This window comes from Carica papaya, chromosome 6 (genome assembly GCF_054855325.1).
Source record: "Carica papaya isolate Zhongbai chromosome 6, ASM5485532v1, whole genome shotgun sequence".
NCBI classification, from domain to species: Eukaryota; Viridiplantae; Streptophyta; class Magnoliopsida; order Brassicales; family Caricaceae; genus Carica; species Carica papaya.
In genome coordinates this window covers 929222-985667 of record NC_142314.1, presented here as the reverse complement: position 1 = coordinate 985667, position 56446 = coordinate 929222, and the positions used below count along the sequence as shown (strand labels likewise).

At 35.7% G+C, this 56446-nt stretch overlaps 9 protein-coding genes and 1 non-coding gene across 15 annotated transcripts; 5 read left to right on the top strand and 5 right to left on the bottom strand.

The window, feature by feature from the left end:
- The first annotated feature begins 9464 nt into the window (after positions 1-9464).
- LOH2 (LAG1 homolog 2) lies at positions 9465-17019 on the top strand. Of its 2 annotated transcripts, none has more exons than XM_088222849.1 (6): positions 9465-9961; positions 11857-12065; positions 12961-13116; positions 15956-16141; positions 16219-16397; positions 16462-17019. In XM_088222849.1, the coding sequence occupies exons 1-6, from the start codon at positions 9845-9847 to the stop codon at positions 16593-16595; spliced, it is 981 nt and encodes a 326-aa protein (XP_088078975.1). In that variant the 5' UTR covers positions 9465-9844; the 3' UTR covers positions 16596-17019. The 2 variants fall into 2 exon arrangements, with proteins under 2 accessions (XP_088078975.1, XP_021896754.1); XM_022041062.2 differs by having other exon boundaries at positions 9470-9961; positions 16646-17019.
- A 3542-nt stretch (positions 17020-20561) lies between these two features.
- Positions 20562-21802, top strand: RRTF1 (redox responsive transcription factor 1). The gene has a single exon (XM_022041012.2). The coding sequence runs from the start codon at positions 20674-20676 to the stop codon at positions 21559-21561; it is 888 nt and encodes a 295-aa protein (XP_021896704.1). The 5' UTR covers positions 20562-20673; the 3' UTR covers positions 21562-21802.
- Positions 21803-28052: 6250 nt separating this feature from the next.
- On the bottom strand, positions 28053-31739 carry LOC110813741 (Vacuolar import/degradation, Vid27-related protein). The gene is made up of 2 exons (XM_022040992.2): positions 29979-31739; positions 28053-28600 (listed from the first exon to the last, which is right to left on the bottom strand). Exons 1-2 carry the CDS (start codon positions 31614-31616, stop codon positions 28316-28318), a joined length of 1923 nt encoding a protein of 640 aa, XP_021896684.2. The 5' UTR covers positions 31617-31739; the 3' UTR covers positions 28053-28315.
- A 1288-nt stretch (positions 31740-33027) lies between these two features.
- On the bottom strand, positions 33028-35716 carry LOC148253168 (EKC/KEOPS complex subunit tprkb-like protein). Of its 2 annotated transcripts, XM_088206717.1 has the most exons (7): positions 35546-35716; positions 35337-35449; positions 34355-34421; positions 33925-34047; positions 33749-33832; positions 33554-33640; positions 33028-33434 (listed from the first exon to the last, which is right to left on the bottom strand). In XM_088206717.1, exons 2-7 carry the CDS (start codon positions 35405-35407, stop codon positions 33348-33350), a joined length of 519 nt encoding a protein of 172 aa, XP_088062843.1. In that variant the 5' UTR covers positions 35408-35449; positions 35546-35716; the 3' UTR covers positions 33028-33347. The 2 variants fall into 2 exon arrangements, with proteins under 2 accessions (XP_088062843.1, XP_088062842.1); XM_088206716.1 differs by having other exon boundaries at positions 35337-35716.
- A 53-nt stretch (positions 35717-35769) lies between these two features.
- Positions 35770-35842, bottom strand: TRNAR-CCU (transfer RNA arginine (anticodon CCU)). Its single transcript has one exon. It is a non-coding gene; the product is annotated as a tRNA-Arg (tRNA).
- A 1809-nt stretch (positions 35843-37651) lies between these two features.
- Positions 37652-43108, top strand: LOC110813740 (Leucine-rich repeat (LRR) family protein). 4 transcript variants are annotated; one of them, XM_088206712.1, is made up of 10 exons: positions 37652-37943; positions 38156-38696; positions 39430-39893; positions 39991-40126; positions 40220-40291; positions 40374-40442; positions 40552-40623; positions 40816-40887; positions 41132-41184; positions 43019-43108. In XM_088206712.1, exons 1-9 carry the CDS (start codon positions 37871-37873, stop codon positions 41163-41165), a joined length of 1533 nt encoding a protein of 510 aa, XP_088062838.1. In that variant the 5' UTR covers positions 37652-37870; the 3' UTR covers positions 41166-41184; positions 43019-43108. The 4 variants fall into 4 exon arrangements, with proteins under 4 accessions (XP_088062838.1, XP_088062839.1, XP_088062840.1 ...); XM_022040991.2 differs by lacking the exon at positions 43019-43108 and having other exon boundaries at positions 37653-37943; positions 41132-41765; XM_088206713.1 differs by lacking the exons at positions 41132-41184; positions 43019-43108 and having other exon boundaries at positions 40816-40891.
- Positions 42190-45025, top strand: SCO2 (protein disulfide isomerase). The gene is made up of 3 exons (XM_022040993.2): positions 42190-42928; positions 43019-43145; positions 44719-45025. The coding sequence occupies exons 1-3, from the start codon at positions 42506-42508 to the stop codon at positions 44790-44792; spliced, it is 624 nt and encodes a 207-aa protein (XP_021896685.1). The 5' UTR covers positions 42190-42505; the 3' UTR covers positions 44793-45025.
- CML30 (Calcium-binding EF-hand family protein) lies at positions 43042-45927 on the top strand. Its single transcript, XM_088206715.1, has 3 exons — positions 43042-43145; positions 44719-44756; positions 45223-45927. Exon 3 carries the CDS (start codon positions 45249-45251, stop codon positions 45804-45806), a length of 558 nt encoding a protein of 185 aa, XP_088062841.1. The 5' UTR covers positions 43042-43145; positions 44719-44756; positions 45223-45248; the 3' UTR covers positions 45807-45927.
- A 524-nt stretch (positions 45928-46451) lies between these two features.
- Positions 46452-48829, bottom strand: LOC110813739 (Tetratricopeptide repeat (TPR)-like superfamily protein). Its single transcript, XM_022040990.1, has one exon. The coding sequence runs from the start codon at positions 48747-48749 to the stop codon at positions 46818-46820; it is 1932 nt and encodes a 643-aa protein (XP_021896682.1). The 5' UTR covers positions 48750-48829; the 3' UTR covers positions 46452-46817.
- Positions 48830-49341: 512 nt separating this feature from the next.
- LOC148253167 (protein PLANT CADMIUM RESISTANCE 2-like) lies at positions 49342-51643 on the bottom strand. Its single transcript, XM_088222618.1, has 4 exons — positions 51359-51643; positions 50758-50829; positions 50361-50570; positions 49342-49639 (listed from the first exon to the last, which is right to left on the bottom strand). Exons 1-4 carry the CDS (start codon positions 51576-51578, stop codon positions 49563-49565), a joined length of 579 nt encoding a protein of 192 aa, XP_088078744.1. The 5' UTR covers positions 51579-51643; the 3' UTR covers positions 49342-49562.
- Between the last annotated feature and the right edge of the window lie 4803 nt (positions 51644-56446).

Here is a 56446-nt window from a genome sequence, read left to right as displayed (position 1 = left end):
AAAACGCCACGTCAGCGGCCCAGTCAGCAGCCCTGGCCAATTAGGACCTGCCGCATGGCAAGACCACGTCGACCAGGGAACGGGCCACGTGGGCGATCCGCGTGCGCGCGATCGGACGGCCCAGATGCGTCCCCGCGCTCACTGACGGCCCAGATGTAATCGCACGGACGGCCCAGATGCACGCGCACAGACGACCCAGATTCAATAAAAAACGAACGGCCCAGATTTAATCAAAATGGACGGCTGTGATCAAAAAGCAAAAGGGTATAAATAGAACCCCCACACCTGACCACAAAAACCCTAGCCGCCTGCCCTCGCCGGAGAAGACGAACCATACGCCGGAGGAGCCGGCCGCCGCCACCCACCGCCGCACCGGGGAGTTTTCCGAACGTTGATCGAGGTAAATTTCATACCCCCGACTTGTTTTTCCACGCTGAGTTCCCCTGTGGCCAAATCGGAGCCAAAATCCTGGCCAAACGGCCAGAAAACACGGTCGAAACCCAGCGGCGCCGCCGCGCCCCTCCTCAGTTTTTGCCTCCGATGAGGCCCTTCGCGGCCTCTGTTTGATGCAATTTTTATATCACCGTGATCACCATTTTTTTCTCTACAGGTTGATCGGAGCCGAATCACCAAAACACGAACCTTGCCGGAAAGCCACCGCACCCGAGAGCACCGCCGCCGGTAAGCTTCGATTTTCCGTAATTTTTTGCCCCCCCGAGGGCTCTAGGGTTGTTTTATCGCAGGGACCGATGCAAGTGTGGCCGAATTCGGCCGGAAACGGCCAACCCGAGGTGAATCGTCGCTGCAAGCGGCGGTGCCGTCGCCGGAGCACGGCGGAGCCGCCGTGCCGGAATTGCGATATTGCCTTAAAGGGGCCTGGGTCTAATTTGGAATTTTTTGGGACACGTGCAGGTACTAGTAGTGCGTTTCAGTTCCCCGTGAAAAATTCAGGGAAAATTAGGGACAGCCTGTAGGTGCACTGTGGAGCCGTGTTCGAACCCCGAAACGAGTAAGGACCCCTCACCCTATTTCCTATCACGGTATTAAAGTTCAATAAATGATAAAACGGTGTTTCATGAATCAGTAGATGTGTGAAATTGTTTAAGGTCGCTAATGGAGCCTGAGTCTGGTGTATTTGTCGGTCAGTTGTTGTTTGTTCTATTTTACAGTTTTAAATGCAGTATGATATCTGATGTTCTCATTTCATAGTTTCATGTTCATAAATCACTATTTTATTGATTATGGGTTGAATGACTAAGAACCCGATATTGTATGTTGGCTTGTTTGGCATGAATTACTGGTTGCTTGTTTGTGTGTGATTTGATTATGCTGACTGAGAAAAAGGGGAATGAAAGGTTATGTAAATTGATAATTGTATAATGTAGTCAGCCTGACTAGATATCCTGGGAGATGGTGGACGGACCGGGTCCGTAGGGAACCCTACCGGGATTGTGGTCTCTCATACCGGACGGGGTATGGAGACCTTATGTGTTTTGGCGCCCATACCAGACGGGGTATGGGGACGGCCATGGAATCTGATTACAAGTGTTAAAGGTTCACGGGTAGCGGGACTCCTATGGATCCCCATGGATACTAGTAGGCTGGTAAATAAGGAAAAATATGTTGTGTAATGATTGATATGCAAAAGGCATGATAAGTATTATGTTATACAGTTTCTATGATTTCGTGATGATGATAATGTTATTGCTTTCGTATATTGTTTTATGAATTTCACCGAGATAAGTGGATAGTAAAGGTTTTTATGTTAATAAACGAGTTTGTTGTAAACTATGCTCCATTGGTCCTTTTGTGTTTTCTACCCACCTTTACCTCCGTGACGGTGAGATAGTGTGATGTCTTTACCGGGCTGGTGTAGCTCATTCCTTATTTAATCATTTCAGATCAGGAATACATTGTTCCTGAGCCCGTTCCGCAGGAAGACGGTGAAGGGGATGCCTGAAGACTCCGTCGTCATATTTATAGCTTTTATTTTCGAGTTTCTCTTTTAGTTAGTTTGTTCTTTATTACTTTGAGCACGTTTTTGGTTTTAGTGTAAGGGATGTTAAATCAAATTTTTATTACGCTTCCGCATTTGACATTTTTAATATACATATTTCATTTTAAGATTTCCGGGGCCGTTACAGTTGGTATCAGAGCCGCATTTCCTCAGACCAATCCCTTACACACAATAGTGCCTTAGAGAAATACTCACCGATAGATCGTTACTCAACCATTCCTTGTGAATGCAGGTGCACGGAAATGAGGAGATGAAGGCCCCCACTAAACCGAGCGGCCCAAGATAATTCGCTTCGGGAGGATTTAGACAGACTATTTGAGATGGTGGAAGCTCTCGTAGCTGCCCAGCAAAGGCGAGAGGAGAGAAGGGAGTTACCCAGACCTCCTCAGCTATCGCAGGTTGAGCCCCCGCTACAGCAGGCTGATCCCGAGCCACCCCGGCAGGAGCCTATTCCTCCACAGTACCACCCGGCACCACAGCCGCGGTACGACCCGGTACCACAGCCACGGTACCACCAAGCACAGCCACAACATATTCCAGTACCCCCACCACATCAGCAGGTGCCACCACAAGGCCCCCCCGTTCACCCTCAGCCGGCCCCAATCCCTCTACCTCGGGACCCCACTCCTTCCTTGATCGACCCCGGCTTCATAGAGAGGTACAGAAGACTGAACCCTTCTACTTTTGCAGGGGGATCCTCTTTTGAAGATGCCCAATACTGGCTGGCAGAGACTGAGAGAGCTTTCGAGACCTTGGGAGTAGTTCCTGAGCAGAGGGCTGTCATTGCCTCCTACATGCTGGTAGGGGAAGCAGTACGCTGGTGGGAGCTCAAGCGGACCACCCTGCCTACACCAGCTACTTGGGAGCAGTTCTTAGCGGCCTTCCACGCGGAGTATCTCCCTAAACACATCCAACACCTGAAGGAAATGGAGTTTGCTCAATTGGTCCAGGGAAACATGACAGTGTCGGAGTATGCCCGTAAGTTTCTGGAGCTGGGCCGATATGCCCCAGAGACATTGATGGATGAGGGCCGAAAGGCCAGGAAATTCCAGTGGGGTCTCCGCCCGGAAATCAGACAGCACTTACTGGTAATGGAGCTCGAGACATATTCAGCAGTCCTAGCAAAGGCGCAGATCATAGAAAGGAGCTTCGACACCCACCCTCAGCACCTACCGCGCCTGTCCAACCCAGTAAGAGGCCCAGACCCGCCATCCAGGCCCCTCCTCAAGCTACGGGGGCAGCACGTGGGAAGATCTGCCAGCACTGCGGTAGGGATCACGGGGACCGACCCTGCTACCGCCTCAGCAACACCTGTCGCATATGCGGCAGTGCCCAGCACTATGCAAGGGAATGCCCGAGGAACCAGAATCAAAGAAGGCCTCCAATCTAGGGCGGAGTTTACAACCTTACCCAGAAGGATGCCGACGCAGACCCGGACGTGGTACATGGTATGTATACTATCTCTGGCCACATTGCTCATGTTTTGTTTGACACTGGTGCATCATATTCTTTTGTTTCACATGTTCTTGCTTCCAAAATTTGTGTACCACCTGATAGACTTGATTCATTATTGCTTGTATCTACCGCTGAGGGGGAGACATTGCTAGGATAGGTTATCTATAGGGCATGTGCCGTGGAGATAGCAGATAAGAAATTGAGGATGGACCTGATAGGGTTAGACACGGGGGATTTTGATGTAATCCTAGGAATGGATTGGCTAGCGGCGTATCACGCCACCATAGACTGCTTTAACAAAAAGATTGTATTTAATCCTCCCAACGAGGAGCCATTTACAAGTTAATAAAATCATTCAGTACTGATTTCCCCTGATGGCAAGTTTTCTTAATTCCCAGTGCCTTAATATTGTATTTTCTTTAACTAGGTAAACCCAAGAAAGAAGTTTGTATCCAAGAGATTCCAGTAGTCTGAGACTTTCCAGATGTATTTCCGGATGAACTGCCCGGTCTACTAGTGGACAGAGAGGTTGAGTTCACCATAGACTTACAGCCAGGTACCCAGCCCATCTCGGTTGCTCCTTACCGAATGAGCCGCATCGAGATGGAAGAACTAAGGAAACAGATAACTGAGTTACAAGACAGTGGTTTCATTAGACACAGCGTTTCCCCTTGGGGTGCCAGGGTTACTTTTGCAAGGAAGGGAGATGGAACATTGAGACTGTGCATTGATTACATAGGGATAAACAAGGTAACAATTAAGAACAAATATCCTCTTCCCCGGATTGATGACCTTTTCGATCAGTTGCAGGGTGCACGGGCCTTTTCTAAAATAGATCTACGATCAGGTTACCATCAGGTAAAGGTAAGAACAGAAGACATCCCCAAGACGGCATTCCGAACCAGGTACGGACACTATGAGTTCCTGGTCATACCGTTTGGGCTAACCAACACCCCGGCCATCTTTATGGATCTAATGAACAGGATCTTCAGAGAGTTCTTGGATCAATTTGTCATCGTGTTCATCGATGATATTTTAGTCTACTCAAAAAGTAGAGAAGAACATGCTCATCATCTTGCCCAAGTCCTACAGGTCCTCAGGGAAAAGAAGTTGTATGTAAAGTTGAGTAAGTGTGGGTTCTAGCTCGAGCAAACCGCCTTCCTGGGACATGTTATATCGAAGGAAGGGGTATCAGTGAACCCCGAAAAGGTTGAAGCGGTACTTGGTTGGGAAAGGCTGACAACAGTTAAGGAAATTCGCAGCTTCCTAGGGATGGCAGGTTATTACAGCCGGTTTGTCGAAAGATTCTCTAGTCTAGCAGCTCCTTTAACCCGACTCACAAAGAAGAATGCAAAGTTTGAATGGAATGAGGACTGCGAAAGGAGTTTTTCAGAATTGAAGAAGCGACTGACTGCTGCACCCGTGCTGGCTCTACCGAGTGGATCAGGAGGGTATACAGTTTATAGTGATGCCTCCTATCTGGGCTTGGGTTGTGTCCTGATGCAGCATGGAAAGGTTATAGCATATGGGTCTAGACAGCTAAAGAATCATGAGAAGAACTATCCTACCCATGACTTGGAGCTTGTCGCAATCATACACGCCTTGAAAACCTGGCGCCACTATTTATATGGAGAGACATTTCAAATCTATATCGATCATAAGAGTTTGAAGCACATCTTCACTCAGAAGGATCTCAACATGCGTTAGAGAAGGTGGATAGAACTCCTCAAGGACTATGATTGTGATATCCTATACCATCCAGGTAAGGGCAACGTGGTAGTCGATGCCCTCAACAGGAAAAGTGCAGGCACCCTAGCCCATTTGATGGTTTCATAATGCAGGTCAATTGGGGCCACGCAGCAGGTTCGACTGCGAGATCTGAAGAAGGCCACATGTTTGGGCCACCTAGCAGTCCAACCCGAGTTAATCCAAAGAATAAAGGAAGCCCAGTCAGTCGACCCCGCCCTAGTAACCCGCAAGAAGGATGCAGAACAGGGAGTGAGTTTAAAATTTCATATCTCTGCCGACGGATTGATTCGTTTCAAGGACAGAGTGTGTGTCCCATACGACAGTGAGTTAAAAAGAGACATCATGACGGAGTCCCATAGTTCAAGGTTTGCCATGCATCCAGGAAGTACAAAAATATACCAAACTATGCGACCTCGGTTCTGGTGGAAGGGGATGAGGAGAGATATAGCTGACTTTGTATCTAAGTGCTTTGTATGTCAGCAGGTCAAAGCAGAACATCAACGCCCAGGTGGGTTACTTCAGCCTTTACCGATTCCAGAGTGGAAGTGGGAACATATCACCAAGGACTTCGTATCGGGACTACCCAAGGCACGATCAGGACATGATGCTATATGGGTAATTGTTGACCGACTCACTAAGTCTTTCCACTTTCTAGCCATCAAAATAACTGATTCTTTGGACAAGTTGGCAAGAATGTATATCCGGGAGATAGTCAGATTGCATGGAGTCCCAGTGACAGTGGTATCCGACAGGGACCCCAGATTCACTTCTCAGTTTTGGAATAGTTTCCAGCAAGCCACGGGAACAAAGCTGTCCCTCAGCACTGTTTTCCATCCTCAGACTGATGGACAATCAGAAAGAACAATTCGTATATTGGAAGATATGCTCCGAGCTTGTGCCCTTGACTCTGGAGGCCATTGGAACGACCATTTACCCCTAATAGAGTTTGCCTACAACAACAGCTATCAAGCGAGCATTGGCATGGCTCCATATGAGGCGTTATATGGACGCCCATGCAGATCACCGATTTGTTGGGAGGAAGTGGGCAACAGAAGATTGTTCTGTCCGGAGTTGGTAGAGGAGACCACTTCGAAGATAGCTAAAATCAGAAAGAACATTCAGACAGCCCAGAGTAGACAGAAGAGTTATGCAGACACCCGGAGGAGGGATCTAGCGTTTGAAAAAGGTGACCGAGTGTTTCTTAAGGTCACTCATTTCAAGGAAATTAGTAAGTTCGGCAGGAGGGGAAAATTAAACCCTCAATATATTGGACCCTTTGAAATCTTAGACAAGATTGGTACCGCTGCTTACAGACTAGCACTGCCTCCCGAGCTCTCCCGAGTTCACAACGTGTTTCACGTATCTATGCTACGTAAGTACAACCCGGACCCTTCTCATGTCTTGGCTCATGAACCGCTTCCACTCCAAGAGGACTTGTCTTATGAAGAAGTACCGGTCGGTATCACGGACCGAGAGAGCAAAATACTCTGCAACCGGGAAATATCATTTGTAAAGGTCGTGTGGCAGAACCACACGCCCAGGGAGGCTACTTGGGAACTGGAATCAGAATTTAGAGCCCAGTATCCCCATCTGTTCGATCAAGAGTAAGAGGCAAATTTGGGGGACCAAATTTCTTTAAGGAGGGGAGAGTTGTAACGCCCAAATAATTTCAGCATTTTTATTATTATTTTTATTAATTTTATTTATTTAGTTTAATTTATAATTTAAAAAAAAAAGCGCCACGTCAGCAGCCCAGTCAACCGCCCTGGCCAACCAGGACCTGCCGCGTGGCAAGACCACGTCAACCAGGGAACGAGCCACGTGGGCGATCCATGTGTGCGCGATCAGACGACCCAGATATGTCCCCGCGCGCACGGACGGCCCAGATCAAGCGTGCGCACGGACGGCCCAGATGCACGTGCACGGACGGCCCAGATGCACGTGCACGGACGGCCCAGATGCACGTGCACGGACGGCCCAGATTTAATCAAAATGGACGGCTGTGATCAAAAGGAAAAAGGGTATCAATAGAACCCCCACACCTGACCACAAAAACCCTAGCCGCTTGCCCTCGCCGGAGAAAACGAACCAGACGCCGGAGGAGCCGACCGCCGCCACTCGTCGCCGCACCGGGGAGTTTTTCGACCGCCGATCGAGGTAAATTTCATACCCCCGACTCATTTTTCCACGCTGAGTTCCCCTGTGGCCAAATCGGAGCCAAAATCCCGGCCAAACGGCCGAAACCCAGCGGCGCCGCCGCGCCCCTCCTCGATTTTTGCCTTCGATGAGGTCCTTCTCGGCCTCCGTTTTATGCAATTTTTATATCACCGTGATCACCATTCTTTTCTCTACAGGTTGATCGGAGCCGAATCACCAAAACACGAACTTCGCCGGAGAGCCGCCGGTAAGCTTCGGTTTTCCGTAATTTTTTGGCCCCCCGAGGGCCCTAGGGTTGTTTTATCGCATGGACCGATGCAAGTGTGGCCGAATTCGGCCAGAAACGGCCGAAAACGGCCAACCCGAGGCGAATCGCCGTCGCCAGAGCACGACGGAGCCGCCGTGCCGGAATTACAATATTGGCCGAAAGGGGCCTAGGTCTAATTTGGGATTTTTTGGGACACGTGCTGTAACGGCCCCGGAAATTTTAACATAAAATATATATATTAAAAAGGTCAAATGCGGAAGCGTAATAAAAATTTGATTTAACATCCCTTACACTAACGTATATAAAAAATTTGTTCACATTAAAAATTAAATACCTCCTATGACTATATGCTAGTCAAATAATATAATTTCAAATTGTTATTTGATTTAACACTTAACTTTAAATAATAAACACTTCATTTTATAATAGACTGTTGCTTTTAAAGTTGTACGTTGCTTCCACCTCAAGCCCCACCAACTGTCCCTTTCAGGTCCCCCATCTCAGTTTTATTAAATGAACGGATCTTAGGTTGATGGAATAAAAACTTTATTTATACATTTATTTTATTTTCTTTTGTAATTATAGTTTAAAATAAATATTCAATTTTTACTATTGATTATAAGTAAAACTAATGTATATTATAATGTAATAAAAAATAATAATAATTTTTGTTATCATTTAATTTATATTTTAATTATTATATATGTAATTTAGTATAAATTACATTATTTATAACAATATATTTACTTTCTTTTTTTTTTTTGCAAATTCTTATATTTATATGCCAATAAATGAATCATAATATTATTTTGACTAAAATATATATTATATTATATTATTATTTTTTACATAATACGAGATGATGTAAAATTACATAATATTGTATCATATTTAAAAATTATAAATTTATAATTATTGAAACTATGCGCTAAAAATGAGTGAAAAAATCAATTAATTAATAATAAGTAGGATGAAAAAGTAATTTTGACAATTATAATATTAAGCATAATATGTCAACAACTTTGATAATAGTAAAATTAAAAGATTATAAGAGTAATTATTTCTATAATAATAAAATAATTATTTTATATATTATAGTATATAATAATTTTACCGTTGTTTTCTTTTTTCAACATTTATTATTATTTAAAATTTTATGAAAAAAATAAGTACGTCGTGAAACAACTTTAAATTCAAGTTGATTTTATAATAAATTACTTATATTAATAATTTATATTTTAAAATAATGTATAAATTTTTAATACTTAATTATAATTTATTATCATTCAACAAATGTTATGAATATAATAAATATATTTATGTTTATTTTAAATAAATTTAATTTCTTACAAAATATTTATTTTGTTTTTAAATATAATATATTAGTTGAAATTTAATTTAATATACTTATTATAATTCATAATAATATTAATGAATTAAATTATTGATCTTATTAAAATAAATATTATAAATTTATAATATATTTTTAAAATTGTTAAAATTTGTATTTGTGATATTTTAAAAAATAAAAATGTCTTAATTGATATTATAATATTATGTTTATAAAATAAGAAAAAAATGTAATTTTATTTGAAAAGCACTAAAGAAAGTTTATTTGATTGCGTGTATTGAACGTATAATATGATTAGTGAGCAAAATAATTGGAAAATAATAAAAAGTAACTTAACAAAATTTGATCGAATTTGAGAAGATTTACGCCACGTGACATCACGATACGCAGCTAAGAGGACCCGCTTTTTCGGAAGGCTAACCCTGGTGATGTGATGATGCGAGGCATCCATCAAATGAGGCAAGCCAAATCCTGTTTGTTAAATAAATAATTAATCCTTCACGAGATCTTAACCTCCACCTTCCACATTTCCGTTGTCTCTCTCTCGTCCGTAGTCCCAGCCAGCATATATCTCCTGTGTCCATCTCCCTTCTCTCTCTCTCTCTCTCTCTCTCTCTCTCTCTCTCTCTCTGTCTCTGTTTCTCCAGGTTCATCTTTACCTTTTCTCCGTTGGAATTAGGGCAAAAAGAAATCGCATTATCCGCCATGGAAGAAGCTCAGTGCTGGCCATGTTCGAGGTTCAGCATTTGATTTTGGTGGCGGGGAATCGAGTTTATCGATTTGAGGAAGTTCGTTGATGTGTTGATGATTTTATACTTCATTGTGAAACCGTGTTGGCAATTCGGAAATGGAACCGTTCTGGAGTTCAAGTGGTAGGCCGGAAGGTTGGCACATAATGGTCTCTATCTACTTCGCTTTCAGTTTCATCGTCGCCAGGTTCTTCCTCGACAGGTTCATCTTTCGCGTAAGATTTTTTCTCTTTTGTGCGGTCTGTTTTCAGGTTGTGAAGATGATAAAAGCCGTGTTTGTTCTTCTTGTTTCAATGGACAACTTGAATCTTATATTAGTTATGATATGATAATGTTTCCGATGCATGATGAATTAGGAAGAGAGAATGGAAGAGTAGTCAACGGAAAAACAAGAGAAATCAGGAGGGCATTATAGAGAAGGCCAGAGACAACAGGGAGCCAGAACCTCAGGGAGAAGAAAGAAATTCCAAAGTTCTATTTTCTAAATGGTTATTGAATGACACTGGGTTATAGCTACTACCTAATTGATTAGCTAGCCTAACAGACACACAATAAACTTCGTTATAATCTATTCGTTGCAATTTTGTAACAAATTGCTGTATTCTACTTTTACCTGCATTAGTTTAAACATTTAATTTATTCTTCACTGCGTTTGTGGTTTGCCTCATTGTTTTTGTTGCTTGCCAGGTTTTGGATTTTCTTTAGCTCCTCTTAAATTTAGTAGAATTGAGGTTCTTGTGTTTTTATCTGGTCATCAGAAAACTAAGCAATTATGCTGAACAAATCGCAGTTCCTTATGTTACATGCCACGGCCATCGATATTGGAGACTAGTTTGGCTTAGGCATTTGACTAGTCTTTCTGAAAAGGTTTAGCAGAATATGAACAGAAAAAACAGAAAAGCTTGAATCTGCTCATTGGCTTGATAATGTTTATACTGCTCTTCTTAATTATTGTGGCTCAATAGCTTGATAATGACTATATCGTTTTCCTTAATTGTAATAAGTTGAGCATAAACTCTGCGTCATGGCTGGTGTTGAGAAATTTTTTGGAAGGAAGTGTATTAATTGTTTAATCTTACAGATAGTGTCTCAAATAATGAAGACAAATTCTATTTTGTCGAAGCTATGGCTGTTGAGGTTCAGTTAGATTGACTTTAGGATTTGATAAATGACAGAGTCTAATGTTCAATAGTTTGAAATTGTTGTAGAAAAAGCTTCAATATGCTTCCACAGAAAATAATTGGTTTGGTTGGATAAAGTGAAAGTTAACAAACTGAAGGCAATAAACACATGTCCTCATTATATTTTTCTTATTAAAGAGGCAATATCTTTCTAGTAAAAATCAGAGCAAATGCATGTTCACCAGAAAGTAATATGTTCTTTTTAGAAAATGTAATTTATTAACAGTGAGAAAATGAAAGAAGGTTATGGCCTAGCGCTAGATATCCATCGTGGTTCTTTATTCAGTTCTCACAAATCTATGAAATCTTTCTGCTAGATTTGTTTTGAAGTTCTGAACAACCGTAGTTGTGTATGTAAGGATGCTTAAGAGAACACCTCTTAGCAGCCATTGGAAGACCTTCATAGATTGCAACCTTTTCTCCACTTCAGTGTTTGCAGTTATTCAAAATTCCATGGATTGTAAACCTTGGTGTGTCTCAACATTTAATTGCTAGGATAAGTGCCAAACGATTTGTTGGATGTGGCATTAGAAGGATGTATGGGATCATATTCTTGAACAACTGACAATTCACTTTTAAATATTGACCTGTTTGCTCACATCCCAGAATATCCTCTTCAAGATGGTAGTAAATCTTATAGATAAACACAAACATTTGAACATTTTCTAATGTATTGATTTTCTAATATTTCTTTCCTTTATTTATCAAGGTAGAAAGATGTACGAAGTTTCTGCTTGCAAACCTCAATCAATACTAAAAGGGACCAGAGATTTGCTTCCATAGAGCTGTGGGACAATAATCTGAAAATCATACATACTCTCACCCAAAATCAGAATATGAATGTTTTTTGACCCAATAGCTTCCTTGATATAGTACATACTTGCTGAGGTTAATTTTTGACTGTTTCTAAATATTTTGTATCTTTTCAGAGGTTGGCGATCTGGTTGCTGAATGCTGGACCTGTCTCGTTGAAGGTTAATGACACTACACGAGCAAAACTTGTAAAATGCTCAGAATCTCTATGGAAACTAACATACTATGCTGCAGCTGAAATTTTAATTCTCAAAACTACCTACAACGAGCCGTGGTTCTATGATATAGACCAGTACTTTACTGGCTGGCCAGATCAAGAATTAAGGTGAGTAATTCATATACTACTATTTTTTAAGCACCTGCTAGATAATCAACATTGTACTTTGGTCTATAATGCGTAGTAAAAATCATGCATAGTTAGCTCAATATTCAACACAGACAACTTTTAGTATTTGGTAGCTACTAGCTGCAATGTTCCTTCCTACTAGGTCTATAAATTGATCTGTTAATTAGTTTTGTTCTCGCATTATTTTGTTAGAGGGCCAAATAACTTTAGCTCCTCTTTAAAGAAGAATTCAAATAGTTAAATACCATCTCTTCCACGTGCATTAGGATAGCAGGATATGTGTGTTGTGTTTAACAAAAACCCTGCTGTTTCATATATGAAATGCCTTGCAATTCCTTTGTTTATATATGTATATTATATTACTGTTGTGGGCGGGAGAGAGGTGCTTGTTTACTGACAAACCAAAGCTTTTAACAGAAATATGCTGTTTCCTGTGAGTCTGCTTACTTGCTTCTGTCTGGCTGCTTTTTATGTCCTATCTGGAACTAGTTGTTTCCCTTTTCTGAAATGAACCTTCTTGAAAAATGCTTAGAAAACAAGGAAAGTTACTTTACTTTCTAACATGAACTGAAATTTGTTTATCTTGTAGATGCTTTATTGTCTGATATATATCTTTAGAGTCTTTGCAGTTTCATGACTCCCTTTCTTAATTTCTGTTATATGTTTACCTTTTCTTGACTTATTATTTTGGGATGGCAAGCAGGATGATTCCAAATAATATATTGCATTAAGTTTGAACTCAAACAAGGGGCTTATTCCTTGCTTTTGAAATAAACAGAAAGTTGTTAGCACCATTAATTTTCAGGAAGTTTAGAGTCTAAATGAGTTAATAACATAGAAAAAGTCCTTAAGTTTGTTTCACCTCTCATTGCAGGCTTCCGCTTAAGTTCTTTTACATGTGCCAATGTGGGTTCTATATATACAGCATTGCTGCCTTACTCACATGGGAGACTCGAAGAAAGGATTTTTCTGTCATGATGTCTCATCATGTAATTACTGTTGTCCTGATTGCATATTCCTATTTTACAAGGTAAAATATAAGCTTTTTTCTAAGAACACTGATTGTAACATGCTCATTATCATAGCATAATCCGAAGTATTCATGTAGTTTTTCATTCTTTCTTGAGAAATTTCATTTAATAGTTTCTTTTGGTGTCACATTATTTTGTCTCTCTCTCTTTCTCTCTCTCTCTTCATATTTTATAATTTTGAATATTTTTTTTTCCATTCAAACCTGTACATCTCAGAAGGTATTTTGGTAATCCTGCTGGCACTTTTCAGCAGTTGCGTTTCCTTAAGTTTGTATTGTAATGGCTCCACAACTATTGATAGTTTGAAACCTGTTTTTATCGATTCAAAATGTGCAGCTGCTTCATCTTTGGAAGTTTAGCAATATTAGCATATTCTATCAACAGGTTTGTTGTTTTGCTTGAATTACAAGCACTACCCTATGGAAAATATGTTTTACAAACTAATTGTAGAAACTTTTGGTGAATCTAAGAAATGTTCTTATTCTATACTAATTTTTTGTAATCAGTTTCTAAAAGATATTGCATTATATCATTGTTCCTTATCTTTGTAATTCTTATATTTTCAGTTGTCTGGTATGTTTGTTTTTGGGTTCTGGATTTCTCTTTGGTAATAAATATTTTGACACATCTATATTTTAATTATTATCTAAATTTAAGAGGCAAAAGCATAAGAAAGCATCCGCTTTCTGAAGCAGAGTTTAAGCTTTTTGATGGTTATTTTTTTAGAGTACAAGATTTAGAGAAATATATCAAGAATTTAAATTGGTAAAGAGGAACATTATAAATTGCTGTAGAAGCTTCTCTTGCTTCTGCAAATTGCTCTCAAATTTTCCTGTTTGGTATATATCTGTTATGGGTAACATTATGGTGTGTTAAGGAGAATAAATGATGTGCTTAAGTGAGTGAACAAGTGTATTGGAGAGAATAAGTCAGTATGTGTTATGTGTAATATGATGTGTTAAATATGGACATGTATATTAGGGACAATAATTCTAGATAAGGACAAGGAGATAGTTAATTCTGGAAATAACTTTCAGAAAACTACTCTTTCTCTTTTATAAATACAGGCTGTCTTTAAGAAATTTTTAGGCAAGAAGAAATTTATGGAGAAGTATTGAGTACTTTCTTAGTCGGATTCTCTCTTAGCGAGTCCTAATTTACTTCAAAATATAGGTAAAGGTAGGAAAACTCAAAAAACTAAAAAATTTCTACAAACTTATAGAACTGGATAAATTGAAGTTTAAATTTTTGGCGGGAAGATTGGAAGAATTATTAGCCAGAACAGCCCTGAAGTAATCTGGCTAAGCAAGCAGCCAAGCGGACTACCATCAGTTAAGCTGCACAAGGGTTACTAATCCACAATGCATGATCTGCGTGAGGTAGAAAAATTCCGGTGCAAGCAGACCCCTCTGCATCACAGTGCAGATCTGCACGTGTCTCTGCGCGCTCAATGCGAACTGTCAGTGGCCCGGAACCATCAACATACTAAGCGCCCCTTTCGGCCTCTTTAGACCAAACTGGACTTTCCCCTTTTTGATGGTTCCAACGATGAAGAAAATTCTGAAGTTCCAGCATTACTAGAACTTGAAACTATAGCAGCAGCAGAAATTTTGCACTTAGAGGACAAGTGCAATTTTTCTAGGAGGGAGTAATGTTATGGGTAATGTTATGGTGTATTAGGGAGAATAAATGATGTGTTAAGTGGGTAGACACGTGCATTGGGAAGAATAGGTTAATATGTGTTATATGTAAAATAATGTGTCAGGTATGGACATGTGTATTCAGGGAGAATTAAGTCTAGATAAGGACAATGAGGTAGCTAATTCTAGAAATAACTTCCAGATAATTAGTTTTCCTCTTGTATAAATACATACTCTTTTCTTTGAAAAATTTTTAGGCAAGAAGAAATTTATGAAAAAGTGTTGAAGTACTTACTCAAGAGATCATGGGTTCTCTCTTAATGAGCCCACATTATTAGTAAAAATTAGAGATCGTTGGTTCTCTCGTTACTAGCTTATACTATTAATGAAATCCCATAATGAGAATCAGGACCACTAACAATTTCAGCTTTTTGATAGTTTTCCCATTAATTCTATCACTCTATATGGCAAAGCTACCAAGTATATTGGATGATACATGTCTGTTTGTAGATGTTCTTGACTTAGTAGAAACTATTATTTTGGCCAGTATCTATCCTGCACTTGGATATGCTAGCTATTATTGCTGCAACATTTGATTACTATAATCTCTCTATTCAAGCTGCAATTTTCCCAGTCCTATGCAGTACCGAAACTTTTGTTGCAAACTATAGGAAGAACATATACATGTGCCTGGTTAATTGAAAAGTTTTGGGATATTTTAGCTGTGTATTACACTATTACTCTGCAATAATTCATGCAAGTATAGCACTGTCACGTTTACTTCTCTTCCACCTTCTGCTCATCATTTTCTATTTTATTTTTAGTAAAATCTGCTTAAATTAATGACTCTAGCTTTTTGTCGATATTGCAAAACATCATCTAGATAATGCATTCTTAAATCTGTGCTTGACTAAAAACTATTCACCGAAAGGATTCTTGTTAAGATTTTTCTTCAGAAATACAACATGGTGCAGCACGTATTTTACTGCTACATCCTGTTAGGTTCAATTCTTACTTTATTCCTCCAATCATGATAAGTAGAATTACATTATAATGTTCTTGTCACATCTAAAATTCTTTCGAAGTAGACTTTAATTCTCACCCCTAGCATTTTCTTTACACTACTGCACCACATATTGGATTCTTAACAATTTCTTTTTCAGCAAAAGAAAATATATAATGACTTGTTCATTTACAGTTTTTTCCGTATTGGCTCAATCATCCTCGCCCTTCATGATGCAAGTGATGTATTTATGGAAGCTGCTAAAATCTTCAAATATTCTGACAAGGAGCTTGGTGCAAGTGTGTGCTTTGGATTATTTGCCATCTCGTGGCTTCTTCTGCGATTAATATTCTTTCCATTTTGGATTATCAGAGCTTCTAGGTTGGCCCTTATTGATTTCTTATGCTTCTTGTCATAATGTTTTACTTTATCTTATGTGTTTTCTTCTTATTTCCTAGTTATAAAGTTCGGGACTGCTTGAACCTCTCGGAGCCTTATCCCAGGTCCCTGTACTACATTTTCAATACAATGTTACTGATGCTACTTGTGTTCCACATATATTGGTGGGTCTTAATATGCGCAATGATAATGAGACAGCTGAAAAATAGAGGAAAAGTTGGTGAAGACATAAGATCCGGTAAGCTTTTAGTTTTTTAACATACAATGGTAGCTGCTTATTTTTTTTATTTATAAAAATGTAGCTGCTTATCAACATCAAGAGAACTTTCCTGGGTCATCATCATCAGTTTTTCCGGGGAAGGTTATTACATTAGGTTCTTTATCTCGTGCATTGTCCATCTCCGTCCACGAGGCACCGGCATTTTGGAACATATGATTTGGTTAACGTGTTTGCCAAAAAGCTGATTTTTTGGCTTTTACCTGTAGATTCTGAGGATGACGACTAGGTTGATGACTTTGTTCAGCATTTTTCATGTGCTCTGATGATGTCTGCCATGGAAGAGATTACTTTCGCTTGTTTGTAGGTTTGTCTCTGAACTAGATTGATCATTTACCCGATGGTTGAAAATTTTGTTCTACTTCAGTTTTTCATCAATACTTCATGTGGTGAGTTGGGAGGCGGTAGTGCTCAGACCATCAGGCGAATCTCTTCTTGTTTTCTTTGATGTACAAATAATAGGCAATTTCTGTATAATAATTTTCGCTGAGAAAACTCTTGTTTTGATATAGAATTTTTACGGGAAATGGAAAGGAATGAAGAGGGGGAAAAATAGACAGAAAGAAAAAAAGTTTTGGCTCCATTTAGTGCATGGAAAATATCTTCTGGTTTTATTTCCTACACCGATCTTATGCATAAAATGTCTTAGTTGGAAATAGAAACAATGTCTAATAATAAAAGTTTGAAAATAGGAAAATATGTCTCACCCACAAAATTATCTTTAATATATACTTGGCAATGTACAAACACGCAAATTATATATACATGTACATGGTTTATGTAAAACCGGTGCATATGTACGACAAATCTTTCTGGTTTTCAATAAATTTTTTTTACCCTAGTTTGTTACTTCGGATGGAAAGCCATACTATTTACTACCTTCGACAAGGTTTATAAGAGTCGTTCTTGCCTTGACCTAAAATGTTAGGGTAACTTGAATTTTTTTACTGTTAGAATTAGTAAAAGTAAATCTTGACTTTTTCTTTCTGATGGTGGACTTAATATTTTGTTACCATTGATGATGCTCTTGCTAGTTAGACCCCTGGAACTAAGAGAAACAGACCTAACTGCAATGTTTACCGTGGAGACAACTGAATTGCCTACGTTACAATGACACAACATCACTTTTTCTTAAGAAAAATACTTGGTCCACATTACTCCTTGTTACTCGTAGACTTGAGCCTTAAGAAAAATTATTGTAGATGGGGCACGGTTCCTGTTAAATTTTTAGTAATTTGTAGTTCTGATTAAATTATCTAAATCATTGAAAAGTTAAAAAAATTTATTAATTTTAAAGTATACTAAGTCCTCATAAAATTTGATGCACATTTAATAGATAGTCCATTTTTTGTATGTTAGGTTTTATTATTTATAAAGTCTTATTGAAAGGTTTTTTCAGCTTCCTTTTTTTTTTGTATTTTAGATTTTATTATTTATTATTTATTTTTTAAGATAATTTATTTAATTACAAAAAAATTAATTATTTTTTTGTTTACACATGTTTTCTGTTATTAGTAATCAAACAAGAGTACTAAAACTATTAAAAATGAAAAAAGAAATCAAATAATGAAAGCAATCCAGAGAGTTTGCTATAAAATTTAAGATTATAAACCTCGGTCGTACTCCAGAACCACCCAATAACCTGTTTAGCCTTGGATTTGGTAAATACCCACGTGGCTCCACTTGTGTAATTACCTGACACAAGTTCGATATCCGACGTGTATTGTCCAATAGAGAGCAAAACCAAAAAAGGAACATAACTCTATCTATACCTATATCTACATATATATATATATATGTATATATCAAAATACTCGTTGTTTTTAGTGTTTTCAATGACGATCATCAAAAGCTTCGTGGAAACCTGTGAGTCAGTGAGTAACATCCATTTTCCTGAACCCCCATTCGCCTATTCCTCAACAGCTTGGTCAATTGCGTGAGAGCGCGCGCACTGGAGTCGACAGTCACTGCCCTTCTGTCATGAAAGCGAATCTTTGTCACCGTTTTATGCGTTCTGATTCTCCGTTTTAGTTTACATGTGGGTTCAATTGTCAGAACACCTGTTCTTTCTCTAATTTTCCTCTGTTCTCTTTTCTTTGAGCACGTGCTTTATTTCAACTCCCACACAATTTACACATCTTGGTATTTCTAGCATCACTTTTTCTTTCTTTCTGTTCTTTTTTTTTTTTAGGGTCGTGACGAACTTTATGCTTAGATTCCAAAAGGTCTCGGATGTTTCCCGACCCGGTACTTTTCACTCTTGATGATTTCCGAAGTAATTATTATTTGTTCCTCGCATTTTTCATGTTTAACTTCTTTTAAAAAAGATCACGTGGTGTTAAACTTCAATATTCCCTATCATGCTTTTTAACCCCGGACAAAATAATTCCCTCTAAATACAATAATTATAAATCGAGTTAAATATTTTATAACATAGAAGTATTTTAATAGTAATAGTTATGGATATTAACCATACAGTTATAATATAGCATCATGGTTATAATAAGTACAAATTTTGAAATGATACCACAATTTTTAATTGTTTTAAAATTTTATATAAACTAATTTCATATGAAATTGGGATTTATATTTACTATAAGTAAAATAAATGTGAATTTACAAATAAATTCTATAATTTATACTATTTTTAGATTTGCTTCAATTATAAACTAAATGTTTATAATTATTTATATTATTTTTTCAGTACATGTGATTCAAATAGATATTACATAAAGAAAAAGTATTTTATGATCATGAAAAAAAAAGCTATATTGAGTATTATTTTTTAGTATAATATTAGTGTAAATATGGTTGGCATTATAAATATATTTTTGAAGTTATTTGGAAAACCCTATTAGGGTTTCTTTGTTTTCCCTATGTTCTTCTCAATTATTCTTATATAAAAAAGAAGAGGTTTACGTAGTAATGGAAAAGAAAACACAAACACACGCACACCTCATATATATAGGGTTACTTTATTTTTAATCTTAACGGATATGTATATATATATATATACGCACACATACAGAACAAAACAGCGGATCCTTTATGGGATTTCACCACCTGTTTAACTTAGAAGTTCGAACAATGCACATTTTGACACTTTAACTTCAAAAATTATTTCAATATCTGATTTATAAATTTTTTTATAAAAATAACAAAATTTCCTTTCGTACTTGGTTAATATAAAAAAAATTAAATAACAAAATATTTATATCCAACGTTATACATGAATTGAAAAAAATAAAAATAATTATTTCATACATCATCTTCTCCCCTAACATTTAGTGTGAATAATTTGTATAAATTAAATAAATAATTAGCTATTATTATTTAATTTCTTAACTTTATTATGTTCAAACTTTATATAAAAACTATTATTTATTTCATTTCATACTACGTTTTGACTTTCATTGACTTTTATTCCCATTGGTTTTTTTTTTTTTTTAAAAAGAAATTAAATTCATAATTTGCTCAAAATAGGCACGTGGTGTTTTTGTCAGCGTCGTTTAAACTTTCAGAGCCGAAGGCGTCCAATCACGCATGCGGAAAAGTGCCAGCTGTGCCCTTTATTCAAACAGCGCCCCTCCGGCCAATACCCAACGTATTCTGTCTATTGGTTTCCTGTTGACCTCAGGCCAAGTCAAACTTTCTAGTTAATTTTTTATTTTTATTTTCTAAATTTACATATTTATACGTATTTATTTATTTATTTAAATATTTAAAAATTACATATTTGTAAAATAAAATAAAATAAATTTCATCTGAAGTTTAGAAACTTCCAAGGCTTCAGTGGCAGAATCAGCAGCAGTCGGCCTTTCATTTATAAATAGAAAAGGCTAATTGCGAGACACCGTGTCCCCACATTTTTGTAACTACCGATTATAAGGAACTTGAAAGCGACATCCGCTTCCCGCGTCTATTCATGCGATGACGTCATGGTCCATGTCACGCTATGGGTCGTATCGTCACAGGAGCTACTTCACCCTTTATTAGTATAGGAATATCCGGATTTGATTTTTGCACGTGCCTCGAACCCTCGCAAGTCCGTGTGCTCTTTGTGTGACAGCTGGCACTGCCACGTGTCAATTTCGATCAAAACCGTATATAAACGCGAAAACTCTCCCTTCTCTCTCCCAAAACGAACTAAGCAACTGTCAACACTTACAGAGCAGAGCAGAAGAAGAAGAAGAAGAATCAATTTGGAAAAACGAAGAAGAATAATTCATTCACATCCATGCAAAGCTCCCTCAAACGGCCCAGAGTTACCGGGGCTTTGACTTCAACGACGGCGACGGAGATTTTCCCCACGGTTCCGATTCAAATTCCGACTCCGATTCCGTCTCCAACCTCTTTCGTACGCCTCTCCCCCGAACAAGAGCTGTCCGTCATGGTATCCGCCTTGAAGCACGTGATTTCCGGCACGGAATCATCCACCAATGCGACTGCTGATGCTTTCGGCGTTAATAATTCGGCGTCGTTTACCGCTTCGGGGAACGCGGTACTGCCTCCAACGGAGCTGGACACGTGTCAAGTTTGCAGGATTGAAGGTTGCTTGGGTTGCAATTTTTTCCCGCCAACTCAGCAGGATGCAGCTTCGGCGGTGGTGGAGGGAGGAGGTAATAAGAAAGGGAAGGGAAAAAAGCGGGTGAAGAAGAATTTCAGGGGAGTGAGGCAGAGGCCGTGGGGAAAATGGGCAGCAGAGATCCGAGATCCGCGCAGAGCCACTCGTGTTTGGCTAGGAACCTTCAACACCGCCGAGGAAGCCGCCAGAGCCTACGACCGCGCCGCTATTGACTTCCGTGGGCCTAGAGCCAAGCTGAATTTCCCCTTCGTTGACTACACCTCGCTGCCGCCAGCCGAAAATGAGCAAACAACCTCGCTCAAAAAACAAAAACAACAGCAAGAAACAGAGAGTTCGAAGATTAATGATGGCGTATTTTCCACGGAAATGGAGAGCGGAAAGGGGAAGGAAATCTTCGAATTCGGAAAGGGGAAGGAGAATGAACTCTTAGAATTCGGAATCGGCGAATTAGACTACATCCAGGAGTGGATAACGATGATGGATTTCTGCCATGGCGATTCTTCAGATTCCGCCACCACTGCCAACACTCTCAGTTCCTGAAGCTTGAGATCGTCGGAATTTCCTGTACTTTCTTGAGAATTATTTTTTGAATTCTCTTTCAAGGAAGAAAATTTAGTCGCAATACTACACCGTTTTAGTACTCCTCTATTTCGTCTCAAGACGAGGTAGTTTATATAGTTAACAGGCTGATCTCCAGAGACAGTTAACTGTACAATTTCTGTAATTTTTTAACGGAATTCTCTGTTTTTGCAAAAATAATGAAAGTATATTTTTTTGCTAATTTTTTCCTTAAAATTGTTAATATAAAAAGCATTTTTTATTTTCCCTCAAATCAAAATTCGCTCTCAATTAAATTTTTTTTAAAAGGAAAAAAAAATATGGACATTGAAATTCCTCCATAAAATATATATATATTTTTTAATTTTATACCAAATAATTGACATTTTAAAAAAAAAATAATAATTTGAAATGGATTTATTAAATAAGTTTTGACCTAAACAACCTCATTCAACTGTTTGACTGCCAGAAATATGTGGGACCCACGCGGGGGAATAGGATAAGTAAGATTTGCAAATCAAAATCTCCCCCTGATGAAAAAGACCAGTGGGTCCCACACTTCAAGATTACAACACAAAAGACCTGTGCTCTGTTTTTATTGGATCTAACTACCTCGAATTTTCCTTTATAATTTTAAGAAACCATTAAACAAAAAAAAAAAAAAAATCCATATTTATATTTTAAAAAAGTTTAATAATTATTTAAATAAATTTAAATCACGAAATAATTTCCTTAATTAAAAAAAAAATCGACAAACATTTTTTAATTAAAAAGGGAAATAAATGTTTTCGACAAAAAGGCTGACCCCAAAAATAAATAAAATAAAAAGTTAACGCACGTGGTTGTTTTCTTTTAATCTTTTTTTTTTTAACCACGTTTAAAACATGCGAATTCAATCACGTGCGAATAATCGAGTTTAATATTTGAGTAAACCGAAAAGCCGGGGTTAAAAAAGTTGAGGAGGTCCCAAATATATGATTACTTTTTTTTTTCTGAATCGTGGGGAAACTTTGTTTTTGTTTTTTTTTAATTAAAACGGTGTCGTTTAGTCCATAAACCTGACCAAACATGCGCGTATAATATGTGCATGTTTAAAATAATAAATGCAGTTTAGGTCAGTCACAGATGGATCATCATGTTGAAACGATTTTGTGAATATAATAATATTAATTAAATTATCCAGTAATATCGTTTGACCTCCACGCGCTGTTACCACGCTGTATGTAATTTTGGTCGTCTGACTTGGAAGGTTAAGGGTCTCCACTTAATTTTGTTTTAAATAATCCCAATATATAAGTAATTTTTTTTAAAAATAATATAAATTAGTAAATAAATATTTAAAAATTGAGACTTTTTATATTTTAATTTTTAATTTTTTTGTTATAATTTACTTTATTATATTTTTTTAATTGTTTGGAATGATTAATTTTATTTTATTTTTAACAGAAAAAAACTAAAATAATTAAGTAAAATTTATATGTTTTAAAAATTAATTTGATAATAATTTTAACTAATAAATTAATAATAATTAAAATAATTATTGAAAATTATAATATTTAAATGAAATTTAGTTATTTTAATTTTTTTATTAGAGAATAAAAAAATAACTATTTAAAACAAACAAACAAAAACTTTGGAATTAAATTGTAAATAAAAAAATTATGCACTAGTACCTGCATAAATTTTAATCAAACTAAAAATTCTTATAGGCTTTTATAATTCTCATTAGTTTTATAATTTTGATTATATTTGAGAGAAATTTAATTTTAATGTGTGAAAATTAACTACGAAATAAAAAATCAAATTAAGATAAAAGTCCAGCAAATTGAATTATTCGTATGTGATTTTAAATTAAAGTTTATATAAACTGTAATATTCAAGTCCAGAATTTGGTCTGAGATTAATTTTAATATTTTAAATATATAAAAAAATTATTTTTAAATTAATTTATTTTAATTTTTGTTGAATTTATAAGAAAAAATAGGTTATGAATGAAATTGAAAATAATTTTGAAAAAAAGATGTGAAAATTTAGGTTTGGGATTATATTTTTAAAAGAAAAATCAGAAACTAGGGTTTGGAGTGCAAATAAGAAAAATTTTATCACGTAAAACTGTCCAGTTAGCAATCCCGATAAATCGGAGCACGCTGTGTGTTAAGGCACGCTGACATCGGTGCCACGCAGGTGATCCACGTACCCTACGATCGAACGACCCAGGATCGATCATGCGGTGTGGACAGCCTGGATTTGTTCCCCCTTTAAACGTGATTAGATGGTCGAGATCAAATTGTGATGAATGGTTTATATTCATTTCTTCTTTAAGTGCAATCCAACAGTCGAGATCAAATGCGATAAACGGTCCAGATTCATTTTCTCCTTAAGCGCCATCGAACGGTCAAGATTAAACGCGATGAATGATCAAAATTAACGCAATATGGGTATAAATATTTTGCATCATACTAAATCTAAACCCTAACCGTCAGCCTCCCGTCCGAGAAGAAGAACTAGTCACCGGATAAGGGAGCCGACCGCCGACTGCCACCGCACTGGAGCCACTTATGACTGCTAAAAAAAGTAAAAATTCTCCTACCCGCTTGAAATTCGATTTTGAGTACCTATGTGGCTATATCGGAGCAAAACAAACGGCGAGTGAGCCAAAAACTACGGGCAAAGCCTGGCGGCGGCGCCATAAGCAGAACTCGTAACCCCCTCTAATGAACCCCTTTCCGATTCCTGTTTTACGTAATTTTTTTACCGTTGTGTTCTTCGTTCTATTTTTTATAGATTGACCAAAGAAAAAATTCCAGTCGCGAAAGTGAGCTGGCGAAACCGCCGTACCTGAAAAATCCCAACACTAGTAGGTTTTCATTTTCTGATTTTTTTCATAATCGATACCCCCTAACATATTTTTCTGCAGGGATATGTATAAAAGCGGCTGAAACCGGCCGAAACTGGCTAGGCTGAGGTGAACTGCCACCATTGGCAGCGGAGCTAGTGAAGTGCTGAGACCCCGAAATTAGTCGAAACAAATTTTGGACACTGATTTTGGATTTCTATTGTATTTTTAGGTACGTAATAAGTGTTTTAGATTCTGCATGAATAATTTAGAAAATTCGATACCCATTAGAATGCGTAGTAGATGATGCGACGTCCGAAAACACTGATCTGGGTAAAGATCCCTCATCCTTTTCTCCATTACGGCAAATTGAGGCTTAATAATTAATAATAGTATATTTTTACGAAAAATTAGAGACCTTAAAAATAATTACATATCACTAGTAGAGCTGAAACCTATTAGTTCATGATCGTTTCAATTTCCTATTTATGTTCATGTATTACCTATATTTGGTTACTATTATACTATGCACAACTCAATTGATAATTTTTAGGGTCTTTTAAAGTATTGTGTAAGGAATGTAAACCCTAACTTTATTATTTTGATTCTGCATTTAATTTATGATTTTATTTTCATTTAAGTTCCGGACTTTGACATAAATAACTAATTATTCACTTTGATAATCAAAATTTAGAAATCGAAATTTCAATTAATTTTTATTTAATTATGATAATTTATTTTAAATTAATAATTAATGTAATACCTGAACCCGAAAATCAGTATAGGATAATCTTTTTTATTTATAAAAGTTATATAAATAATTTATTTTATTTTATTTTTATTCAAATTATTGAGAAAAAATAAAATAAGAACGAAATTAAAAATAATTTTAAGAAAAATAGGTGAAATTTTGAATAAATGAGATGTTTTTAAAAGAAAACTTTAAAACGGGAGGGTAAAATTACAAAAAAGAGAAATTTGGCCACGTGGGATGGCCCAGTTAGCAGCTACAACGAGGCAGAGCATGCTGCGTGGCAAAACATGCTGACATTGGCGCCACACAAGCAATTCGCATGCTTGGTAATCTGATGGTCTCAATCATATTTCGTGCGCACAGACGGCTCAAATGCATTTTCTCTTTAGGAACAATCGGACGTACAAGATTAATCACGATGAACGATACAGATTCGATCACACAATCGGCCTAAAGAGGCAATTGTTGGACGACTCTCATCACTCTACGTCGACGCGAATGGACGGCTCAGATCGACGCCTAATGGGTATTTAAACATCATATTTCAGGAAACCCTAACTCTAGTCGCACCTGCCCTCGCCGGAGAAGAAGAACCAGACGCCGGGAAAGAGACCGACTCCTATCTGCCGCCACACCGGATCCACTGCCGACTGCCAAAAAAGGTAAAATTTTTTTCTTCCCGCTCGAAATTCGATTCCAAGTCTCCTTATGGCCATATAAGAGCAAAAGGGATGGCGGGCGAGCTGAAAACTGCGAATATAGCCTGGTGGAGCTGCCGCGACCAAAATTCTAAAATTCCTCCGATAAGTCCCTTCTCATTTCTCGTTTCACACAATTTTTTTACCATGGTGTTCACTATCCTTTTCTATGTAGGTTAGCCAAAAAAGAAACTCTAGCTGCTAAGGAGAATCGGTGAAGCCATTGCACCCGAAGATTTTTTGCCAGTAGGTTCGATTTCTTTTGATTTTATGGCCAATCGAGGCCCTCTAACGGTTTTTTCACATGAATACATGTAAAACCGGCCAAAACTGGCTGTAATTAGCCAGACTGAGGTAAACCACCGCCGTGGATGTCGGAGCACGGCACTGCTGCTGTGCTAGAACCCTAAAATTGGCCGAAAAAGATTTTTAACACCAATTTTGAATTTTTGAGGTATTTTTAAATATGTGACGAGTATTTTGATTCCTACAAAAAAAATTCAAGATACTCGAAACTCGTTAGGAAACGTAGTAGATAGTATAACGTTTCAAAACACTGATCTAGGTAAGGATCCTCACCCTATCCTCAGTTACAATAAACTGATGTTTAATGATGGATAATTTTGTGTTTTGTAAAAATTAAAAAAAATTTAAAATAATTATAGGTCACTAGTGGAGTTGAAAATTGTTAGTTCATATTTGTCTTGATTTTCTGTTTATTTTTTTGTACTACCTAAATTATTTACTATTATATTATACGTATTTAAATTGATAGTTTTTATGGCATTCTCTATTATATGATTTATTTGATCCCTCTTAAATTTTTTATTTGGTTATTAGTTATGTTAAACTATATTGCTTGCTTAAATGCTGTTTAAACTAATCGGTGAATATAAAATGAGACTTTGGTATGCTTTGGTGGTTGATTGGATGATGAGAATCTAAATAAATAAAAGCTTACTGGGTATCCTAAGAGAGGGTGGACAGACATAGTACATAAGGAATCATACCGTAGACATTAGCTCAGTTAGACGGGGCTGAAAAATTTCATACTGGAGGGGTTTTGGGAGATATGGTTCACTCTCGTACCAGATAGAGTATTGAGATGATGGTGTTTTTGGCACCCATTAACGGACAGGGTATGAGGACAGCCAGGTTAATTGTCAAATCTTAATATTGGGTCAACGAGGAGAGAAATATCTTTATGGATCCTCAGGGTTCCCAATAAGTAGGTTATAGAGGAAGAATTGTTGATCCTATGCATGAAATTGAAATGTCATTTGGATATTTGTGTTCATAGTTTGATTTTGAGAAAAACCGTAACGATAAGTATCAGATAAAACGTTTTAAAGTTAAATGTACTTACTTAAAATAAGGGTTCCGTTATTTAGTGGAAAAAAGTTAAAAACTGGTTAAATTATAGTTGAAGACTTAAAAAAAATAAGTTAGAAAAATGATTTTGATTAATTAATTAAGTTATTATTTTTTTAAAAGTGTTCAAATTTAATTTAATTAGTTTTAGCTCTTTGTTAAAAAATAAAAGAAAATTAAATATTTAAAATAAATATAAAATATTAGAGAATCATATTGTATTGAAAATTAAATTATAATAAATGTAAAATTTCATGAAATAATTTAATTATTTATTCAATTTTTATTTTCATTGTAAAATATATTATTGGGCAAGTTTTATAAGTCAAAAATATATCTCTCTTGTGAACTAAGTGGATTGATGATGTAGTATCAAATAAATGCCAACTCCTAAATTTAGAGTTGACTTTTTTGGTAATGAGAATTTTTTATATGTAATGTTTGTAAGATAATTAATAATTAACAGTAATTGATATATAATATTTAATTTAATAAAATATAATAATAATTTATTAATATATTAATAAAATTAAAATATAAATTAATAAATTTATTATATTTACGAGTGAAGTAAATATCGTAACAATATATTTGTTTAGTTTGGAGACTTGCAATAAATTAAAATTTTAAGAACATGGGAGGCAAAAATATTCAAGGTTAATTTGAGTTCCCTCATGAAAAAAACTGTATACATACAAATGTATCCTGCATGTGGCTGCTATATACCTACTATATATTTTTAAAAAATAAATAGTGAAAAATAAAAAATTGAGAAAGCTAGAAAAATCTCCAAAGTAGGAAAATTTTGGACAAATAAAAAAAAAATCCCACATTTTATTAAAACTACATTGAATCATGACTTAAACATGAATACAGACATAGAAACAGAGCTATATGTATATATAGAAAGTGATATAAAATGAAACAATTACAAGCACAAGCCCAAGTCAAGCCCTGCTAATTTACAAGGAAAAAGAAGAGGGTAAAAACTATGAAGAAAATGGTTATGGAGATCCAAATGTAGCAGTAACAGCAGAAAAATATGAACAAAGATGTTTCCAATGTTTCCACAAGACATCACCGTCGCTTGCCGGAGAGACTGATAGAGCTGACTTTCATTGGGGTTGCTACCACAAGTGGAGCTTCAGGAGAGTCGCTAACTGCATATTTTTCGTGCATAAAACGACTTTCCACGATGGATTCATCCTTCAAGACGATCTTATAACAGTAGCAGCTCTTGAGTCCTTGCTGATTCTGGTAGCACTCGTGGCCGCTGTTCTTCACTCGCTGGAAGTCCCATATTACGCTGAACTTGCCAACTGTTGCAACAAGATGGCGCTCTTGTTTCCCGCTCTCGGTCACCTGAAAGACAATATTGGTTGTGAGAGATCAATTCATCCACGGAACTAAGAATAGAACTAACCACAGTATCAGTACAACTAAATTTCTTACAATGATGAGAAGAAGTATCATTTGAACAACAAACCAGATGAGTCGGATGAAAGGGAATTTAAAACTTAAAACCGCCGCTATATCCACCTCTTAGACTTGCACAGGAAAGTGCAGCCTAGAAGAAGCAGATTTTTCCTTCCCTCATGGAAAACCAGACTGAAAAATCTCCAATGTATTATAGAGTGAAAACCACTTTCCTTGGCTTTTGTCGAGAAACAAACAAAGAATCAATAATCTTTTACTTGCAATAAAGTGAACAGAACAAAAGAGACAAAGAATATCATTCACAATCGAGCCTTTTCCCTGGATACCATTCACTTATCGAAATTTACGAATATTTCTGACTATCTTCCAAACTAGCAACATCCTATGGGGGCAAGACAGAAAAAAAGGTCAAAACATAATTACCGCAAGCGAGTCAAGAATTTAATTCAACACCGTGAAATTTTCCAAGTGACCTATCATCATTATATACAGAGTAACTATTACAGATTAATTAGATGTATGGTCTTAAGATGAATCCAAATGGAGGATATAAATCAAAATAAAATAGAAGATTCTAAGGACATGATTTCAAGAAAGTATATGCAACAGACACTTGATCTAAAAAGCAAGACTTTCTCTGATGCAGCCACTAACTTTAGATCTTCCAAAGATGCTTTAACAGAGAAAAGCAGGCTCGCATAGGCATGCATATCTTCTCTAATATGCAAAGAATCTGGAACTCATTGCAGACAATTTTTCATACAGAAGAAAATAATAGAAACTTATAGATATACAATAAATATGATGACACGTTTTATGGCGCTAATACCGATCATGAAGTTTCTTATTAGGCAAGATGAGTCATAAATTACTTGCAGTAAAATATTACTTCATGCCAAATTTGTTCCATTCCATAAAAGCTGTCAGATAAAAATCTTACCCTTTCTAGCCAGCATTCAGTTATAATTAGAAACACTGCATAGTTATAGAGATGTTCGTCATATGGAAGGGGATTCAGTTTTTCACTAAATGAACAGATGGAAAAAAGAATGATTTCAATACTATGGAAACTTTTACGTCTTTCATGATAACCTAGCAAAATCCTGCATGTAATAAGTTTCAAATAGAACATCATTCATAATCCAATAAACGGCATGCAGATATAAGTAACCAGTCTAGAGTTTAAATTGGATAAAATTTCCAGCTAATATGGGAAATTAAAGAATTAAAAGACAATACAAAGCTACCAAGTTAACAATGTAAGTGGAAAATTTGACCTAGAAGAAAGGATATGTAAGCTTACCCACGAGAAATGGCCACCATGAAACTTATTGTCCTTCCCTGCCAAGTGTGAGTCCAATGGAGTTAGCTTCAGCAATCTCGGGGCAGGAATCCTGTTTCCCATACGCCCACTGAAGCCTGTCTTTGTCTTTCCATCTTTATCCGTGAACAGAGTGCAGATAAGAATCAGATATGTATCTGTTGTGCCAAGCACCCATTTCCCATCATAAGTAACATCAACATGAGTAATTGGTGATCCAAGCCCAGGAAAAGCAGTCTTAGCCTGCCTCATAGATGTCTTTGAGTACAGCCTTATCTTTCCATCAAGTGATCCAACAACAATTGATCCATCTCCAGTCGTTGCAAAGCACTGAAAATTAGTCCCTCTAGAGAATTGATGTCCCTGTGTCCAGTTCAACACTGGTGAATCAGTTCTTGTTATGTTCTGCACCATCCCTTTCCTATCTCTCATATCCCATTGACACAGCCTGTTATCATCCAAACCCAAAAAGGTAGATTCGGATGGATCCAGTTGTGATCCCTTTGAATCACTAGTTATATCCCTCATTGTAATACCAGTGCCGTCCTTCTCAAACTTCCATTCCGTAACAATCTTTCCTGTCTCAATATCTACCTGCTTAATCCCTGACGTATTAGGCTTCCCTTCCTTATCTGGACTCATTAGCATCATATTCGTCTCTGCCCTCATTAAAAGCGCCTTTTTCGGGGTTGACTGTCCTAAGCTCGAACCAGGTCTAGAATTCTCACCATCAAACCTCACACAGACACCTTTCCCATGAATTCCATCACGGTAGTTCCTATAAACCTGAACACCTAAATCATTCACCAAGAAACTATTATCTAATGCACCCAACGCTACACTCTGCACACCACCATTTGCAGCCTCCTCAATCTCCTCCACCGTTTCCTGACTTCCCTTCACTGGTGTAGCTACCTTACGAGGACTCCTCCACGGGGAATCCTCTGCATCCTCCCACATAGAATCATCTGCCACCTCTGGGTTCACCCAACCAATAAACTCCATCCCATAGACCTTAATCTTATTCTCCTCAGTTGCCTTAATCCTATAAACATTCTCAAACAAACAATTCTGAAACCGAGTCACAAACATCCTATACTGTTCATCAGTAAAAAACTTCAAGGCCCACACACCGTTACTCACAAAATCAATTCTACGTTGGTCGCCAAACATCTTCAATTGCATATCAGTAGAAACCCTAGACGTAACTTTGGAACCCACTTTCAAGACCCACCAGGACTCACCCTCGCCATCTGATTCTTCCCCATCCTCGTAATCATCGCCATGATCACCCCTAATTATAGATGTCTTTATAAATTTATAAAAGGTTAATTTATCAGAAATGATCCATTTGGCCTTAGGGGTGTTGCCACCGATATGTAGATAAAGCTTAACTTGGTTTTTTATCTTAGGGTTTTGCCCTGATGGGTATTTGAGTTTCAGTGATTTGAGTTTCTGGTCGATATCATCGAGAGAATTCATAGGTTTTGAGCGTGTAGTACCTGAAGAGGACGCGGGCTTCTTTCCATCCTCCGCGTCGACGTATTGTTCCTCTTCTTCTGGTTCATATTCTGAATCTGAGTCTGTAAGGTGATCTTCACGGCTTTGAGAAGTCCCCATGATTCAGCACTCTGGTTCAGGTGAGAGAGACAGAGAGAGAAATTGAGATATCTGAAAATGATTTTGAGTGCGAAATTTCAAAATATTTTTGGGAGTTTGTGTTGCGGATCAGATTCGAAGGCAGTTACCGGTTTTTATAGACGATGCACTATCACCGACTATCACCGGTTTCAACTTTTTTTTTTCTTTTTTAATTATTGTTTTTTCTGTTTTTTTTTTTTTGCCCTTTTGCTTTTAGTACTATTTTTTAAAAAAACTTTCTTTAGATATATTTATTTATAAAATTTATATTACATTAATAATTGATGTAGTGTAGAAATGTAAATAAACCCAAATTATATAATTTTACATATATTTTTTCCAATTAAAATATATACATTTATAAATAAATTTTATATAAATTTTTAGTTTATTCAAAACATAATTTTAAGTAAATAAATTGATATTTTCTTACTCATTATTTATTATTGTCAAGATGAAGCATCACTGAAAGAGAAAAAAAAAAAGAATAGCTTTATAAGTAAATAAATTGATTTTTTTCTCTTTTAATTATGGGAGTTAAAGAAATTGAGAATCATATGGCAAATACAAAAAGAACCATGCATGCAACTTCCATTATTTTGAACATGATATTAATGTATTTAATGCTAAACTTTTTTAAATAATTAAATAATTTTACGAAATTCTTGTACTTTTTTAAATAAATCAAGTACCAGGAAATTATAATTTTAGAAATTTAAAAAACAAAAAAAAAAGGTAATAAGAAAAAAAAAAAAAAAAAAAAAAAAAGAGAGAATTGAGAAAAAGTACATAATGCATAGAGCAAGAAAATACAAGGGTAAAATTGTAAAAACAACCTCCCCTTTGTATCACCGGCTATTGCCAGTTGGCGTTGATCCAACGTCCAAAAGGGTTTACTTCCTGAGGAAGGAAATAACTAACCTGAGACATTCCGTGGAATCATTTCACAAAATCCTATACACCGTGTTTGGATCGCGTGACAGACCTATCCCCTCTTAGAATAATGTTATTCCAGTTTTAGGTTTTGCTCGGCCATTTTATTTTCACCCACCAAAGCAATTTAACATTCTGAAAATTAATTATTACAGTTCAACTTTTTACCAGCTTTCATTCACTCACCATCAATTAGTTTTACTATTTTACCTCAATACAAGCTGAGTAATATGGATATATTGTTGCACTAATGGTGAGTAGAAAGCTTATTACTTTTACTTATAAGCCATAAGCTTATAAGACAATCTTGCATCATAGCTTATTTTCTAATCAAACTAGTTTACATACTAGTTTGTTCAATAAATAAATAAATAAATCTAACCAATCGCCTTTTCCTCTCGTGGGATCTAATCGCATCATCAATACTGGTAACGTGGTAATTATGAATGCGAAAATCGATCATCAAAGCGAAGGTATATCCATTCCCATAGTAGATTAATTTTACATTTAATAATCAATGTAAAACTGAATTTCCATGTTTAGCCAAGTCTATAACCATCTAAGCAACCAGAAGAATAAATACTCAATCTAAAACTTCTTGACCTACCTTCACCATTGCTTCTCAGATAAGACTGATTTTGCAGACATCCTGATGAGACTTGTTGAGTTTTAAATCGCATTGCCTTTTCTTCCTTCTGAAATCTTCCAAGCATCCTTCTATTTCATGCGAAAACTTATGTAACTGCACGAAGATAAGCAGATGGTACAGCACCATTTTCACAAAGCATCACGGGCTGCAATGCGGCATGTGATTGCATCTGCAAGAGTAGATGCTCCCAGTTCCGCAGCAGATATTTTGTAATGCTGAAGAAGATTATACAGTAGTCGTCAGTTGTTAGACAGAGCATGAAGACAAATTTGAAAATATAATTGGCTCGAGAACGTCAATTAAAAGTCTAAAATCCAATTTTCCACTTATAAACCTTTTGTATCTGGGCTTGGTTAGCTCTTCTCTCCAGCTCCTCCAAACCAATTTCTTTCCCATTAATAAGTTTCTCTACAGCCTTCATCTAATATAGACCAAAATAACATATTAAAATGAGTGCATTAAGGGACTGATTTCACAATGCAAAATGATTAATAATCTGATTGATACTGCATTCAAGAGCGAATCTCACCTCCTCAGGTGAAGAATTGAAACGAGCAGCAACAACATAAGTTGAACTATCAGAGATACCACATCTTTTCAAAGATTCTGTAATCTAGAAAAGAAAGGAAACATAAAGTTCTGATATCAAAACCATATAAAGTGTAAATGATGGAGTCAAAGTTGAAAGAAGTGAAAGCAAATTACATGCTTAGATCCTGAATAATTGTAGACAAGCTCAGAATGAAGAGTGCGTGTTGTCAACGAATCTCGTGACTTGGCTATAAGCGTCTTATGTGCCGCAGCTAGAAGAGGGAAAGTGTCTGGGATCTGCATCAGAGGGGATATTAGGCATACCTTACAAAATTAGGCTATATTTGAAATAATTTCATAAATCTTTTGGAATTTGATTGAAATTTTATGCTTAATTCATCTAGAAGGTGGTAAAACACTACCAAAAATAATAAACACATAAGTTTAACCTTAACCATCTTCTAATAGAATTTACATCCTTTCCTAATTAAATTAATAGCAAATTTGCAAAGGAATTCCACAAGTATTTTTGTGTTTGTTAATTTGGGAAAATTGTCTAACAATATCATAGAAGTGAAATATTCATTAATGTCCAGAATCTTACAAGCGATGCATTGAGAAGCGCAACCTCTGGCTCTAGGGTCCCAGCTTGAATAGAATCAAGGAGTTCCCTGCACAATAATGGAAACGCTAGGAATTTCCATCTGTAAAAGCTACAACTTCACCAAACTAAGAAAAGTATCCACCGGAGCCTTGTAGTTCACTTGTCACCATGCTCTCTTTGCAGAGATTGCGATTGCTAATGTGCGTTCAGTGCCGCCAAAATGCAATTACATGCCTCTATGAAAGCTAAAGCAAAAATGACGACTTCCAACTTATTATCATGAAAATAATGCAGTTCATACAAAAAGCCTCCATCAATGCCAGAAATTCTTAAGCAAATATAATTTCAATTAAGTAAAGAAAACAATCCACAAGAGCCCTTCTAGCTCACACGGCATGGTGGTTTCTTCGCAGATCTTGTTAATTGGGTTCAATCCTCCAAAATACATTTACATGGCTCTAGGAAGACGAGAATAAAAATGACCTCTGCCATCTAATCAGCGTGAACAGAAGGCAAGTTTGACAAGTAACTAGCATTTTGGCGTACAGTAAACTCAGTTACTCAACAATAGCTCCGTTTTTGGACTTCCATTTTCAATTTGCATAGAACTCCGTTTCCACTGAAAATATTTTTCTGAGTTTATAGACCTAATGCCGTTAGTTGATGACAACAAAGAGCAGAATTATCAATCACCAGTTCTTAAATGCTCCTCCTCCCTCCTTCCCAGCACACAGAAACTTTTACAGTCAATTGACGATACTACTCATCAACAGTCAACAATTGACTGGATTACGGGGAAGTTAGGCAACAGTCTTACAAAAAAGAAGAATCATAATAATAACAGTAAGAGACTATCTACTCCTGTTCTTACTTCATTTCGCTCTAAAACGCTATAATTATATATCATAACGATACTCAATTATCCTTCATGAATCTTTTTTTCTTCCAAATAACCAACGAGACAGAGAGAGAGAGAGATTACTTGGAGTTGGTGACGTCAGTAAAGAGGACAATAGTGAGAGTTTTTCCTTCTTCGATCTCGTAGACCTTCATGGCTGCTGCTGGTTCTTCTCCAACCGAACCCCCTCGTCGCTCCTGCTCCACCCAAAAAAAAGTGGCAGTAACTGCAGAAGTTAGGGTTTTGGAGATTTTGATTGTTTCACCTGAGACGAGACGAATTATCGTTCGAACCTGGTTCCTGCGGTTGCCACGTGGAAGGCAGGTCCGCGAACTTCCAACCCTCACTCACCGGGAACAAGGCGGTCAAAAAATAGAAAATTTTCAGAGTGTCGCGCCAGGTAGGGGTCGAATCGACGACATTCTGCTTAAGAAACAGACGCTCAATCCAACGAGCTACATCACAAGAAAATTATTTACAAAAATATTTCAAGGGCCATTTTTAAAAACAATATCTTCGCGCCAGGTAGGGGTCGAACCTACGACTTTCTGCTTAGGAAACAGACGCTCTATCCACTGAGCTACAGGCGCTTATTGATTGCCGATGTCATCACTACAAAATAAGTTCTTCAAACCCCACATCATGCCACAACAAAACGAGGGAAATACTACTAATTCAACTAGTTTGTAAATCAGCTACAATTTAAAATATCATATTTTATTATTTCTAACTAGTTGGGTAGATTATAAGAAATTAATGACAAAATCAACAAAACACACTTGTAAATATCGTATTTGAAAAATGTTTGAGGAACAGGTTTCGTAAAACTAACTCATTAGGTTAAATATTTAAATATTTACGTGACTTTTTTTTGTAAATTTACCATTATTTTATAGATTTTATTAAGTTATATTAATATTGTAAAATTGCTTAAATTATACTTTCGTATATTAATTCAATAAAAATATTTGTAAGTTGATAGAACCATAAAATTTATATAGTACAATTTTAACTAGAGTTTGAATGAATATTTTTTTACTATAGTTTCAATTAATCATATTTTACTCTATTTAAAAATTATACATGCAATTATAATAAGCTTCAAATAGAGTATCCATCTACAAAATTCTAATGGCAAGTGAATATGCCTCATAATGAAGAAAAAAAAAAGGATACTGGCGGTGAATAGAGAGAAGACAGCGTTCGTTCCTTCATTAGGTAACTCGGTCTCCCCTCCCTCCTTCATTCCTCCCTGGGAGGTTCAGGAGTAATGATCACATTACCACAATACAATATAGGACTTCCTCCAAGAGGACTTATTGGATTATAAGAGCTTCAGCTCTATATAATCTTCTTTTTCCCTCAGACCATAGAGATTATAGTAGGAGAAAAGGTCATCCCTCTATTTCATTCATGTGCAGGCTTAGGAATTGCCGGGATGATAAGAGTTAACTCTCCTAAAATACACTTTCAGTAATTTCGTATAATGACCTGCAGAAACATCATGTTTTGTAAATACTTCTCATAGATATTTATCATAAAAGATAACATAAAGCGAAGAAAGCAATGAGATTTATCAAAAGGAGGACGATGAAAAAAACCTAATTGCTTCAAGTTTGGAGGTTTAACATATTAAGATGGGTGTAACATTGCATGATAAAGTGATACTGATATGTCAGATCACATGTATTAAATTTTGTACCATTTTAAAATTTACATCACGTTTATCATATTTAAATAATATCAGTTAATAATAACGATGAATAAATTATTTGTCTCATTTTTTAAAAATTTTGAACTGCTTTCGTAAAAAAAAAAGTGTATAATAAAGTTTGAACGTTTTTAAATAGTACACAATAAATTTTGATATTTTAATCAATGTATATATTTATATATATATATGCAAATTTACATGTTCCTTTTTCTCAAACTAGGATCAAGATATCTTGATCTAACTTGTATACATCTTAACTATATATATATGCAATTTTACATGTTCCTTTTTCTCAAACTAGGATCAAGATATCTTGATCTAACTTGTATACATCTTAACTAATTTATAATTTAGATCTAGTTAAAAATAGGTTAAAGTCAAAGACCAAGAATTTTAAAGAATTAGTTCTTAAATTTTTGATTTAGGATTCAAAATTAAATTATAATTAACAAATAAACATTATTACTAGTTGTGATTAGAGTATGATAATATTTAATTATATTATTAATCACATAGATATTAATATTGCATAGTTTTTAATTAAATTTATTTTATTACAATTTAACGAATAATTAATCAATTTTACCAATATATTATTTAAAGTGATTAAATAAATAAATTTATGACAAAAAAAAGAGCTTACCAATTACCATGAAATAAAAGAAGAATTGGCGAATCAAATGGACGGGAAAACAGGACTTGATTCAATTTTCATGTCCAGAACAACAGTTTCGCTCTAAAAACGGTAGTCAAGCTCGTCCATGGATTCTCAGTTGCTTTTCTACTTTCAAGCATAGCCCTTCTTTCAGGCCTTGACCAAACTTCGCTCGTTCTCTCTCTGAAACCAGAAGAACAAAACTCGCCATGAATGTACAGTTTCATCAGCTGAGCTTCCCTTTTAGCCATGTCTCTCTCTGTCTTCCTCCTATGGCTGGTTAGCATTCCTCTTCTTGTGCAATCTCAACCTGTTCCCAAAGGTAATAATATAAACCTCTCGTGTGTGTGTATAAAATATGATTGAATTAATTTCATCTGATTAAATTTTTGAAATAATCAAAATATTCAAACGATTGTTTAGATTAGACTGTATCGATGCAAATGTTGCTTGCTTGCGCTTATCATTGTGTTAATGTGATAAACTCGTTATTTTGAATTTACGAAAGGATTTTCGTTTTGTTTCGCAAAACAGGTTTCCTATTGAGCTGCGGATCACCGTCGGTTGTAACCTTAGGGAACCTGAAATATACACCAGATGAAGGTTTCGTATCCGTCGGAAACTCGGCCGCGGTCAAGACATCCGGCGTGCTCCCCATATTGTCCAACGTCCGGTACTTCCCCGACAAGGTGGCTCGAAAATACTGCTATAACTTCCCGGTGAGCAAGGGAACCAAGTACCTAGTACGGACTACCTACTACTATGGAGGTTTTGATGGAGGAAAAGAGCCGCCGGTGTTTGATCAGATCATAGGAGGAACGAAATGGAGCACTGTCAACACTACTACTGATTATGCAAATGGACTCAGCTCGTACTATGAGGTTATTGTGGCCGCGGCTGGGAAAATTCTGAGTGTTTGCCTTGCGAGAAATAGTCGTACGGTGTCCAGCCCTTTCATATCGGCGATTGAGGTGCAGTTTCTTGATGACTACGTGTATAATAGCACGGATTTTGAGAATTATGCGCTCAGTGTTGTGGCTAGAAGTACATTTGGAAGTGACGAAGACTTGATTAGGTAAGGAAATTAACATGTTATACTGATATTTCACTTTTCCTTATGTGAAGATGACCTAAAAATATCATATAATTTTCAGTGTTTCAAATTAGGATTGCTTTTAGGTAAATTTTTTTAGGTCATGCACTTTTTAAACGTTTCAGATTAGTACCTCAGAAGAGTTACTTGAATAAGGGGATCAGGACACTTGTTCTTCAGATGAAGTCTACTTTCTCTGGCTTGAAAAGCCTGAACAGGGGATATTCTTTGAGAGAAAATGAAGGAAACTCTGGAAATTAACAGGAACATTACATGATTCATAAGCATGTTTATCTGGAACAAGAAGATAAGAAGTATTTGCATAGTTAATAAAAGCAGTATAGTTTGATATTTGACATTTCAATAGCAATCTCTTTTTCTTGCCAATTTGTTGAAATGCAGCTTAATTTCATCCACAACAAATCACTAAAAACCTTGTCACTTGGGGAGTGGATGAGCAAAATGAGCTTGGACATAGAGGTTAGGTTTTTGACATCTTAGCACGGGCACGATCAGTTAAAATCTCAGTTTTCTTTATAGTGAGCTCGAATTTCATCTCTACCATGGACATATCATGCTCATTGAATCACATATGCTTTATGTTCGATGATTTCCTGTTTTGATTTTTTGGCTATTCTATTCTCTCTCACCAAAATTTACCCAAAATATGGTTGAGAAAATTTCTGATGGTGAATAATGAAAATATTTAACCTAGCTATCCAGATGATCCATACAATCGGTTCTGGCAGCCATTCAGGGACCAAAACCCAGTTGTGGAAAACAAGTCCTCTGTAAACCCTTCAGATTTCTGGAATGTACCTCCAGTGAAGGCATTTGCATCAGGAATCACCACAAGTCGTGGCAAGAAACTAGAAGTAAAGTGGCCGCTGGTGTCCCTTCCAAGTACCAAGTACTACATTTCCCTCTATTTCCAGGACAATCGCAGCCCAAGCCCTTTTAGCTGGAGAGTCTTCAGTGTTTCTGTTAATGGCATGAATTTTTATACTGATCTTAACGTCACCCACAAGGGGATCATGGTTTATTCAGCAAAATGGCCCCTATCTGGGCAGACAGTGATCACCATGACTCCAAATAGTAACTCGCCTGTTGGCCCTTTGATCAATGCTGCTGAAATTTTGCAGATTTTCCCTCTTGGTGGGAGGACTAATACTAGAGATGGTAACCCACAACAACTCTTCTATCATTCAATTTTAACCATCAGACTTTGTATTGCTTGCTTTTTTCAGTCTTCTATCTGTTTTGATATTTATCATAGTGATGGCAATGGAGGATTTAGCAAGAAAAATAGATCACCTGCCATCTGATTGGAGTGGTGATCCATGCCTTCCTACTGAGAACTCATGGACTGGAGTTACATGTTCTAAAGATAAATTGGCTAGAGTTGTCTCTCTGTAAGTTTGCTCGAGTAACCCTTAAAATGAACGTCTAAAACATTATATATATATTAATATTGTGGCTTCTTTTATTTATCTCAATAAATGAAGGGATCTGACAAACCTGGGGCTTACTGGCGCTCTACCTCCAAGCATAAACAACTTGAGTGCACTCACACATCTGTATGTTTTCGAAGGCTTTGTTGATTATATTGTCACCTTATTTGCACAGTGATGGCTTATATATGGGCTCTTGTGTTTGCAGCTGGGTAGGAGGGAACAGACTGTCTGGTCCTCTCCCAGACATGAGCTCATTGAAGAAACTACGAACTCTGTATGTTTCAGGATAACATCTTGATTTTTGTTTCACCTATATTAATCTTTGTACAATTTCATGGGTCAAGGCCTTATGGTGTTCTAGTTTTACACTCAATCTGATATAGGCATTTGGAGAACAATCAGTTCACAGAATCTATACCCGCATCACTAACCCAACTTCCAGAGCTACATGAGTTGTAAGTTCTTTGCCATTGAGGATAATTAGCTACTTTATGTTTGAATGAAATAAATTCAACATTTTTTCTGGCATCCTAAGTTTTTAGGACAATCCATCAACTACTCTATTCTTTCACAGAAATTGAATCCTCTAGCAGGTTTACATTCACTCTTTCAAAGAAATAAGATGAGTGCAATGCTTTGATGGACAGGTTCCTCCAAAATAACAAACTTGAGGGCCAAGTCCCTACTGCACTACAACAAAAAAGCGGCTTGAAAATTAAGTAAGAAATATCCTTTCTCGCATTTTCTGTTTTGAGTAACTTCTTATAATAAGACCTTCAAAAGTGCGTTGGTAGAAGCTTTTTTTTCCCTAAACAACTCAGATGTAGGCTGCCTCAGAAGCAATTGTCCGGTGTTAAAAGAGGCTTAGAGTTATAGTATCTATTCTTTTACTTGTAGATTTGTAAATAATTGTAACCATGATTTATCTATATAGACCTACTATGCTTTATCTTACTTTTGTAGGGTCTCTCCTGAGAATTCAGCCTCAGCATGGTAAAAGATGGAAGGGAGTAAAGGCAAGTTTATTTTTTGTCTCAAAATAGAAAGGAAATATAAGATTTGAGATTGCTGCTAATGAAAATGGAACAAAGAAAAGCAACTAAATTATATGCTAAAATCACTTCTGTGTGTAAAGAAATTGGGAAGTTTTGGTCTTGCAATGATTAACCAAACAAGTACAAAGATGGAGCCTAGTTAGCTTTTCTTCTGGGATTAGTCTATAGAGAGGGAGAAAGGGGGGAAGAGGGAGAGTGAGATTCGGCTTTACTCTGTTGGCTTAATTTGGGAAGGTCTCTCATACATATATACATATATATATATATGTACATGTAAACAATGCAATGCTGGCTTAGCATGCAATTGTTTCATTAGCAAATTCATGGAGTGCAGAAAATAGTGTATTGCCATCACAGGGGGGCTTAAAGATATGCTATCCACACATACTTATATATGTAACTATACATCATTTCATTACATTTTATGCTAATTATGTATAGTTGCTATTGCTAACAAAGAATCCTTGCGAGGGTGCTACAGAAGACATAATTGTGAAACTTGTATACTACTCTCTTTAAACGATCTCAACTATATTCATGGATATTGCATCCGAGAGCTGCAAAAAGATTTTTCATTCCTTGTAAAATTATATCATTTTTGACAATATATTTTATTTATTTTATCAAAAATAAAAGTAGAATATATTTATATCTTTTATACTAAATAAGAGTCGAACTTCTAATTTATTAGAAGTGAAAAAATACCATTTAACTGTAATAAATTTTTAAATATTTTGAGTATTTCAAAATGTGTTTTATATAAATGATAATATACAAAATATATAAATTTAATTATACATAATGAAAACTTATTAATTTAATATTCATTTTGTGTAACTTATTTAATATGCTTATTATAAATAATTTGTATACATGAACATAATTAGGTTACATAATAATACTAGGCATAAAAAGAAACTTATCGAAAAAAAAAAAGTTATAATATGTCTACTAACTAAGTTATACTAATTAATAAAATTTAATTCAATAATTATTTCTATTTTTTTCATATTGCAGAGTCAATTTCGATTTTTGAAATTCATAGATTCTCAAAATTTCTTTATAAAAAATAAATTGTTAAACTTTTTCTGTGTAAAAATTTGAAATATCTCAGTAATGGTTTAGTTTCCTCGTATAAAAAACGTTGGAATATCCACTACATATCCAGCAAATGATCTTCTTGGGATTTAGGAGTCGTCTCTCTCTCTCTCTCGCCTCCTAACTCCTTGCAAAGACCATCCGCTATTCAGAGGTCGATACAGACACTGGCAAGTTTCAGCTAATGTTCCCAGCAAACCCTACCTCCCTCTTCTTCCCTTCCAACCCCTCTCCCCTCTTGCCTCTCCAACTCCCTTCCTCCCTCCGCTGCCGCGCCTCTGACGTCCCCGTCGGCCCCACTTTTCCTCGCTGGCTCCACTTCTCCGCCTCCGCCGCCGACATTCCCGGCCTCCGATTAGGACAGGACTCCGACGGGTCTGTCTCCGTCGGTCCCTCGTCTCCCGACGTCGCGAGGCGTGGTGTCACATCTGGCAACAATGGCGGCAGAGTCAAAGTGAATGCGAGAGAGCCGAAATGGTCGAGGGATAGGGAGAGTTATCTGACGGACAATGGGGACGCTCTCCCTCTCCCCATGACTTACCCTAATTCGTCTCCTGTCTCCCCCGACGAAATTGAGCGGCGATTGCAATGCGACCCGCAAGTTGAGGTCTCAGTTCTTTTATGCTTCGTACGTGTTTGACGTGTTTCATGTTCTTTTAGTGTCTCGTTTGGTATTGATTTATTTGCGCAATTGCAGGATTGTAAAGAAGTGGTGTATGAATGGACTGGAAAGTGTAGAAGTTGCCAAGGGTCTGGATTTGTCAGCTATTACAACAAAAGGGGAAAAGAGATTACCTGCAAATGTATACCTTGCCTTGGAATTGGTACTTATGCTTCTTCTGCCGCTGTATCTGTGCGAAAGTTATCAAGTTAAAAAAAATTATATATAAAGAAGAAATACACATTGCTACTCACATTGAATTGTTAATTTGCTCATTTTAGCATGCAATATGTCGTCCAATTCTTATTGATAGCTAAGGAGATGTTGTCATCTGATTTTTGCAACTTATGATTAGTTTCCCATCTTTCTCAGAAAAAAAAAGGATTTAAAGCATATACATTTTAATAAGGTAGAAGGATATAATCTACATCATACATTGGCTTGTGTTTACAACTTTCTACATGTTCTTTTGCTCCAGAGAACACCTGTCTGAATGTTTGCAACAGTTACTGAAAACGTGTAAGAAATAACACGGCTATTGTGATGCCTTCTTCTTGTGCCTTTGATCATTAATCGACAAGCATCTTCTTTTGTCTCATAATACTTGCAAATTCATGTGGTATTTAACTTGGCAAGATTAAATGTAAAATATGTTTCTTACTTCAAAAAAATGTAAAATATGTTTCTATACCGTTTCACTCCTCTTTGTAGTTCGTAATACTTCCACTAACTTTTCATGCGCAGTTATGGCATAGTAACCTTAAAATATGGCCATACTTAGATTGCTTAACCTTCACTAAGAAAACCGAAAATATGTATACATGTGAGCAATTGCTGCAAACATGCTATGTAGTTCATGGCATGCATCTGCATGTGCGATCTAGTAAGGTGGAAAGAATGAATATTTAGAAGTTTATACATGATGTATTACAGAGGCTTGTTCTTTCAACAAAAACGTGTTACTTGAATTTTTATGCCATGGAATACTGGAGGTTTTCAACATCATGATTTTTCTCTATCCTTTCTGCAATAGGTTCTTTATTCTTATCTAGGGTTTTATATTAGTTAACTTCAGTTAACAAATTTTCTTCTGGATTTTGCGGAGGACATCAGAATTCATTTTCAGTTTTTAGCAACTCTTATACTTGTACACTGGATATGGATCTGACGGCTTCCTAAAGAATTAAAATCGATCAATATTTAATATTCAAAAAGATCAAATCAATGAACATTGGAGTGAAAAACTAATTTGGATTGATATCAAGTATGTTTCTTCTTCGGAAATATTCCTTTGCAAGGATCCGGTGCTCTCTTTTGATTCTGTTGAAGATTAGGACTCGTGTAAGAAAAATTTGATGGACAGTTGCGTTGTGAAGTTAGGAATAGGGTTTTCCAGAAGGATCCGGGATTTTGATTATTATTCTTTATTATCTTAATCTAAGCTTTATTTATTTTATTTCTTTGCAAAAACTGTGTAGTTTACAGGCTTGTTGATTTTGATATTTTCTAGAAGTTTATAGTGTGCGTGTGCCTTCTTGCAACTGAACCTATGACTACAGACAATATTACTGGACATGGTATTTCAAGCTTATTTGCTTTGTTGAAAAAAATTACATAATTATGTGGAAGTTCCTTTTTTCTTTTTATATTTTGTTTTTTCTCCATTTTTCTTGCTGCCTTCTGTGATTTTCAGTATTAGCAAACTGGAGAGAACACTCAATGTTGTGTCATTGCAGGATATGTGCAGAAGATAACAGCTCGCAAGGACATTGAGGTAATGGAGGATTTGGATAATGGAAAATCTTCTTGACCTAATATTCTTTTTCTTTTTGGCACTAACATAATGTATTCTACACCTCATTTAAAAAGCTGTAATTTTTTTAACAACCTTTCTTTAAAGTTTCCATGTCCATCACCCTTTATGCTGATATACGATGAAAGGCAAATCCTCAAAAAGGAGAGGTTATAGAACAGAAGCAAGGAATTTATTGTAACTTTTTGAAAGAATGTATTCTTTCGTATAATTCTTTAATCTTTACTGCAGCCCGATATTGTTCTTTGTTTATCTTATCAGCCAATTGAGAATCTTATTTGTGAGGCTACAAGTTGTTAAGGAATAAATTTGGAACCTTTGTTTGCTTTCTTTTGTTCCCCACCTTTTCCAATTTTTGGGATAGACCACACCCTTGAAGACCGTATAAAAGCCAGAGGCATCTGATTTTGCTATTTTAAAACTGAAGCTGTGGTGTGGTTGAGAAGAGCAAAGATGTCGACTATGAGCTTTTTAGAGTTCCAGTACAAGCTTTCAAAAAATAAGTTATTGAGGAGACCATCTCGGCTGCTTTCCTCGCGGGACAGGCAAAACTCGGGTACATTACTTGCATTTCAGCCTAATGTGAAAGAGATGAGGCAAGTGTTTGATAAATTTGACTCCGACAAAGATGGGAAGATTTCTCAGAGGGAATACAGGGCCGTTTTGAGAGCTCTAGGACAGGGGAACATGGTCGGAGAGGTAGCAAAGATTTTTCAGGTGGCCGATCTGGACGGAGATGGGTTTATTGACTTCAAAGACTTCCTGGAAGTGCACAAAAAGAGTGGAGGGATTAAGACATTGGACATACAGACCGCCTTCCGAACATTTGATCTGAATGGCGATGGAAAGATAAGCGCTGAGGAGGTTATGGAAGTCTTGAGGAGGCTTGGTGAGAGATGTAGTTTAGAGGATTGCCGGAAAATGGTGAAGGCGGTGGACACCGAGGGAGATGGTTTGGTTAACATGGATGAATTCATGACAATGATGACTCGTTCCATGAGGCTTGGCTAGTTGAAAGCCAACTTTTATGTGGTTTGCTTTGTCAGACACACTTTAACCATATGGGAATCATGGCTATGTAATGAAGTAACTAATCTGTCTTTAATGCAATTTTAATGAGTCTCTTTCTTAAGTCGGTTCCTATTGTCCTCCTCTTTCTCGCCCCAGAACTTTGAAATTCTTATTTAGCAAGGAACTGATTTTTCCCAGTGGAAGTTTTGAAATTAAGATGTTTGGAAAATCGAATGAAAGAAGCCTCCTCTCTTTCAATGAGTTCGTATATTATTATCCTATATTCTTAATTAAGATAATAGTTGCCTAATTTTCTACATAATTTTTTATAGTTTCCTATTTGATAAAGGAAACAGACAACTTTATTGTTTTAGGAAAGACCCAAGCACTCAACTGGTTCTAATACACTCAATTTATTAAAACTGTTTTTATTAACAACTCTTAAGACGGAATATGTAGGTTTCTAGTATTTTGTAGAGTTAATACATGCTTTGGACAGGTTTTTGTTGTTAGCCAGATTAATTATTATAGAAATTGGAGAGAATTTTTTTAAATCATTACTAATTTAATTATAAATCCACAGTCTAAGTATCATTAAATAAATTACAAATGCACTAATTCTAACTTCATATTACAGATAATCCGTAGGAGGAATTCAATTTTGTATTTATTCCATAATTGAGATATAATCTGCACTCTACAGACCAATGGAACAAGAATTTGCAACTTCCCAATGCAAATTTCTAGTTGCAGCTATCTTCAGACATATTTGCATAAAAGAAAGATTTAAGGTTATGAAAAGACTAAGCCATCAGTTGATGCAAAAAGAAAACTCATTAATTGATTGAGCTTTTGGAACACAACCGATTCATACATTATAAGGCCATGACTGGTTCATTTCCAAACACTTGCAGCTCTAGCCCTTCCATTCGCAGAATCCCATATGGCCGGATGATTCCAGTAACTCTACAAACCATGTCATATTCGTATTGTGGATATATAAATATATGTTCACCAGTAGTCTCCACAAGAACACTTACCATCTTTGAAATGATGGAACCGTTTATTATCCCTCACAATTAGTTCCCTTCCAACAATCTTGGACATGATCTTGATGGCATTGTGACAGTCTCCACACACACGGAGGTTCTTGATGATCCTAAGAGTCGTCCTCGCTGGAGTACTGATCAGACCATATGCAATTGCCAATCTTTCACTGTGATACAGCAAAGCTTGCTCCTTGGCCTCCTGATCAATGTCGTGAAGTACATATCTTGTGTCAGGCACGTAGCCAGCATCTTTCATTCTAGCCATGGCCTTCAATTTCTCATCATCCTTATAAAGTGTTGGATTCCGAAATTCACTGATCCTATTCTTCCCATCAAGCATGCTTATTGCAGTACGCTTCTTCGGTGGGGGTGTTGGGATCTTATTAGCAACTGCCTTTGCTGGATCGAGATTGAGCATTAACTCCTCAGCATGGTCTTCCAAATCAATATCTCCGTGAATACGAGCGTAGTTCCTCATTGCCTCCCAAAATTCTTCAGTGGGCTTGAATGGCAACTTGTGAATATAATCTACAGCCTCCATAAGATGCCCGCATTTTCCAAGAACACCTAAAAGACCCAGATAATGCTCAACACCTGGAGTGACTCCATATTCAGTCTGCATTGAATCAAAATGTAAAAATGCTTCTTCTATTGCATCGGCAGTTGCACACGCTGAGAAAACTGAAAGGAAAGTTTTCTCTTCGGGTTTCATTTGTAGTTTCCTCATCTGTTCAAACAACTGCAATCCATCATCTCCCATTCCATTATCAGCATACCCATCAATCATCAAATGCCATGAGTCCATATTCCTATTCAACATGTGATCAAAAACTCTCCTTGCATCCGTCATACTCCCACACTTTGAATACATTTCAATCACTTTGTTGTTCAACTTAAGATCACCCCTAAAAGTTGACTGCAAAAAGTAATCATGAACTTTTTTGGCATGTTCAAGTGACTTCAGTTTCCCACATGACTCAAACAGAACAAAGAAACACTCTCCATCAGCTTTAGCTCCCTCGTCCAGCAAGCCAACGGCATCTTTAAACTTTCCCTCTTGGCATAAACGAAGTATATCAGCCACTGAAGGAGGCGCTGGAGCAGGCGGAGTAGGAGCAGGAGGCGCAGGAACCGCAACCTGCCCTTGATTCATGCTGCTGGGGTTGGTGAACTGAGTAGGGTTTTGACTTTGTTGAGTCCACTGATTCGGGGTTTGCTGTTGAGGACGGCTCTGTCCAGGATATCCTCGATTCAGATAACTCTGTCCCTGATTAGGGTTTCCCCTGTTCTGGTTTTGATAACTGACTTGAGCATCACCATGGCCACCTTGAGGAGGGTAAAGCTGGTTCTGAGCCTGATTCCGACTGGGATCACTCTGTCCCTGATTAGGATACACTCTATTCTGGTTTTGGTAGTTGAACTGACCATCCCCATATCCACCTTGAGGAGAGTAAGGCTGGTTATGAGCCTGTGTAATATTGGGATAACCCTGTCCCTGATTAGGATATCCTCTATTCTGGTTTTGAGTATGTGGATTCCATTGATTTGAGTTATACCCCTGGTTTTCTGGGGTCCATTGATTAAAATTAGGGTTAGAGGTATTCTGCCTCTGAGCATTCAAGTGCTGATTAGGGTTCATCTGACCCTGAAAAGCCCTGGAATCAGACTGAGACAGTGATGACTGTTCGGGATAAGGAGGCGATTGTGGATTCTGGTATTCATTTGGGATTGCAGAGGTGCTCAGGGCTCTGGTTGAAGTTCGGGTTACGGTTTTTCCATTGCAGGGATGACTGAAAGTGAGACGGAGAGGAGAAAATCGTACCTTGATGAGAGAAGACATCAGTGTTGTTGTCGGGCTTCGTGTACGCCGTACCGCCATCAGAGAAGAAGCCATCTTCCTCCCGGATAGTGAAAATGGGAATTAAAACCCTTTTAAAACCCTAAAATTGTCTGCACCGTGAAGTCTGTAAGTCCGAAGACCGAATAAAGCACGAAGAAATGGATAATGGTTTTGGATATTCGGTTTGGCCCAATGGATCTTATACCCAATGGATCGGGTCAATAAATCATTAATTTGTCGTTTAATTGAACCGAATTAGGCTATTTGGGCCTCGTCGAGCCTGATCCGATCCACATTGTGTAGGCCCAAAATCCCTTTATTCTTTGTACATCCTCTTAAATATTTTAGTTTTAATTTTTTTTATTTCCTTTTTTTATCTAATTAATTTAATTAATTACTCTTTTAATATCTTCTTAAATAATAGTATATGCATTAGAAAATATTATACATATAAAATACTTGTACTAGATATATACATTTTTTAATTTTTTATTAAAATAATTTATTTATTTTTTGTAATAAATTTGAGTTTTTCAATTTTTTTTATCTTATGATTAATTAATTTATTTTTTAATTAAAAATTAATATAACTTAGTAGTCGAATGGAAATTATATATTACTTTTTTTTTTTTTTCAAGAACTCAAGACATAAAACTGCTGCAACATTCAAATAGGTGATAATATGGGATATAGAAATACAAACAGCACAAACCAATACAATGAAGCATATACATACAAGCAGCCACCAACGTATATATATATATATATATATATATACGTACATATACGCATACATATATAACTACATGTATGTATATATGTACGTACATATCTTTATATATAGATATCTATGTATCCTTCTTATCATCATCTTGTCATGCCTGATGCCAAAACTGGGGCCGCCGTGACTACTCGCTTTTGTCTATCCATGTTGGCTTCCCATCCTTCGTTTAATATTCAAAGAAGAAAATAAGCAAATAAATTAAATTTTAAAAAACAAAATAAACAATTTAATTAAGTATAATATATTTTAAAACTCAAGGTCAAGTCAATATAATAATTTATATAATGATTCGTATACATTGTAAGTATATATATATATATATATCAAATGGGCACATATATTTTACGAGGACTGGATTAGTCAAAGCAAAAATTAACATTTAATTATTAATTACTTAAGTTAATTTTTTTTTTTACGTGCGTCATCATCAATTTTACATGTAAATATAGATGAATTTCAATAATAAAAATTTAAAATATTTATTTAATTAATACGTCATACATACGTCACTTCAGTGATTATTACCCACCACCTAAAAATAATAGACTATAATTTTTATGTCAATCTTAGATGATTTTTTTTAAAAAAAATAAATAAATAAGTGCTTCTAGTCCAAATATATTTAATTTTTATTTAATTCCTATATTTTATATATTCTAATAATAAATATATAGTTAAACAAGTTTTACTCCTACGCACAAACGAATAATTAAAAAAAAAAAAGAAAATCACAATTAAATAAAATATTATTACCCATTAAATAATAAATTACATTAAATTAATATAAAATTAAAATATTATTTCCAATTGGGTTTTGTATTCGTATTTTATATTTTTAAAATTAAAAATTAATATATATATATATATAAAATCTTGATTACCTATTCCCATATCAAATCCACGATATTTAAGCTCTCTGTATTCTTGACAAAGTGCACAAGGCTCGCAACAGAAGTGCGCGAGACAATCCACACAAGGTGTTTCTTCTAAATCATATTGGCCCCTCAACTTTGAGCGGTAAAAGCACGAATAAAAGCATGCGAAACACGTGACTTGTGATATCGCGTATAATACTCCGCTCGTAGCGCAAGCTGTAGTTATAAATTACTAAATTAGTATTCGAAGTTTAAAATTTATTATAAGTCGATTCGTAATATTTTTTTATTATAATTTAATTTAATTAATTTTAAACGTAAAATTTATTTTTTATTTTTAATATAAAGTATGAAAAAATAATTAAACTATGTTTAGTTAAAAGGGTACGGAAATTAAGCTTACTTCGGTCCCCTTTATTCACTATCTCTGCAATTTGTCCAAAAGTTATGCACGGGCAAAAGCAAGTGATTGCACCTGAAAACCCACCAAATTTAAAATCCAATTACAAATTAATTAAACATAATTATAGTAATTATAATTTTTAAATGAATATATATACGTAAATATAATTTAATTCAGATTTATTATTTTTTATAAAAAGAGAGAACGTATTAATTATTAAATTAAATTTTATTTAATTATCATAATTTTTTTTGTTATTTTAAAAAATAAATAATAAAAATTGCTAATTTTTTATAATTGAAACTTCTCGCAAAAATTTTGCAACACATTAGACATTAAATTATATTAATTTTACAAAATATAATACTATATAATCAAATATTTTGAAATTGAATAATAAATAAAATTTAAATGATTAATTTGATAAAAGTTAGCATTTTTAGTTCAAAAAACAATTAAAATAATAAATATAAAATAATTTTACGAATTTAAGTCGATAAATTTCCAACATCGTATTAAATAATAAAGCGATGAATAAATTAACATAATATTTTATAAAAAAAAACTTAATTCGGTAGTACAAGAAATTGTCAATGTTTACAGTTTGCTACATCGTCGCAGCAATGGCAGAGGCCGGAAGACCATTGACCGGGCAGGGGCTGAGCTGGGAGACTGCTGGTGATGTAGGGCGGCGCATAAGGATGCGGCGGTAGAGGACTTGGATCGGGGACACCGGAAACCGGCAGAGACCCTGCTGCTGAACTGATCTCGACCGTAGGATATGATCTAAAAGAGTGATCAACGTGGTGTGTATGATACATTTTGTAGCTAATAGCTAAAGAAAGAAGATAAGTCGGAAGTTAAGGGAAATTGGAGGCGTATGTAGTAGTTACATATATATATATACACACACACACACACATTTAAGCCTATACTTATTATTTTTGTATTATACTCAGAAGGTTCATTTGGTACGAAACTATGAACTTGTCAACTATGGGTCTTTCTTTATTGTTCAATTTGTTACAATAAATTAATATACATAACATATTTTGTATTATACTCATAAGTTATTTTTATACTATATTTGAATTTTACGATTTTTAATTTTTATTAAAAATATAAAACTTATAATTTTATAAATATATTATAAATTATAAGTAACTAATTTATAATATTTAATTTAACAGAAATAAATATTTAATTTATTAGTATATTTATAAATAATATTTTTATTTAAAAAATTAGTATATTGACCAATTATGAATTAAGAATTTAATATCTATTTCATGTTTATTTATTAATTACAAATTGGGTTGCTTTCGGATTTTCCTAAAAAAAAAAAAATTGCATTCGATTTAAAATTCCAATTGAAAATTGATAATTGCAATGCAATGATAGTTACATATGCCAAATGGGAAATAGTTAATTCGATAAATCTTCAACTTGATTTTCAAAATCAAAATTAAAAACCCAAAATTTTATTAAAAAATTTAATAATCAAGTGTTTGAAAATTAATTATTTTATTTATTTTCTATTTTAGTCATATAAAATAATTGTTGAATGTTAATTAAAATATTGATTCCAATATGAAATGGCCAACCTTTGAGTCCAACCCTCGTGGGTGGCTTGAGATAATTTTTCTCATATAAATAAATCTAGTGATATGTCTGAAAATTATTTATTATAATATATATATATAGACAAATTTAATATCCGGATCTGAAATTTAGTTCGGGATCAATTTTTGTATTTATAAAAATAATTAAAAAAATATTTTAATTTAATTTTACTAAATTATTTGAGAAAAATATGTTAAGAACGTAATTGAAAGTAATTTTGAAGAAAATATATCAAATTTTGAATTCGGATGATGTTTTTAAAAGAAAAATTAGAAACAAATGAGTCAAAATACAAAAAAAAAAAAAAATCGACCACGTGGGACGGCCTAGTCAACAGCCCCAACTAACCAAAGCACGCCGAGTGGCAAAATACGATGACGTTGGTGTCACGCGGGTGATTTGCTTTCCTAGCGATTCGACAGTCCAGATTCGATTCCATGTGTGTGAATGGCTCATATGCATTTCATCCTTATGAGCGATCAGACAGACAGGATCGATCGCGATGAATGGTCCAGATTCGCTCACGTAATCGACCTAAACAGGCAACGATCGGATGTCTCTCATCGCTCCACGTCAACGTGAGTGGACGGTCTAGATCGACGCATGATGAGTATATATGAAGAGGCTCATAACTTAAATTGAAATAAATTCATAAATTAAATGCAAAAGTGATTAATGGAGTTTTGGTTTACATTTCTTAAACAATAATTTAGAATGCCCAATAAGATTACGAGAATGTCAATTCTAAAAGATAAACGGAAATTAAAGAAATAAAACGAAAGCGAATAAGTAAACATCTTATGACAACCTTCACTAGCACTTGAAGGGAGTTTAGGTAGTGAACTACTCATAACTCTCTTATTAATTGGGATATGGATCTTGGTTATCTTAATATGAAATAGTTAATGAAATAGTGAGTTACACTAGTCCAGTAAGAATATCACACTAATCACAGATACAGAAAACTGAAGATTGGAAAAAAAATCATAAAAATAACTAATGAAGCCCTTACTTAATTTAAATACATTTAAACTTGAAAGTGTTTGTTTAATACTTACCATAAAGAGTTTTTAAGAGGCAACATATGAAGACTCATATTCATACTACTTTTCACTTTCACGCATAAGATAACAAGAAATAATAAATTTCATTTCTTACCTGTTTACCGATACCCCTGGGGGTCCATAGGGATGTCTCTCTTAACCATGAACTCGATATTTAATTTTTTAATTAACTAGTTGTCTCTATACTCTGTCTAATAATGAGCGTCAAATATTTTATCATCTCGATACCTCGTCCGGTATGAGGGTGAACCATATCTCCCAAACTTTTATGGTAATAGACTTCTCATCCCTATTCGACCGAGGTAACATTCACGATAGAGTTTGTTATGTACTGGGCCCGTTCGCTATTTTTCAGGTATCCAATAAATTTTTCACATATAGATTTTCATTAACAAACAACTAACAAGCGCATACCACTATCTCATTGTATATTCACAGATCAATCAAGTAACATTTAAGCAAACAGTACGATTTCATACCTCAACAATTAAGAAACGTGATTGGGGTATTTATTTTAAATCAATGAATCAGATAAAGATCACGATCACAATCAATAAATTGAAAAAATAATTTAGAAGTAATTATTTTAATTATACGGTAGATCAATTAAGTAAGTAGAACAATACAATAAAATAAACGAAAAATCAAGATAGTTGCGAACTAACTTATTCTAGCTCTACTAATAACTTGTAATTATTTTTAGGATTTTCTAATTTTTCATAAAAATATAAAATTATACACCATTAAGCCTCAATTTATCATAACAGAAAATAGGGTGAGAGATACTTACCCGAATCGGTGTTTTGAGACGTCGAGCCGTCTACTACACCTCTTAACGGGTACTGAATTTTTTGAATTTTTCTTATGGAATCTAAAACCCCCGTCATATACCTAAAAATACTCAAAAAAATCTAAAATCAATGTTCAAGACTCATTCCGACCAATTTTAGGGTTCCGACAAGGCAGTGCCGTTGTGCTCCGGTGTCGGCTCCGTCGCCCATAGCGGTGGTTCGTCTCGACCTGGCCAATTTTGGTTGTATCGCTGTAGAAAAATATGTTAGGGTGCCTTAGTTGGCTGAAAAATCACAAAAACCAAACCTATCGGCAGGGGAGGAACTTTCGGGGTGTGGCGGCTCTGTCGGTCCTCCTTCGCGACTTAGATTTTTTATATCGCTAACCTACACCGAAAAGGATGGTGAACATAATAATCAAAAAACACATGAAACGGGAATCGAAAATGGGCTCATTAGAGAGATTTTGGGGTTTTGGCCGTCGCAGCTCTATCGAGCTTTACTCGCAGTTTCTACCTCAACCGTCGTCTTTTTTTATCCGATTTGGCCACCTGGGTGCTCAAAATTGAACTCTAAACGGGTATGAGGAATGTTTACCTTTTTTAGCAACCGACAGTGACTCTGGTGCGATGACAGTTGATAGTTGACCGCCTTTTTCGGCGTCTGATTCTTCTTCTCCAACAGGAGTTAGCGGCTAGGGTTTGGATTTTTGTGTAATATGAAATATTTATACTCATCCCGCATTAATTTAGATCGTCCATCACGATCGATCTTGTCCGTCCGATCACGCCTAAAGAGGAAACAAATTTGAGCTGTTTGTCGCGATTGATCTCGGTCATCCGATCGCGCTTAAGAAAAAACGAATTCGGGTCATCCACATACATGGGATCGATCCTGGTTTGTCCGATAGCGGGGCATGCAGATCATTTGTGTGATACCGACATCAGCGTGCCTTGCTGCGCGGCGTGTTTCGGTTCGTCGAGGCTGCTGACTGGGCAGTTCTACGTGGTCAAACTTTCTCTTTTTGTACTTTGACCTCTGTTTCTAATTTTTCTTTCAAAAAATACATCTCAAACTCAAATTTTTACTCATTTTTTCTAAAATTATTTTCAATCTCGTCTTTATTTCATTTTTTTCTCAATATTCAATTAAATAAAAATAAACTAAATTAAATAATTTTTTAATAAAATAATTTAATAATAAAAAATATCTCGAACCATTTTTTAGGCCCGGGTATTACAAAGGATCCCTCATCCTATTCCCTATTGCGGTAAATAAAGACTTAATAATTGATAATTGTGTGTTTTGTAAAAACTAAAAAAACTCTAATAATAATTACAGATCGTTAGTGGAGTTGAAAAATTGGTCAGTGTACGGTTGCCCTAAGCTCGTCTATGTGACTATTTATTTTCTTATACTGCTTAAATTATTTATTGTTATGTTGTATGATTTAAATTATCACATTTAATTGTCTTCTCATTATTGATTGTCTGATTGTGATTCTTATATGATTAACTGATTTGAAATAAAACCCTAGTCACATTTCTTAATTGTTAAGGTATAAAAATGTACTGTTTGCTTAAATGTCATTTGATTGATAAGTGAATATAAAATGAGATGTTAGTAGGCGATTGGAGATTGCTTGTTGATGGGGATCTATATATGAAAGGCTTAATGGGTACCCTGAAAAATGGTAGATGGACTCGGTATATAGAAAAACCCTACCGTGAACAATACCTCAATCGGACGGGGCTGAAGAGTCTCATACAGGAAGGGTTTGGAGATATGGTTCACCCTCATACTGGACGAGATATTGAGGTGATGGTATATTTGGTGCCCATTACCAAAAATGGTATAAGAATGGCCGAGTAAATTGATAAATCTAGATATTGGGTTCACGAGTAAGGGAATACCCCTAAGGACCCCCAGGAATCACAGTGAGCAGGTAAAAATAGAGAATGATCGACTTTACTCACTTATACATGAAATTATAAATGTTATATGGGTGTTTGTCTTATAGGTTGGTTTTGAAAAACTCATAACGGTAAGTGTAAAAATAACGTTTTGATATTAAATAAATTTATTTATATTAAGGACTACATTAGTTGTTTTGTAATCTTTACCAACATTTATTTTTCGTATCAGTGATTAGTGTGATATTCTTAATGAACAAGTGTAGCTCACCATTCTATTAATTATTTCAGATCAAGA

Coding starts and splice junctions, on each gene's coding strand:
- SCO2 (XM_022040993.2), top strand. CDS start 42,506: ATGTTCCCAGCAAACCCTACCTCCCTCTTCTTCCCTTCCAACCCCTCT. Junction 42,929..43,018: donor AATGCGACCCGCAAGTTGAG/GTCTCAGTTCTT, acceptor GCGCAATTGCAG/GATTGTAAAGAAGTGGTGTA. Junction 43,146..44,718: donor TATACCTTGCCTTGGAATTG/GTACTTATGCTT, acceptor GTGTCATTGCAG/GATATGTGCAGAAGATAACA.
- RRTF1 (XM_022041012.2), top strand. CDS start 20,674: ATGCAAAGCTCCCTCAAACGGCCCAGAGTTACCGGGGCTTTGACTTCA.
- CML30 (XM_088206715.1), top strand. CDS start 45,249: ATGTCGACTATGAGCTTTTTAGAGTTCCAGTACAAGCTTTCAAAAAAT.
- LOC148253167 (XM_088222618.1), bottom strand. CDS start 51,578: ATGTATCATACACACCACGTTGATCACTCTTTTAGATCATATCCTACG. Junction 50,830..51,358: donor CTGCGACGATGTAGCAAACT/GTAAACATTGAC, acceptor GTGGGTTTTCAG/GTGCAATCACTTGCTTTTGC. Junction 50,571..50,757: donor AGTGAATAAAGGGGACCGAA/GTAAGCTTAATT, acceptor TTATAACTACAG/CTTGCGCTACGAGCGGAGTA.
- LOC110813740 (XM_088206712.1), top strand. CDS start 37,871: ATGTCTCTCTCTGTCTTCCTCCTATGGCTGGTTAGCATTCCTCTTCTT. Junction 37,944..38,155: donor ATCTCAACCTGTTCCCAAAG/GTAATAATATAA, acceptor TTCGCAAAACAG/GTTTCCTATTGAGCTGCGGA. Junction 40,443..40,551: donor TTGAAGAAACTACGAACTCT/GTATGTTTCAGG, acceptor AATCTGATATAG/GCATTTGGAGAACAATCAGT.
- LOH2 (XM_088222849.1), top strand. CDS start 9,845: ATGGAACCGTTCTGGAGTTCAAGTGGTAGGCCGGAAGGTTGGCACATA. Junction 13,117..15,955: donor GCATATTCCTATTTTACAAG/GTAAAATATAAG, acceptor GTTCATTTACAG/TTTTTTCCGTATTGGCTCAA. Junction 16,398..16,461: donor TGGTGAAGACATAAGATCCG/GTAAGCTTTTAG, acceptor ATAAAAATGTAG/CTGCTTATCAACATCAAGAG.
- LOC148253168 (XM_088206716.1), bottom strand. CDS start 35,407: ATGAAGGTCTACGAGATCGAAGAAGGAAAAACTCTCACTATTGTCCTC. Junction 34,048..34,354: donor CGCTTCTCAATGCATCGCTT/GTAAGATTCTGG, acceptor CCTCTGATGCAG/ATCCCAGACACTTTCCCTCT. Junction 33,435..33,553: donor ACCAAGCCCAGATACAAAAG/GTTTATAAGTGG, acceptor AATCTTCTTCAG/CATTACAAAATATCTGCTGC.
- LOC110813739 (XM_022040990.1), bottom strand. CDS start 48,749: ATGGCTTCTTCTCTGATGGCGGTACGGCGTACACGAAGCCCGACAACA.
- LOC110813741 (XM_022040992.2), bottom strand. CDS start 31,616: ATGGGGACTTCTCAAAGCCGTGAAGATCACCTTACAGACTCAGATTCA. Junction 28,601..29,978: donor ATGGTGGCCATTTCTCGTGG/GTAAGCTTACAT, acceptor ATTGTCTTTCAG/GTGACCGAGAGCGGGAAACA.